The 72,089-nt window shown below is 43.1% G+C and overlaps 1 long non-coding RNA gene across 1 annotated transcript; it reads right to left on the bottom strand.

The window, feature by feature from the left end:
• Positions 1-23,751: 23,751 nt before the first annotated feature.
• Positions 23,752-48,408, bottom strand: LOC122460391. Its single transcript, XR_006281667.1, has 3 exons — positions 48,158-48,408; positions 42,660-42,664; positions 23,752-23,763 (listed from the first exon to the last, which is right to left on the bottom strand). It is a non-coding gene; the product is annotated as an uncharacterized LOC122460391 (long non-coding RNA).
• Positions 48,409-72,089: the final 23,681 nt, after the last annotated feature.

Raw genomic sequence — 72,089 nt, 5'->3', positions numbered from 1 at the left:
CCCTGGCCCTTCCCGCCGGCTGGGGGTACTTCCCCGAAATCTGAGGGGGTGATAGACGTGGCAGCAGTGGAGGTCACCCCGGTGCCCGTCGCTGCTGGTGCCCCAGCGGGGGCGATGGCAGATGGTTTGGCAGCAGAGGTAGAAGCTTGGGGGGGTGACAGAGGGGCAGGCGGGGGAGGGGGAGCTCGGGCTACTGGAGAGGTCTCACCCGTCTCATCCCCCGCCATCATGAGCAAGGAGGAAAGGGGGGACACCAAAAGGAGGAGGGGAGAGGGGAAGCAGGTCGACCACTCCTCCCCGCTAGGCTGCAGGCAGGGGAGGAGGGCGCCAAAAGGGGTGGGCTGGACGGGGGGCAATCAGGGGTTAGGGGTCAGTCACCGACACAAGGTGGAAATTCCGGCTCCTCTTGGTGCACTACGGGGGGGGGGATTCAACAACATTGAGGGTGCAGTGAAGAGGGTTGCAACTAAAAAGGGGAATTGCACAAGCGCATGGGAGGGGGCATGGGCACACGGAGCGAGGGGCTAAGCGGTCTGGGGGTAGAACAGGGAAACCAAAGGGCTAGCTTCAGAGGCTGGGGCGGGGTAAACAAACAAAGGCTGCAGAAGGAAATGGGCGGGGCAGGCAAACAAACTGAAGCTAGTAAGGGGGGCTGGAGCAAAAGAGGAGGCAAAGCAAGTGGCAAATGGGGCAGGTAGTAAAGGGCAAAGCTGGGGGGTAGGCAGTACGGGGGGGCACATGTGCCCATGTGCACTTGCACAAGTCTTTTTTAGCTTGCTGCTGCTTCTGGCCCAAAGAGTGGAAATAGGGCGTGGCAAGCCAAGCAAGCAGCTGAGTCCAGAGGCAGGAGCTGAGGCAGATGGTATACAGCCAGTGGGGGTGTTGGAGGGGGCAGTGGTGGTGGTAGTAGTGGTGGGGGTTGGGGGGGACATACAGATGGATGGGGGGGCAGCTCCACGCCACACCCCGTGTCCCTGTAAACACAGTCAAAACCCCCACCACAAGAGCACAGTTTGAAAATTACTCAGTCTTAGGCCCCCTCCACGGTGGTCTGCAAAATCTCGAGGTGCTGCCCCACTGGCAGATGATCCTCTTCTTCTCCTCCTTGGACTTCAGCAGCTCCAGGCAGCAGATTCCACAGCAGCAGCAGCTCCAGGAACTCCAGGTGGTACTCCAGGCAGGCAGAATGGACCCCTCTCAGGTGGTGGTGGTGGTGGTGGTGGTATCCACAACAGCAGTGGCTGAGGTCCCTCACTCCTCCTCTCTGGGGAGTGGGCTAGCAGCCCCCTCCCCACCCCAGGGTTGCAGTTGCAGCAGTAGCAGCACCCAAGAGTGGGGGGTCCAGCAGCCAAGTAGCAGAGAATGGGGCGTGTCTGGCCCAGCCAGGGGAGCAGCTGGAGCAGCAGGGAGAGCTTAGGGCCTAGCAGCAGCAGGAGTAGCAGCTTCCCACCTCCCTCCAAGCTAGAAGGCTATGGGAGAGCAGTCTTATTGGGATCCGGGAAGTGGGCGGGCGAAGCCCGTCCACTGCTAAAGGGTCCCCCCCAGCCTAAAAGGGGGATCCACAGGACCTAGATACCCAAAAAATTCCGGGGGACAACTAATAAAATAACAGGGACAGGAGTGCGGTCAAAGGGTCAAAAGAAGGGAACCGGACGGGGACACCGAGCAGAGAACCCCGGACAGAGCCCACTGCTCCTCAAAGGCGTCAAGGGAGTCAGAGGACGCCGCCCAGAGGAACTCTGCCCGGATACGTGAACGGACCGAGGATCGGAAATAGGCCCCACAGTCACAGGAGACTCCATCGGCCAACCTCCTCACTCTGGTTTTGTAGATGGCCATTTTAGCTAGGGCCAGGAGGAGGTTGACCAGGAGATCCCGGGACTTTGTGGGGCCACGGATAGGGAGTGCATAAATGAGAAGGTGAGGGGAGAAGTGCAACCAAAAACGTAATAAGATATTGGTGAGGAGCCGGAATAGGGGCTGCAGCCTGGCACACTCCAGGTAGACATGTGCCAGGGTATCCCTCACGCCGCAAAAGGGGCAGGTGTCTGGGATTGTGGTGAACCGCGCCAAGTACACGCCCGTGCTCACGGCTCCGTGAAGGAGCCGCCAACTGACATCCCCGGCGGGCTTTGGGACTAAGATGGAATATAGGCTGGCCCACCGGGGCTCTTCACCCTCCAAAGGTGGCAGGAGGTCCCGCCATTTTGTATCGGGGCGGGACACGAGGGTGCGGGCGTGAAGGGTGTGGAACACGAGCGTGTAGAGATGTTTTCTTGGCGCGGTTTGAAAACAGACCGGGTGCATCTCGTGCAGCCGCCTTCTAGTGAAGGGGTGAAGGGATCGGTTGGGTCCACGGGGCAGGGGTCCAATTAAAAGGTCCGGCGGGCCTGGGGTAGTGGGTGGGCGGGGCGTGCCCTTGTGCAGGACCCGGTCACAGGAGACTCCAGGCCCTGCTCGTTGTAAAGAGTTTCCAGGTCCGGAGGAGGTCCTGGTAGAAGACCGGCAGCCCGGAGAGGTCTCGCGGAAGACCTCTCGGATGGAGACAAAGGAGCTGTCGGTCGTATCGGAGCACTCGGAAGCGGCGCAGGAAGGCGTGCGCCAGTATGCTCCACGCCGGACTACCTGCACCATAAAGGAGCCTCTGCAGGGTCTGGAGGCGGAAGACATGGACCTGAGTAAGCAGACATTTGAGGCCCTGCCCTCCCTCCTCCACAGGTAGATGGAGAACCCCTGCAGGGACCCAGTGCAGTCCTGACCAAAAGAACTCCAGAATCGATGTCCGCAGGTTGGTCAGGAAAGCCGGGGCTGGGACCAGGGTGTTGAGCCGGTACCAAAGCATGGACAGGACTAGTTGATTAAGCACTAACGCTCTCCCTCGAAGGGAGAGGCACCGGAGCAGTCCTGTCCATTTCCGCTCTATCACCCCGCCCTCTAAATTCTGCCAGTTCTCCGGCGGAGAGGGATGCGTGGCAGAAAGGTAAACGCCCAGATAGAGCAGCGGACCCGTGCTCCACCGGATGGCTTGAAGCGCGGGTGGGCGGGGGCTCGCCTGCCGCCAGTCCCCTACCACCAAGCCAGAGCTCTTGACCCAGTTGACCCGCGCAGAGGAGGCTGCTGAATAGATGGCCTGGCAAGCCTCTACTCGCACCAAGTCGCCCGGGTCCTGGACCATGAGGAGCACGTCATCAGCGTACGCCGACAGGACCAGCCGCAGCTCCGGCTCCCTCAGCACCAACCCTGTCAACCTCCTTCGGAGGAGACAGAGGAAGGGCTCGATCGCCAGAGCGTAGAGCTGGCCTGAGAGGGGGCACCCCTGCCGTACTGCTCGCCCGAAGTTGACCGGTTCGGTCAGGGTCCAGTTGAGTCTTACCAGACACTCTGCGGAAGTGTACAGCACCCGGAGAAAGTTCACAAACCTGCGTCCGAAGCCAAATGCCTGCAGAGTGCTCATTAGATACCCGTGATCCATCCTGTCGAACGCCTTCTCCTGATCTAAAGACAGGAGGGCGAACGACAGACCATCCCTACACCCAAGTTCCAATAGGTCCCGGACCAGATATAGGTTGTCGAAGATACTGCGGCCCGGGACGGTGTAGGTCTGGTCTGGGTGGACCACGTCCGCCAGCACGGACCCTAGCCTCAGGGAGATGGCTTTTGCCACGATTTTGTAGTCCGTGCTGAGGAGCGAGACGGGACGCCAATTTCGTAAATCGCGGAGGTCCCCCTTCTTTGGCAATAAGGCCAGCACGGCTCGCCTGCACAAAAGAGGGAGGACCCGCTCTGCAAAGACTCGGCCCAGACGGTGACTAGGTCTGGGCCCAGGACGTCCCAGAACACGCGGTAGAACTCCACGGTCAGCCCGTCCATGCCGGGAGATTTATTGGTGGGCATGCGACGGAGGGCTTCCGAGAACTCGGCCAGAGTGAGAGGCAGCTCTAGCCGGTCTCGGTCGCCCACGCTGACCGTCGGGAGCTCCTCCCACAGCACTCTGCAAGCGTTAGGATCGGTCGGCTCCGGGGAGAAAAGGCTTGCGTAGAAGGCTCTCGCCCTCTCGCACATCTCCACCGGATCCGTGAGGGGGGTGCCATCCTCTGCCAGTAGGCAGATGATATGTTTCTTAGCCCCCCTCTTTTTTTCCAGGGCGTAGAAGAAGCGGGAGCCGCAATCCATCTCCCGAAGGAGACGGATGCGGGATCGAACAAAGGCACCCCGGGCCCGATGGTCCTCGAGGGTCCGGAGCTCCTCCCGCTTCTCCCGGCATGCTCCGCAGAGGGGTGGATCCTCGGGGCTGGCGGCCAGACGCCTCTCCAGCTCTAAGACCTCCCGTTCCAACTGCTCTATCGCTGCATCCCTCCGTCGGCTGGTGCCCCGGGTGTAGTCACGGCAGAAGAGCCGGGCGCGCACCTTCCCTACGTCCCACCACCGCCGTGCCGAGGGAAAGGCACGCCGCTGCCCTCGCCAGGCCAGCCAGAACTCCCGGAAGGACGCCACGAAGCCCGCATCCTCCAGCAAGCTGTTGTTAAAATGCCAATAGGCCGGCCCCGGCCTCTCCGCGCAGAGGGAGGCTGTCACGGTGGCTATGTGATGGTCAGAAAATGGGGCCGGCCGGATGTTGGAGGAGTGGGCTCGTGTAAGATGAAAGCGTGATAAATAAATGCGGTCCAACCGGGAGTGGCGCGACCGATGGGCCTCCACCCGGACAAAGGTGAACGTGGAAGTGTCATCCGGGTGGTGGTCGCGCCAGACGTCCACCAGGGAGTGGTGTTCGACTATCTCCTGGAGGACGGCCACGGCGGCCGGGCTCTGCTCGGTTCCCGAGCGGTCCCGTTCCTCAAGGGTGATGTTAAAGTCCCCTCCCAGGACCAGGCACTCCTGAGGATCCAAGGTGCCGAGGAAGGCGGATGCCTGCTGATAGAATTGCAGCCGCTCCGGGCTCGCTGCTGGGGCATAGATGTTGACGAGGTTGACTACAAGCTCCTCCATTTGGACCCGGAGGTGCAGCAGGCGACCCGGCACAGCCTCGGCGACCCCCAGCACCTCGGGCCCTAGGTCGGGGGAGAACAGGGTCGCCACTCCACCCGTATGAACTGTGAGGTGGCTAAAGTAGACCCTGTCCCCCCAATCCAGCCGCCAGCTGTCTTCGGCGGTCGGATCCGTATGGGTCTCCTGCAGGAAAACCACAGCGTACCTCCCTTCTCGAAGGAAGGAGAGCACCTGGGACCTGCGGAGACCCATCTTACAGCCACGGGTGTTCAATGTTGCAATGGTAAAGGGTGCCATGAGGAGGGCTGGGGGGGATCCTCGCCGGCAGGGATGCTCGTGGCTCCCGGCGGGCCGCGCAGCAGTCCGTGACCCACCCCGTAGGTGAGTAAGGAGTCACGGAAGTGGCGGACCCGCTGGTAGGCCGCGGCGCCCTGTCTCCCGGTCCTTTTCCCCTCCCCCATGAGGGCCCTTGCGGCCCGGAGGATTTGATTAAAGTCCCCCCATCGCTGGAGGGCAAGCTGGACTTTGTTGCGGGAGCCACGGACGTCTTCTAGGAACTCCCGCAACTCCTCTCGCAGCGCATGGGGGGCTGGGGTTATGGTCTGGTTGCTCCCCGATGGGGCCCTTGGTACAGCCCCCTGGCCCAGCGAGACGGGCAGACAGGGTGCGGACCCCCGACGGGGCTCTTGATGGGTTGACCTGAATGCTGGGGCGATAGGGGGCGGCGGAGGGAGAATAGCAGCCCCTGGTGGGTCGGGACGGGCAAACACAAAGGCCATTCCCTGGGAGTCATCTGTTGAAAAGGGGAAGGAGACTGTCCCAGGGGTGGCAATAATATCTCGGGAGGTGGGCGGGATAAGGGCAGGGGCAGGGGTAGAGGTGAGAGTCTGGGTCGGGAGAGGGCTCTCACTGATGCCGGGCGCAAGCTCTCTGGTGGATTTGGCAGCCACGGCATCAGGAGGTGGACTTTCTTCTGTAGGGTCCTCTCCCGGAAAGGAGGTCGAATGCTCCTCACCAGCGAGGGATGCCCCTGGTGGCTCAGGTTCCAGCCGCGTGGCACTGGCCGTCGCCTCAACTGGCTCGGTGGCTCTCAGCAGGGTGCCTTCTGCAGCCGGGTTGATGGAGGAGTCCAGGGGCTCCTCGGAGGTGGGAGCAGAAGCAACGGTTAGGGGGAGGGAATATGGGGAAAGGGGGGCTGGAGTGAAGTCGCCCAGATCGAGGCCCGCTGGCATAGGATCGTCCTCCCCCTGGGTGACCGGGGTCAGACCCAGGGCCTCAATCTCCTCATATATAGAGGGGAAATTATTTTCCGCTACCCCAGGATTCTCCCCGCCGGCACCTGACGCGATGGTTACTTTGGGGCACACTGGGGTTTCAGATGGTGCCTCGGGGGTCTTGGAGGGGAGGGACTCCCGTGGAGGGGAGATACCGCCTTCCAGTGCTGCCACGTCTTCCCCAGCCGGCTCTGGTGGGTGGAACACACCCGTGGGTAGAGCGGAAGGCTCGGCATCGGTGCCCCCCTTCCTGTCTCATCCCCCGCCATCATGAGCAAGGAGGAAAGGGGGACACCAAAGAGGAGGAGGGGAAGCAGGTCGACCACTCCTCCCCGCTAGGCTGCAGGCAGGGGAGGAGGGCGCCAAAAGGGGTGGGCTGGACGGGGGGGGGCAATCAGGGGTTAGGGGTCAGTCACCGACACAAGGTGGAAATTCCGGCTCCTCTTGGTGCACTATGGGGGGGGGGGGGATTCAGCAACATTGAGGGTGCAGTGAAGAGGATTGCAACTAAAATGGGGAGTTGCACAAGCGCATGGGAGGGGGCATGGGCACACGGAGCGAGGGGCTAAGCAGTCTGGGGGTAGAACAGGGAAACCAAGGGGCTAGCTTCAGAGGCTGGGGCGGGGCAAACAAACAAAGGCTGCAGAAGGAAATGGGCGGGGCAGGCAAACAAGCTGAAGCTAGTAATGGGGGCTGGAGCAAAAGAGGAGGCAAAGCAAGTGGCAAATGGGGCAGGTAGTAAAGGGCAAAGCTGGGGGGTAGGCAGTACGGGGGGGCACATGTGCCCATGTGCACTTGCACAAGTCTTTTTTAGCTTGCTGCTGCTTCTGGCCCAAAGGGTGGAAATAGGGCGTGGCAAGCCAAGCAAGCAGCTGAGTCCAGAGGCAGGAGCTGAGGCAGATGGTATACAGCCAGTGGGGGTGTTGGAGGGGGCAGTGGTGGTGGTAATAGTGGTGGGGGTTGGGGGGACACACAGATGGATCAGGGGGCAGCTCCACGCCACACCCCCTCTATCTCTACAAACACAGTCAAAACCCCCACCACAAGAGCACAGTTTGAAAATTACTCAGTCTTAGGGCCCCTTCCACGGTGGTCTGCAAAGTCTCTAGGTGCTGTCCCACTGGCAGATGATCCTCTTCTTCTCCTCCTCGGGCTTCAGCAGCTCCAGGCAGCGGCCTCTGCAGCAGCAGCAGCAGCAGCTCCAGGAACTCCAGGTGGTAGTCCAGGCAGGCAGAATGGACCTCTCTCAAGTGGTGGTGGTATCCACAACAGCAGTGGCTGGGATTCCTCACTCCTCCTCTCTGGGGAGTGGGCTAGCAGCCCCCTCCCCACCCCAGGGCTGCATTTGGAGCAGGAGCAGCACCCAAGCGTGGGGGGTCCAGCAACCAGGTAGCAGAGAGTGGGGTGGGGGGTGTCTGGCCCAGGCAGGGGAGCAGCTGGAGCAGCAGGGAGAGCTTAGGTCCTAGCAGCAGCAGGAGTAGCAGCTTCCCACCTCCCTCCAAGCTAGAAGGCTATGGGAGAGCAGTGTGAGGGAGAGAGAGAGATTCGCTCCAGGCTATACAAATCTCTGCTGCCAGGATAAGGGAAATGGCAGCTGCTCTAGGTCAATTAAGACACCTGGGGCCAATTAAGAAGTTTCCAGAGGCAGGGAGAAGGCTAGGTTTATTGGGACACCTGAAGCCAATCAGGGGCTGGCTGAAATGAGTTAAAAGCCTCCCAGTTAGGTGGGTGTGCATGTCAAGAGCTGTGGGAGGAAGTTGTGCTGTTGGAGAGGCTGAGTAGTACACACCATATCAGGCACAAGGAAGGAGACCCTGAGGTAAGGGTGAAGTGGAGCTTGAGGAAGTGAGGGCTGCTGTGGGGGAAGTAGCCCAGGGAATTGTACGTCATGTTTCTAAAAGATCAGCTACCATAGCTGATACTATTAAGGTCCCTGGGCTGGAGCCCGGAGTAGAGGGTGGGCCTGGGCTCCCCCTCTGCCCTTGCCCCCTGATTAATCACTGAGACTGGGAGACAACAGAGACTGTGCAAGGAAGGATAACTTCTCCTCACCTCCCTTGCTGGCTTATGATGAAAATGGGTCAGTAGACTGTGACGTTTGTCTCTAAAGAGAGAAGAGTTACATGGAGGGTCACAGTGAGCCTCTGAGGTTAGCGAAATCTGCCAGGAAACACGGGACCCATGGAGGCAAGGACAGAGCTTTGTCAAAGGGAGTAAATCTAATCAAATTATTTGCTTTCACCACAAGGCACTGAACCTTTTTAAAATACAGAAGTTACCTATATTATGACATACTATCAGGACAAACTGTAGGGGATTTGTAACTTCAATATGTGTGTAGTACATGAGAAGCTGAAAGTGAATAGAAATGGTTTATGATCAAAAGTCAAACAGACTATTTTATTCTTATTGTCCAGTATGAGAAACAAAGACTAACCAACTTCTGAAAATCTGTTTTTTTAAGAATTATTTCATTTAACAGAGGGTGGTGTCTATCATATAAGTAAGCATATTTGTTTATTTTAACCCGACAATGCCACTGATCAATATAATAGTACAACAAGATTGAACCCCATTAACATAAATTTCTTCTCTCCAAATTAGTTATGTAGCTTAAGGACAGTTGCTTTTCTACTCTTTGTGCTATTTAGTCAAATGTTTTTCATGTTTCTGAAATGTTTCATGTCAATGTTGTTATTATATTTATTAAAATCTCACTTTGTACTGTCTTAAGACTCACAACTAGAAAGTTTGGAAATTCTGATAGAGTGAATGGATCCAGAGATTAACATTTTTAATATTAACGGATCATACATAAAAATTAAAATATCAGATGACTAAGTATGATTTGGTTTTTTTGTAAGAAGTCTTAAAGGTGACCTTTAAAAAAATGGGTGTATGTTTTTGGTGGTTTTTTTTATACTTCATGAAATGTGCAGAAGGTCTGAAAGCATTTGTTTTTATTCATTTTTTCCCTTGCACCTTTTTTACAGTAGAAATTTGAATCCTCTCTAAGCTACAGGATGGATGACTGGAGAACCAGCGCACTGCTGACTTCTACTAAGAGTGTAAATTAAGAAGGGAATGAATTTTTAATCAGACCCTCAACCTACAGTTTTGCTTGTTCTGCTAGCCTCTCTTACTGTCTAGTAGCTAACATTCTGGAAAAAGGAAGTGTGTGTTATAGATTCAACACCACTGCTCCTTAAGTTGTGAGACCTAACAATTCTAACAATATGCAGCCTCCGTGATTCCAGCAAAAGTAGGGAAGGCCCGAGCTGACGTTTCCGTTAAATAATCAATGTTAGCAATCCTAATTTCATTAGACTTCCTTTGTGACCTTGGGCAAATCACTTAATCTGTGAATCAGTTTCCCATCTGTAAAATGGGGATAATACTTTTTCTTCCACCTTTATATAGTCTATTTAGGTTGTAAATTCTTTGGAATGTCTCTTTATGTTTTTACACTGTAATATAAACTACAATAAACAATGGTCTTAAACCATTACAGAGTAAAAACATACACTAATCACACTATAATACAAACAACAACAACTATGTAACTCTTTTGACACCAATGTGGTTACTGCTGATGAGAGTAGAATCAGACCTGTTGCCTTTATTGGGCAGTACTACTTAAAGCTCAATAGCAAAGTATGACCCTTTGTTTTCTGGAAAATTAACACAAAGGCTGATTTTTTGCATTCCTTAGCCAGACAAAATCTCCCTTGACTTCAGGGAAGTTCTGTGTGCACAAAAAATGAACTGATAACTATTTCTATATTGAGGAAATGCTTTCTTTGGTAAAACTGACAATAAGCACAGAACAAGTGTGGGGAAAATTGCAATGTAATTGATGGTATTAAATATGGTAGATGAATAACTGATTTTAGTTGACAGCACCAGCATTCACAACACATTTCTAAATTGAATAATAGATTTTAAAAGATTAATGTGAAAAATGTGTATATGTGCAAAGGATCACTGGTAGAAAGAGCCTGATTTATGATAATAAAATGGTAATATTCTACACTACTAACAACATTTAAGTAATAAATGTAATTACCAACTAAAAGTTATTTATGACTGACTTTTCTGACTTTAAGATAGTTTAATTTAATATTTACAAGTACATTGCAGTCAACATTTAACAAATGTATATGCAGAAAAGCATTGTCAATACTAAACCCTGAAACTTGCCTTAGTCATATAGAAGAAATGTGCTTATGTGCTTCAGCCCAGACAAGTACTTAAGAATGTGCTTCGGAGCGAGGAAGAGCATTTACTTCCTGGATCCAGCTACTAGTATAGAGCCACACCTCATGCAGGTTCAATTTGCTACAAATTGAAGGATACAGTGCATTTAAGAAATGCATTAGAATGTGGGAGGAACACTTAGTTTTACTCAATGTGTAGACATTTTATGAATGCACATGGGTGATACCGGCTGGATCCCTTTATTTAAAGATTAAGAGGGTCTTCTCTTGTGTTCTTTGGGGTACAGGAACTTCACAAAATATTCTTGAGCTGCAGAAACCAGGATTGACATAACCTATACAGTGGATGTACAGCCGAGGCTGATTTAAACTAATAGGGTTAGATTTTTTTAAAATACACACGTGTTCATGAGCTGTTGTATGCACCAGACTTGCATGTGCTCAGATCATGATGTGGGTGTACAAGTTGGGAGCACACATATATCAGAATTGGCTGGAATAGTGGCTCGCTCCTCTCCATATGATGTTTCTGAGCCACCAGATCTGTGCAAGCCTGATACCAATGGCATCACTCTGAGCAAACCCTCAAGTCTCCCTGACACACCAGCCTATTTGGCTTTCATAGAGTACCTCTCTGAAATGCACCAAGCATGTAGAGATTTCTTTGTAGGCCTGTGCAGTTTGTGCAACTCTGGATTTTCTTACAGGGCTTAAGTAGTGCAGACGTCATTCAATGAGATGAATTTCACCCATATAATATAAACACTGCAAAACCATGAAAAGAGGTTTTTTGTTTTTTTCCCCAAGGAAGTTGGCTCAATTGAGTTAACATGCTAAGAAAGTCTCCTTAACAGCCATGGATCCATTGGGCCAATATAGTTGTAAAGGTGTCAGTTGGAAAACCCACGTAGACATAGTTTATGTCAAACTAACTCAATGGGGCTAATTCAGTTGAAAAAACCTACCTTTGTTTGCTATGTAGACATGCCTATGACTGCAGAAATAAGCAAGTCTTATTCTTGTTGGTACCATCTCTTTTTCTGTGTTTGTACAGAGCCTAGCACAATGGGGTCCTGGTCCATGAAGGGGGCTCTGAGGTACTCTGCATAATAATTCCATTGTATCCCATGTAGCATAAGACTCTAATTTCTAACTAAACACTAAGGCCCAAATCATCAAATATATTTAAACACCTAAATGCCTTTGACAATCTGAGCCAAAATATAAAATTTATTTATGTACTGGTGATGGCTGGTAAAGTATGAAGCAGAAAGAACCAAGTTTGATTTACAGGGATATCAAATGGATTACTACTCCTTCCCCATTGACATTTGGAACTTTTGTTGCAATCCTTCCCTATTTCTACTTGAATACTAGATTCAGAACAAAACTGGAATTCATGAGTTCTAAACCTCACTGATACTGACCCTCTCTGTGACTCTGAGTAAGGCTGATCTACACTACAAAATCCACTTTTAAACATGCCTCCCACTGAAAGCTCTCCATGATGCCAACATATAAATACCACCTCCCCAAGCGCTATGGAGCAATGATTGATGTATTGAAGACAATGCAGCATGAAGGTAGACACTGCGTTACGTATATCAACCCTAACAGTCCTCCAGCGACTGTCCAACACTATCCAATACTGACTATTCTTGTCAGAATTGTGAACTCTACTGCCCAATGGTGACAGAGATTGGAAGGCCACACCACTCTTTAAAGCCTTTCAAATTTTTGAAATGCCTTTTCTTGATTTTCCAGCTTGGAGAGCACACCTACCAGCTCTCGACTGTTGTGCTCAACTGCCCATGCCAGCTACATGATCCAGATGTGCTCCTGCTTGGAGTAGACAGATACTGGATCTCCTGGATGTGTAGAGAGAAGAGACTGCGCAAGCACAGGTATGGACTAGCTATAGAAACATAGATATCTACAAGTAGATTGCATAGGGGATGCAGGAGAAGGGGTACAACAGGGATCAGCAGCAGCAGTATGGCCTGAAACCAAAGGAATTGTAGCAGGAATACCAGGAGGCCAGGGAGGCCAACAGTTGATCGGGTGCCAGGCTGCAGACCTACCCCTTTTATAAAGCGCTTTGCATGCCATACTTGGCAAAGAAGCCACCACCAGCCCGCATGCCACTGTGGATACCTCCAAAAAGCCCGAGTCATGGGCCCCTGGCATGAACAGTCAGGAGGAGGAAGAGGAGGAGAATGGGGGACATGCAACCAGGGGGTTCAGCTATGCCATGAGTCAGGACTTATTTGAAATTCCACCACAATCCAGTCGGTCCCAGCAGTCGAGCATAGATGAGCCCATTGCAGAGAAAGAAACCTTGGGTAAGTGTGTACATTTATTTCCCATTACAGTGATGGCACCCCCAACTTAGCAGGATCCAGCTATCAACTTTTCATTAATTTACTCGTACTAGAAGAGGTAGCGGTACAACAAAGAGATGGAGAGTTGTTATCTGCTTTTCATTCCCATTTAGGAGGGGCAGAGCGTGCTGATCAGTTTGTTTATGTACACAGGGATGTCCCCTTAATCCTCCTGAGAGATCTTGATGAAACTTTCATGGAGGTACTGTGCAATCCTCTCCTCAAGTTTTCTGGGAATGGCAGCCTTATTTCTTCCTCTGTGGTAGGACCCTTTCCTGCACCAATCAGCAATAAGTCACAGTCCTGTGTAGCAGGAGACTATTAACAGCCCTGCACGCTTGCATGACGGTAGCCCCCAAAGTGGATTTTCCAAACTGAATTTCCACTGACAGGGTAGCAAGCAAGTGTTGCAAGTTTCCACAGTTTGATTGCTGCTTGCTGCTCCACTGTCAGTGCAGTTCTCATTTTGGTGTCCCTGCACTGGAGGGCTGGGATGAGGTTGGCACATAGATCCAGGAGCATGGCCTTGTGCATCCAAAAGCTCTGCAGCTACTGCTCATCATTCTAAACATGCATTATGTGGTGATCTCATCAGTCACTGCTCATTTATCAGGCCCAGAAACCGTGCTCCATGAATGGCACTAACAATCTTCAATTGGTTCTCGTTATGTCCCACGCGCTTCTGTCGGAGATTATGTACAGTTACAAGTCCCGCATGGGTTTGTGGGATTTTCAAAATAGGAACAAAATTATGGGACAGAGATGGCATTATGGGGTGGAGAAAGTTGCATGATGGGAACTTGCTCCCTTGCTCCCAGTCAATATTGCATGATTGGTTTCAGCCCCACTGTGCATGTCCATAACTTCCCAAAAGACAGTGTGCTGTATGGTGGCAAGTTGCATTCTGGGATACCTATCCAGGGTGACCACATCATGCACTGACATGAGCACTCCTAATGAGCAGAGATTACCTGTGACTGCCGATAGTGGGGTGGCAGAGTGAGGGCAGCTGGCTTCAGCAGTGTTACTGAGTGTGCTCAGTCTGTGTGAGCATGCTCAGTACAAGCCAAGCATCAAATCTGGAGGATGGCACGTGACCCTGCATGTCCCCTCACACAGTCACCTCTGCTAGTGAGCATGCACTGTACCAACCTATGGCACCAATTACGCATGCACACAAGCTATATGCCAACTACAGCAACTTTATGCCGATATAATGTGCTGCATCAAAAGTTTGTAGTTAGACATGCCATAAGTCATTTAGACCACTGATTTTGAGTGATTTTGCCAGGTTTAGGTGTGGTATTTTATAGGCATGCTGGGCATGATTTTTAGACATACAGGGTAACCACCATGGGAGCTTTGGGGTCAAATTTAATAAAGTTGGGTATCCAAAAACAGCCTCAAACATGAATGGACACCTTTGAAAATTGTTGCTTTAACCTCAGTCTCAATTTCTCCATCTTTAAAATAGGTATAAAACTTTGACCCACCTGGCAAGGTTGTTGTGAAGATTAACTGCAAAGCATTGCAAAAAATTCTTGGTCTGCTTACATCTCTCCTCCTGATCCAACTTCTATCCTCCTCCTGCAGAGACTAAATGATGCATTCCCCATCCCACACCAGAAAAGCTAACTGATGTTCTAAGATTGACTCTTGGGGTTGAATAATCAATGTTTGCATGTGCAAAAATGTAAGCACAATTGCAACCCTATTTTGCCTATGCAATTACTACAAGTGCCCATATAAAGAGCTAAGTAAGGAGTATTAATTTTCATGTGCAGTTACTCAGTTTATATAGAGTGTTGCAGCAATTGTACAAAAATACATGCATGAAACTGCACAGACAAGTGAGTTTTCATTAATGAAATTTGTCCACATATGTGCTGTCATTCAAATGACTTTTTGTCATTTCTGTATCATTGGCAGCTGCACAAATCACTAGTATGATATGTTCTGAGGGAACTAATTTTTTTTAAAATGTCTGATTTGCAGACAAAGGTGAAATATTGTTATCTCTTCCATTTATGATTCTGTGTAAAGAAGATATTTTTCATCTGCATGTATATTCCCATGTGAATCAGAACGAAATAGCTTCATTTTTAGTATTCTATTTTATCTTTCTCACACACTATTACAATAACTGTACCAGTCTGTACAGGTCAGCAATGCAAAATAGATTGCACTTGATTTTGCCAGATGAATGCCTTTAAATCAGTGGTGGGCAACCTGCAGTCTGAGGGCCGCACGCGGCCCTTCAGATTAATCTGCTGGCGGGCCGCAAGACAGTTTGTTTACATTGACCATCCACAAACACGGCCGCCCGCAGTTCTCATTGGCTGGGAACAGCGAACCGTGGCCACTGGGAGCTGCGAGGGGCTGTGCCTGCGGATGGTCAATGTAAACAAACCATCTCGCAGCCTCCCAATGGATTACCCTGCGGGTCACAGGTTGCCCACTACTGCTTTAAATGAATAAAACAAACTGAAAAAACAAGAATACTGCTTTTCTGTCCTCAATAACCTTGTTGTCCTTACCATTGATAATGCTGAACAATATGGACTAGTATAGTGTTTATCATTTATCTGTGAAGGACATCAGGGTTCTTTCTGATCTTTCATAATGCAAGAGAAAGATATGTTCTATTAAAGGAACAGGTGTCCAACAGACATGCATGTTGATGTTGCTCAGTTAAGGTTTTGCATTACTGTGATTATGAGGTATGTGACATACTTTTTTGTCATTATGTGTGTTAGAGGTATAAAGGTTTTATTAATAGAGGTGTGTAGTCTGTCAGTGAAATGAAGATGTGATGGAGGTTAAGGTATTGTAAAGAAGGATATTTCAACTGGACATTCCCTTGCTTTTAAGGGATTATGTAGGAGAGCATTCTCCTTAACTAATTTTTAACAAAGTTTTGTCTTTGTGGAAATATATATTTAAACTAAGGCAGCTGTATTAAGTAAGAAAACAATGGCCCTTACATACCCTGGCCCTAGGTATCCATATTGTGTTGCTAGCATTTACACCGTGAAACCCTAGCCATGCTGAAATCAACAACAAAACTTCAGTTGACTTCAATGTGGTCAGCATTTTCTCACAGTGAATACCTTCCAATATTTCCGCACTGCTCACAGATTTTCAATAGGAAAACTGTAGACTGCTGAGTATGACAATAATGCCACGTCCAACATATCACAGGGACCAACAGCTTTGATGGCTACTTCAGGGAAAAGACCTGTAAAAAGCTCAAAGTTCTTGGCATACCTGTGGCATCATCCTACTAAGATTTTTGCCGGTGTAGTCATACTGGCATAGTTAAATTGGCAAAACCCATGGATGTTGTTATCAGTGTAAACGTACTTATAATGGTCTAGTTTATGCCAATTCAAGGAACTGGCATAAGATATATCAGTACAGCTATGCTTATACCAGTCTAACTGCCTCCAGAATAGGGCTTCTGCCACTATAGCTAAGGCTCAGATTTGATCACAAATATTTTTAGTAAAAATCATGGACAAGTCATGGACAATAAACAAAAATTCACAGAAGCCCATGACTTGTCCGTGATTTTTACTAAAAATATCCCTGATAAAATGGGGAGGGAGGAGGGTCCAGCACTCACAGTGGCAGGGCTGCTGCAGGCACCAATCCCAGCTGGTGGTTGGGCAGATGCAGGGGGCTCCCGCTGCCCCCAGGGCAGCGCTGCTGTGGGGGGACTTCTGCCGCCCACCGTGGCTGGACTGCTGCGGGGTCACCTAGCCCTCCTCCTGCTACCTGCCGCAGCTGGCTGCTTGGGCGGGGGGGAGGGCCTCCTGCTGCGGCTGAGCTGCTGGGGAGACCCCAGGCATCTGTGGCGAGTGGGAGCTCTGGGAGATCCGCAAGGAGCTCCAGGGCCCCCTGCCCTCTCAGCAGCAGCTAAGAGCCAGAGCCAGGGCAGAAAATGTCATGGAGGTCTCTGGAAGTCACAGATGCCATGACTTCCGTGACCTCCATGACATAATCGTAGCCCTAACTATAGCCTATGTCCGTAAAAAGACACCCTAACTAACATAGCTATAACAGTCTAATTTTTAAATTTAGACCAGGCGTGAGACAGAAGTGGAAAAAGAGCAAGGAGTAGATCATTTTGGACACAATATAGATCTAATGAATTGGGATGATGACAGAATGGTTGTCTTTTTGAATTGGCAGGAGGAAAGGAGGAAAAAGATATAGGTAAAGGTGAATAAAGAAGACAAAATAGGAAAGCTGAGATCGATTTAATTGTTTGAGTATAGCTAGAGAAACAGCTGGTCAAACCCTTTCTTTTTGTCTGTTTTTGTCTGTTTCTGTCAGCCCAGTTAGGAGCAGAAAGGGAAACAAACAAGGGGAAAAAATCAAAGATATAAAACAAGTGATAACTGACTGAAACACTGAAAAAAGTCAATAGTTGTAGAGAGCCAGACTTGAGTGCAGGAGACAGTAGAAATGGGAAAACAAAACAAAAAAACACACAACCAAGAAAATAAAATAATCCAAATACACTTGTATGAGTAAGGATGTCAGAACCCTGATATACTGGGAAAAGGTTACTTAAATTAATAGGGTTGACCATCCCCAAGGTGTTATCTGCTTGGATTTTCATTTTATTTTTTTTTTTAAAAGGTGGGTACAGTGACAAAATATTTGTTCCATAAGAAAGGAAAGTTGAATAGAATACTAAAGTCTAAAATCCCTGAAAATATTTAGTATGTCTGTTTCTTCCCCCAACCAGAGGGTATGCTTCAGTGTAATTTAGGGCCCAGTTCTGCTACCTATATGTTAAGTAGTACATTACTCTGTCAATAGACCTACTGAGTTCAACTTAGTGTGAGTAAGGACTCAATTCTGTCATTGCCTTCATTAGTAATTAGAACACGTTCCCTTATGCTCACAACCGTACTCACCCCTGTAAGAAATATGTTTTCATATGAAAAGAATCAGACACAGCCAGTTCATTATGTAGGCTACTTAAGCCATTAGAAGAGAGCCCTATATGGAGATATTGTAGTATTATTTAAGCATGGGAATAATAGTTAGGCAAAAAAGAGAAAGGATTATGCTCAATGCTAAGTTTTCCCCTGCTGCTTTTTAAACAATGCATTTATCTGTTCTACATTTTTCTAAATATCTTCTCCAGCTGTGCAGTTCTAATTTAGCAGTGGTATGTACTGTCACTTCTGCATTAGTAAATACACAGGACCTGCGGAGTAATTACTAAATAACCTCATAATGAAATGCAGCAAAGAGTTCTAATTAAAATTTAAAGTTGCTTAACAACTACTCTACTTAAAATGAAAATTTTCCAGCTATGTACCCTAATGAGTTTTCAGAATACATTACTAAAATTTGTAAATGATAGGTAAATATAGACTATTTCCTCCTGTGTGTGAAGAACATTTGCAAACAAAATAAATACAATATACCCAAAATATTAAAATGCTAAATAATATTAAAATGCTGGGACAGATACATGAAATGATTTGTGAACTCCTATATTACAAGTCAGGAAAATGCAAGGATAAGGCTAGGTCTACAATATAAACTTTTTTCCAGCATACTAGGGGTGTGATTCTTTATGAAATTTTTAAACTGGAGTCCTATTGTAGACACAGTTATAATGGAAAAAATGTCCCTTTCTCAGCATGACGATTCTTGGGGCACCCAGATCTGAGAGTCACCTTGTTACCCCCTGCCTCCAGTGTGACAGTCTTGCTTGTGCCTAGCAGGGTGTCAGCTCCCTAATGTTACTAGCCTGTTAGCCACTCAAGCACTCTCCTTTGGGCTATGACAGCCCTGTCTCCACCTTGCAGGTTAACAATAGGTGCATCTCAGTCCCCAAATCCCTTTGAATTGTTCCCCTGTGATATCAAGCCCCTGACATTGGCTACTCACAGAAATTACACCCTTGGCCCAGTCTGACTCGACCCATAATAAGCAGGGGGCAAATCGGTCGTTTTGAGGGTGCGCCCAAGGGCAACATACCAGACTATTCCCCAGATCCATCTTTCCCAGTGTTCTCCGACCGCGTTTCCCCTTTCCTCCCAGGGTGGACTGCTATAACTTAGGACCGCTGGGTCCTCAGCACAGTGGAACTAGGCTATACCCTCCAGTTCCTTTCTACCCCCACTTTCCACCTCCCTTCCCCTCCCTCTTCAGGGACCCCTCTCACGAGAGTCTCCTCGAGGAGGTAAAGGGGTAACTACAGATGGGTGCAGTGGAAGAAGTTCCTCTCAAGTACAGGAACAAGGGGTTCTATTCCCGGTACTTTTTAATTCCAAAGGCCAAGGATGGTCTATGGCCCATCCTGGACCTGCAAGACCTTAACAAGTAGCTACAGAAGCTAAAGTTCCGCATGATCTCTCTGGCTTCTATTATCCCCTCCCTGGATCCAGGAGACTGGTATGCCGTCCTCGACTTGAAGGACACATACTTTCACATAGCTATCTTTCGAGGACACAGACGCTTCCTCTGGTTTATGGTGGGGCCCCACCACTACCAGTTTGCAGTCCTCCCATTTGGCCTGGAGACAGCGAGGGTGTTTACCAAGTGTATGTCAGTGGTAGCAGCTTACCTCAGGCGCCAGAGTATCCAAATCTACCCATAGCTCAACGATTGGCTCATCAAGGGCAGCTCCAGGTCTCAAGTCCGAAGGGATGTTGCGGTGCTTCAAGCCACGTGCCACTCTCTGGGCCTACTGGTGAACGACAAAAAGTCAACGTTAGTGCCAGTGCAAAGGATAGAGTGATTGGAGCGGTCCTTGACTCTACCTATGCCAGAGTGTTCCTGCCGCTGGAAAGGTTCCACATGATTGCAAACCTCATTGCAGAAGTTTCTGTGTTCCCTTTGACTACAGCTAGGGTCTGTCTGCGCCTGCTGAGCCACATGACAGCATGCACTTACGTGGTCTGCCATGCCAGGCTCCAGGTGCAGCCCCTGCAACAGTGGCTGGCAACAGTCTATTCCCCAGTCCCGAGACCCCCTGGAGAAGATCATAACCATTCCCCAGGCAATACTTACCTCGTTGAGATGGTGGACCAACTGCAGGACAGTCCTTGAAGGGGTTCCGTTCGATAACCCTCCTCACTCCATCGGACCTCAGCTGGGGGGCATGTCTCAGCAACCTCCAGACACAGGGGATGTGGTCTGCGGAGGAGGCGCTGTTACACAAACGTTGAGAGCTCCAAGCAGTCCATCTGGCATGCAGAGTCTTCTTGCTTCACCTTTCGGGCAAAGTGGTATGAGTCCTGACAGACAACACAGCCACAATATTCTACATCAACAGGCAAGGGGGAGCATGCTCGTCAGCTCTCGGTCAGGAGGTGCTCCATCTGCCCTGACTGTAAAACTTCTAAGCCCAGTTCTGACTTCACATTGGTTTTCTACCCAGCTCTCCACTAACTTCAGTGCTTGAAGGATATTGTAGTACTAATTGTTTAAAATTAGTTGTGTAATCACCAGAGGGCCTCCCAGTGGAATGGATCTCTCACATGGTTCAGACTCAGTCTGAGTTTACATGCTCAGAGACTAGCATTTGTAGGAGCCATCTTGTTACAGAACTAATAAAGGGCATGGCTACACTGGAAACTTCAAAGCGCTGTCGCAGGAGCGCTCCCGCAGCAGTGCTTTGAAGTGAGAGTGTGGTCTTAGCTCCGAGGGGATTAGCTCCAGTGCTCGGAGCCTGTTTACACTAGCGCTTTAAAGCGCTCTGACTTGCTGCGCTCAGAGGGGTGTTTTTTCATACCCCAAAGCCAGCAAGTTAGAGCGCTACAACATGTAAGTGTAGCCAGACCCAAAGAGAGTTCAAGCTTGAAGTTTATAACCCCTCACTCTGGGTTGCTAAAGTACAGAGGGTATGGCATACTCACAAGGAAGATACTCTGTTGTCTCATTGCATTAGAAAGATTCCAGTAGCCTTGTCTAGAGTTGGGGAAAAGGTATTTTAAAAAATGCATTAACACATTTTCACACACCATCTAACACCTAGTGTAGAAAAGGGTTAAAAATGTGCTAGATGGTCGAGGTCAAGAGGTTGACCAGGATGAACTAATATTTTTTTTCAAGGTGCTAACACTTTTTAAAAGTCTTAAATCATGTCTATACATGTATTTAAAATGTGTTAATTAAAATGTGTTAGCTAATACATTTTTAAAGACATCTTGTCTAGAACAGGCTATGGTTCTTGCTGAATCTACTCCTTATTTTACACTCTGTGATGAGGCATAGAAAATATTTTGAAATAATAATGTAATAATACTTTGTACTTATATAGTACCTTTCATCAGAGGAACTGAAAGTGCTCCATAAAAATAATTCACTTCTTAAGGAGAACTTGTATATCACAATCTGATACTGTGAGGATTTGGGTTTTTTTGATAACCAGAAAATTTAGTTCAAACAAAATATTTTTTTTAAATTACTTTTGTTTTCTTCCTAGATGTTTTATGGCACTAATAAAGCACTTTGAGATCTACTGATAGAAAGTGCTATATGAGAGTTAAATATTATTATAATTATGATTAATATAATTGGGACTCAAATATTCTTAATGAAGAGACTCTTGTACACCGGAGCCAATCCTGTAAGCCCCTGCTTCCCTGAGAGTTCTTATTCTTGTTATTTTTTCATTGAAATGAATGAAATTTATTCAGTGACTATGACTTCAAGAATGGATTTGGAATACTGTATCTGTTGTTGTAATCCCTGACGATATGTACTATGATTTGCTATAATGAGCAGTATTAAGGATAATGTACAACAGTCTCTTTCTAAGCATATGTTTACACTGCACTTCAACACCCGCACATGGTCCATGTCAGCAGACTTTGCCTTGTAGGGCTCAAGCTACAGGACTGTTTCATTGTGTTGTTGATGTTCTGGCTTTGGCTGGGCCCAGAGCCTGGGCTTCAGCCCAAGCCTGAACATCTACACCACAATTAAACAGCCCTAGCCCCGGGAGCCTGAGTCAGCTGACATGGGCCAGCCACAGGTGTTTCACTGCAGTGAAAACATACCCTAATGTCTTTTCTGTTTTATCTATTTTCATATAAGAACTAGAAATAAGTAAATCTATGCTGATTTCATGAAGATCCATCCATTTCAATCTATCCATTTCCTGTTACAAAAAGTTTCTGAAAGCAGTTTTGCAGTAGGTGGGGCAAGTAGCCAAATGAGAATAGTCACTAGGTTTTTGTGCTGGAAGAGATGGAATGGTATTTTCTATTCCTGAAGATGTGGTCTTATTAAACCTTTTATCAAATAATTTGGTTTCACAATACATTTCCGGGAATTAGTGAGATTGGTTATGTTCCTAATTACGTTTTTTTAAAAATGTCCTTAGTCTACTTTGAAAAATGTTAAAGTGGACCTTTATTATAGTTACAGAATTGTATAAAAGAGCATTGCCCTCATAAAATGAGGGTCACAGGTGGAATGTAGCGGTGCTAATATGAAGGGTAATGGAAAAATCCACTACATGTGTTCACTACTTAAATTACATGGTTGGGTAAATGGATTTCTCTCCTTCCTAGGAGTGTGCTTCTACATTAGTCTAGCAGCAATTAGAGAGAAGAGGTTGCTCTGCAAATTGGCTCTGCGAACCATGTAGTTCATCTTTTTATTGTGTAAAACATAAAAAATTGCTGCTAATCAATCCACTTCAACTTTGTCTAAAAATTATTTACCATCCCTTTCAGCCTAGAGTACTTTCAGAATGTTTTCCTTAAATTAACTAAAAGCAGGAGGTATTTGTATCAATAAGCAGATTATGGTTATGTGGGATAAATCTTACCATTGTAGCAGTAAAGAAACTGCATTATTACTCAAGAGTTCTTAACATATTGATTAATGCTTTTAGAATAATTAGTCCTTATTTCAGATGTAATAGTGCTATCTTATTTATTAAATCAGAGATGCAGCACTTGATGATCATAATGCTAAAACAGTTTCTGGGTTTTTTTTCTTAAATAGGAAATAAATTGTTTTGAACTTTTCTTTGTTAACAGACAGTAAGTCACTTATTAAGAACAATTTGGCTTTCACAGTAACATTTGTCTTTTTTTTTTTTCAGGCCTACAGTGGGACTTGGACTTTTCCGAACAATGACAATAATTGAAGTTGTGACTTAACTTTAATCAATAGTTTCCACACCTTGAAAGAGTGATCTGTGATCAGTCCATGGGACTAGGAGTCAGGAAATATGATTTCTACAGCAGGCTTTACCATTCACTATGGACAAGTTACTTGACCACTGTGCCATATTTTCCCCATCTGTAATAAGGGAATCATACTTACATGACAGGGATGTTGTGAGGCTTAACTATTTGCATTTTGAAATTCTTGGAGGAAAGATGCTCTAAAAAGAAAAAAGTATTATTATTCAGATGGACATTTTGAATCCAATCGACCAACTGAGACCAATCATGTAGTCCTCACTAAGGCAAAGCTGAAATGCAAAGTATCTTTACTGATTATTACAGCTGACTGGAGAATTACAGTTCAGTTTCATGAAAACTTCTGAGTTTTGAGAATTTGTTTTCATTTTGCATTAAAACAAAAACAAAAGCTTGTGAATGTTATCATGAAACAGAATGATATTGAAACATCTGTTTCTGGACTGAAAAGGTTCAAAACAATTTCTCTTTGTCTCTCTTTCTTTGATCAGAACCCAGAGGTGACCAGGGAGCCCTGGACCTCAGAAACTTTCCTATTGAAAACTTAATCAAAATCAATGTCTCATTGTTTCAGCTTTAATGAAATAGCATATTTCAATGAAAATACGTTTTTGTCAAAAATTTTCCTACCAGCTCTACTAATTAGTAAGAAGAAAGAGCATGACATTTACAACTTGCCTGCATATTTTGACAACTTTTGAAAAAGGGTGATCTAAAGTAGTTTAGGTATGCCCACATTTTAAGATTCTTTTGCTAGAATTAGCTAAACCAATAATAAATCTGATTCAAAATGTCATAATAAGCAAACTTTCTATAAAATACAAAAAAATCTTACTATTTCATGGCTCAATAAAAACTTGCATGAGGAAGAAGAGCAGAATTTGTCCTTTTTTCCTTTTATTCTTCTCCACCCCTGGCTTTTCTGTTATGTGAACACTTCCTTATTCACTTTCTCCACACAATTCATGGTTTTATAGACCTCTGTCATATCCCCTCTTAGTCATCTCTTTTCCAAGCTGAACAGTGCCACTCCTTTTAATTTCTCCTCAGATGGAAGCTGTTCCATCTCCCTAATCATTTTTGTTGCCTTTCTCTGTACCTTTTCCAATTCTAATATATCTTTTTTGAGACAGGGCAACCAAAACTGCACGCAATGTTCAAGGTGTGGATATACCATGGCTTTATATAGTGGCATTATGATGTTTTCTGTTTTATTATCTACTCCTTTTCTAATGGCTCCTAACATTCTGTTACCTTTTTTGACCACCACTGAACATTGAGCAGATGTTTTCAGAGAACTATCCACAATGACTCCAACATATCTTTCTTGAGAGGTAACAGTTAATTTAGACCCCATTTTGTTGTCTGCAAAATTTTGCCACCTCATTGTTCAACCCCTTTTCCAGATCATTTATGAATATGTTGAACAGCACAGACCCCAGTACAGATCCTTGGAGGATCCTGCTATTTAACTCTTTTCATTTATTCCCATCCTTTATTTCCTATCTTTTAACCAGTTACTGACTACTTTCCCTCTTATTCCAGTACTGCTTACTTTGCTTAAGATCCTTTGGTGAGGCACCTTGTCAAAGACTTTCTGAAAGTCCAGGTACACTATATCCACTGAATCATCCTTGTCCTCATTCTTGTGGATACCCTTAAAGCATTCAAATAGATTATCAAGGCATGGTTTCCTTTTAGAAAAGCTATGTTTACTCTTCCCCAATATATCACATTTATCTGTGAGTCTGAATTCTGTTCTTTACTATAGTTTCAACCAATTTACTTATTACTGAAGTACCTACCAGCCTGTAATTGCCAGACTGCCCTAGAGCCTTTTTCAAAAATTGGCATTACATTAGCTATCCTCCAGTCACCTGGTACAGAGGCTGATTTAAGTTATAGGTTACATTCCACAGTCAAAAAGAAAAAGGAGGACTTGTGGCACCTTAGAGACTAACAAATTTATTAGAGCATAAGCTTTCGTGAGCTACAGCTCACTTCATCCGATGAAGTTTTTCTTTTTGCGAATACAGACTAACACGGCTGTTACTCTGATTCCACAGTCAGTAGTTCTGCAGTTTCATATTTGAGTTTCTTCAGAAGTCTTGGTGACTTATCACTGTTTAATTTATCAATTTTTTCCAATACCTGCTCCATTGACACCTCAATCTGTGACAGTTCCTCACATTTATCACCTAAAAAAAATGGCTTGTGTAGGGATATCCCCCATATCCTCTGCAGTGAAGATCAATGCAAAGATTTCATTTAGATTCTCTGCAACATCTTTCTCTTCACCAAGTGCTCCTTTAGCATGTCAATCATCTGGTAGCCCCACCACATATTTGGCAGGTTTCCTGCTTCTGATGCACTTAAAAAAATTTCTGGTAGTTTTTGACTCTTTTGCTAGCTGCTCTTCAAATTTTTTCTTGTCCTTCTTATTATACTTTTACACTTGCCAGAGTTTATGCTCCTTTGTATTTTCTTCTCTAGGATTTGATGTGCAATTTTTAAAGGGTGCCTTTTTGTCTAATTGCCTCTTTCACTCTGCTGTTTAGCCATGGTGGTATTTTTAACTTCTTTTTTTAAATTTAGGGTATATATTTAGTTTGAGCCTCTATCACGGTGTTTTTAAATAGTTTGCATGCATTTCTCTCGTGATTGTTCCTTTTAATTTCTGTTTAAAGAGCTTCTTCATTTTTGTGTTGTTCCCAGTTTTGAAGTTAAATACTACTGTGGTGGGTTTCTTTGGCATTTCCCCCCTTACAACAATGTTAAATTTAATTACATTATGGTCGCTATTACCTAGTGGTTCAGCTATATTAATCTCTTGGACCAGATTCTGTGCTCCACTTAGGGCTATATAAAAAATTGCCTCTCCCTTTGTAGGTTCCAGGACAGCCATTTACAGTGTCTAGAAATTTTATGGTGACATGTTCCCAGTCAATATGAGGATAATTGGAATCCCCCATTATTATTGTGTTTTCTAATCTTCCTGATTTCCTCTCTAGTCTTCCTCACATTTCACAAACACTGTTACCATCCTGGTCAGGTGGTCAGTAGTATATTTCCACTACTATATTCTGATTAGTCAAGCCTGGAATTTCTATCCATAGAGATTCTATGGTACAATTTGATTCAGTTAAGATTTGTACTTTACTTTTACATATAGTGCCCCTCCCCCACCAGCATGACTTGCTCTGTCATTCCTATATATTTTATACCCTGGTATTACCACACCCCATTGATTATCCTCATTTCACCAAGTTCCCACAATGCCTATTATATCAATATACTCATTAGCGCCAGCCACTCTAGTTCACTCATCTTAGTATTTAGATTTCTAGCCTTTATATATTAGCATTTGTACATTTTGTCAATATTCAGTTGCTCGCCTTCTTGTGTTATATTTAAATGGGACTCTTATGTTTGTTGCTCACTAGCTCCTACCTGTACTTTACTAACTTCTTTCCTGTCCTCTTTACTTTTCGCTTTAATAAATTAATTCCTAAGGGATATTTTTGTCTGAAACACATGCTCCTCCACATCTTTCAGCTTTCCCCCAGCCCTTAGTTTAACAATCGTCTACAACTTTTTAAATTGTACATATCAGCAGTCTGGTTCCATTTTGGTTTAGGTGGAGCCCATCCTTCCTTTATAGGCACCTTCTTTCCCAAAAGGTTCCCCAGTTCCTAATAAACCTAAAAGCCTCCTCCCTACATTATAGTCTCATTCCTGCATTGAGACCCTGCAGTTTTGCCTGTCTTTCTGGCTCTACATGTGGAACGGGATGCATTTCAGAGAATGCTGCCATGGAGGTCCAGGACTTTACCTAGTAGCCAAAATTTGGCCTCCATGACCTTTCTCCCCAAAATTTGATGACCAGATTGAATTTGCAGGATTGGGAGTTGGAACAAATATGTTTTTAAACTTGTAAAGCAGTAAACAAGTAAACTTGAGCAGATTTGATATGGAAATCATAGATACATAATGAACAAGAAACTCCATGATGACATTTTTATAGGATTATTTTCAGACTAGAATAGTACTTTAATTATGGTGATTCAGACTTTCCAGCTGCAGACACACCAAGACAACTGCACTGGGACATGACATACAATAACAGTATTATGTTTACACTGTCAAAGTTATCTTCACAACGAAAAGTCAGAAGTGTTATTTATTTTAAATTAAAGTTTAGATCCTGGAGAAAATGGCAAAATCCTCTTCTAATCTGTGGGGAGATCCTAATGCCAACATTTTCAAAATCTTATCCGGGTGTGAGTTGCTATTTGGGCTTTCATTTAGAGTTGCTGCATGGGATTCTTAAAGATTGGTTATGGCAGGGGTGGCCAACATGAGCCTGAGAAGGAGCCAGAATTTACCAATGTACATTGCCAAGAGTCACAGTAATACGCCAGCAGCCCCCTCCCCCCACATTAGCTCTCCTCCCCGCCCCCTGCTCCCAGCGCCTCCCACCCACTGGCAGCCCTGCCAATCAGCACCTCCCCCTCCCTCCCCACACCGTCCGATCAGCTGTTTTGTGGCATGCAGGAGGCTCTGGGGAGCAGCGGGAGGAGCGAGGGCACAGCAGGCTCAGGGGAGGGTGGGGGCAGGACCTGTGGCAGAGCCAGGGGTTGAGCAGTGAGTACGGTTGAAAAGCTGGTGCCTGTAGCTCCAGCCAGTGATGAGCTGCCAAAATCTTAACAACCGGTTCCCTCCTCACCCCACGAGGGGGTCGTGGCCCACCCCCACCCCCTGGGACCCCTTCCCCATCCACCCCCCTCCCCTATCCCCAGACTGCCCCCAGAACCGGGCAGGAGGATCGCGTGGGCCACCGTAGTGGGTGCCCACCCAGCCCCTAAGAGTCAGAGGGACCTGCTGGGGGGCGAGGTGGGAAGTCCGGCGGTGCTTACCTGGGGCAACTCCTGGGAAGCATCCGGCAGATCCCTCTGGCTCCTAGGGGTGAGGTAGCGTAGCTGGAGGGCAGCGGCCGCTCCCCCCATGGATTACATCAAAAGTGGCACTTTAGGCACCGACTCAGTGGGTGCTCTGGGGCTGGAAAATTTGGTCAGTGCTCGGCAGCTCCCTGCCCCACGCCTGGCCCCAGCTCACCTCTGCTTTTCCACCCCCCAACCCAACCCAGTTTCCCGCAAATCAGCTGTTTGCACAGGAAGCCTGGGAGGGCTGAGAAGCAAGTGGTGGCTTCACGCTCAGGCCCTCATGGGACAACCGGTTCTAAAAGGGCTTCTAAATTTAACAACCGGTTCCAGCAAAACGGGGCAAACTGGCTCCAGCTCACCACTAGCTCCAGCCCCGGAGTTGGTGCCTATACAAGGAGCTGCATATTAACCTCTGGAGAGCTACATGTGGCTCTGGAGCCACTGGTTGGCCACCCCTGGGTTATGGTCACAGATAAATGCCTGGTTCTCCTCTGCTCCAAGGAAGTGGGTTTGAGGGATAAGCACTCAACCAGTATTTTAAAAAAACACTGAATGGCTGCACCAAACTTAGTTGGGTCAGAAACACACACACCCCTTTACACAACAAATTGCTTGTGAGTAGCAGAGAGAGAGAGAGAGAGAGAGAGATACATTTGATAAGAATCTAGGAAAGATGGAAGTGGGGATAAAAGACCGGCCGGACCAGAGGCACATAATGGGTGCAGAAAAAGTATTAGAGTTATGGTCACAAGATTGGAAAAGCAACTGAGGGATACTGCAGTACTACATCATCCTGGCCTTGTATATACTGCTTGCTAACGGGTTCTGGACTGGAACCCAGGGGTAGAGACCTGGGTTGCCCTACTGTTCACTGCAGAGTAGCATAGCTTGGGGCAGTGCATAGGAAGACTGACTCACTGCAGGAGTGACATAGTCAAGGCAGCAGGCATGAAGACAGTCTGACACTGCTTCTGCAGAGTGACTTGGAAAGACTCCCCCAGAAGGGGAAATCACAGTATGACCCAGCTGGAGGGCCAAGTCACGAAGCAGCCGGACTGTGACTCCATGAGTGGGAGGAGAGTGTAATGGTGGAAGAAAAGAAAAAGGGGGGTGAACTGGGTGGAGTGAATCCCAGAATCACCAGAAAGGGGTGCCACCCAGTGGTGAATAGAGCAATCCATGACAACACCTCAGATACAACTATACCACACTGGATTCATATCACCTATAAAAAAAGACATTTGCTTCTTTATATACTGTTTGAATATACCATGTCTGAAACTGTAAATCAGAGGGCAGGTTCTCTGCTGCTGCTGAGTTTTGCTCAGTGCAGTGGAGGGGGTGGGGTATCAGGGAGTTAGTTATAGCTCCTGGATTTGTCTGGCTCCTCTGCAACATTGACTAGAAAAGCTTGGGGATGCTTTGACTTATATCAGCTGGCAAATTGTTCATCAGCAGCATACTCCATTCACATGCTTCCCATCTTATACAGTAGGGTTGCAGGGGATGGAGGTGTAGGTGCTGACTTTACCATCTCTGTGCTGTCTGGTGACTCTCCAAAGTACTATGCTAATCCTCAGCAGGAGAGATATTTCTCGGTTTTTTCATTACTCAAAAAGAACAAAGGGAGAGAAGTGGGGCAATAAATCTGCTCCTAGGAATTTAATTCTAATTGTATAGATTCATAGATTCCAAGGCCAGAAGGGACCTCTGTGATTATCAAGTCTGACTTCCGGCATAACCCAGGCCTTAGAGCTTCCCCAAAATAATTCCTAGATCATATAATTTAGAAAAACAGCTAATTTTGATTTAAAAATTGCCAGTAATGGAGAATCTACCATGACCCTTGGTAAATTGTTCCAACAGTTAATTACCCTTGCTTCCAAAAATGTACAGCCTATGTCCAATCTGATTTTGTCTAGCCTCAACCTTCAGTCACTGGATTGTCAACAGACTCTTCTATTAAAAGTTTTGTGACTGGAATTTTTCTGAACTATCTTCTATTCAAATGAAGGGGAATAATTCTTCTACTGATAGCAAGACAGCTGAAATTTCTAAATATTTGGATATGTCTTTGTCAGAGAGCTCAGATGCTGATTACATTTGTTAGTCCTTCAAGGACTTTGGTATACTTTCCTTTGCCAGTTTCTGTCTAGTACAGGTTTATAGATTAAACACAATTTCTGAGGCTTTGTGAAAAGGATGCAGCCTAGAATGTTTTTAAATAGGTTTTAAAATTCATTTTCATTCCCTGTTGTTCATAAAAACTCTTTGGGAGTCTGACATTGAAATTTGTTTCCTGACTCAGTTTATTTAATAATTTTTATAAAAATAAAAAAGTAGGCCGAGTACAACATCTGAATTAAAAAAAATATATTTTAGAGGTTACATTAGCAAAGTTTTAACTCCATAATTACAGATTTTTTTTGTTTAAATGCTGACTGCACCTAATAGCAAAAGTGGGGAACTGAAAAGGTAGATTTTAAAAGTACTCGCAAAAAGAAAAGGAGTACTTGTGGCACCTTAGAGACTAACAAATTTATTTGAGCATAAGCTTTCGTGAGCTACAGCTCACTTCATCGGATGCATCCGATGAAGTGAGCTGTAGCTCACGAAAGCTTATGCTCAAATAAATTTGTTAGCCTCTAAGGTGCCACAAGTACTCCTTTTCTTTTTGCGAATACAGACTAACATGGCTGCTACTCTGAAACCTGTCATTATTTAAAAGTACTGTTATTTTATTAGGTAAAGGATGGTTAGACTTGTAACTTGAGCATAGGACTGGAAATCACCTCAGGCAATACACTTACCTTATCTATGCCTCAGTTTGCACACCTGTGAAATTGGGATATTAATACTTCCTTCCTAGAGGGGCAGTATGAGGTTTAATTCACTAATGTTAGACTTCAAGCTATGAGATGCTTGAAAAGAGGTGCTATAGAAGCTCAAAGTATTATTTTTAGGTTCTGAAAAGCCATGATTCTGACTCCCTTACTGTAAAATGTCCTAGCATGCAGTATGCCAGTAACACCACATCCACCATGGAACCCAACTAGAATGTGGAGTCAAGGTTTGGGGATCAGATTGGGTATCTACTGGCGCTAGAGTTGGCTAATAGAAGTAGCAAGTCTGTAATAGTAAGGGATAAGTCAGTGTTACTCTCAGTGTCAGGTCCAATACCTCATCAGGATTTGCTAGTGTTGCACCAATATCCATGCAGACTTCAATGCAGGACTGAGTCTTTAGATCAGACGTCGGCAATCTTTCAGAAGTGGTGTGCCGAGTCTTCATTTATTCACTCGAATTTAAGTTTTCACGTGCCAGTAATACATTTTAATGTTTTTAGAAGGTCTCTTTCTATAAGTATATAATATATAACTAAACTATTGTTGTATGTAAAGTAAATAAGGTTTTTAAAATGTTTAAGAAGCTTCATTTAAAATTAAATGAAAATGCAGAGCCCCCCCGGACTGGTGGCCAGAACCCGGGCAATGTGAGTGCCATTGAAAATCAGCTTGCGTGCTGGCTTTGGCACACGTGCCATAGGTTGCCTACCCCGGCTTTAGATCATAAAAACTGAACATAATTTCACTAATATAAGGAGAGGGTACAATACAAGCAAAACTTGGCTGGCTGCTGCATGAAAACCCATCAGCAGTTGTAAAGATAGCTACTATGCCCAAGCCACACCATGATAATCATTACCACTTGAGCACTCAGATACTACAGTGATGGACAGAGTCTAATAACCTAACTATATGGATATGCTGCAAGGTAGTCTTTAGTTTCAACATATTTGACTCCCCAAAAGTCACCTTGCTTTCTATAAAATACTTTATTTGTTAAAACTGGATGTCCTCTGCCTTGCTGTTTATCAATGGGTATTGCAATATGGATTGTTAAGGACAATCAGGTTGCATGCACTGTTTACTCCCTTCCTCTCTCCATATTTATTTGCAGTCCTGATAAAACACTGATTTTGTGAGTGGAAACCCCACCCTGCAATCACTTTCAAGCCATGTATCTTCTAATGCTTTTCTCTATGTTTTGAAAGTTGTGCATTTGGGTCAGAGAGAGAAATAATGTAATTCCATTTACATGGAGATGCTAGATGGGAATTCTTGCATATATCTCTATAAAGTTGGGCTTTTCATTGTTAAGTGCTAGAGTTGCAAAGGGATATTACAGAAGATTAATTTAAAAAGTAAATTTTAACCCCCACCAATTTCTAATTTGATTACTGGGCATTCTTGGAAACAAATCTTTTGAATGTCATTGTGAGAAAAGAATGCAAAAACTGGATTTTAATGGATATGCTGGTATTGAGAAAGGGGAGAATAGGTACAATGAATGAAATGTTTGTGCCCATACTAATAAAGTATTTACCTATTTATTTAGCATACAGGAGCATGCTGTTTATATAATTAAAATAAAAATGTATTTCTCAACAAGTTACATGGTACTTGAATGGCAAATGTTGCTATGACTACTGAAACAAACAAGAAGGAACTGCATTCAGATGAATTACGACATTATATGTGGAAGACAAAGAATCAAATGTTTTCCAGATGGGGCTAGATTTAAAATGAAAGCGAACATTTTAATGAGTCTTTTCTTAATTGTTTCATACTGTATGATAAACAAGAGGAGTAAGTAGGAGCAGGGAATTATGTTTCTTATACAGTGTTTCAGCAATATGCAGTTGAAGGATAGTCTCTCTCACATTCCCCCCTCCCCATTGCCCGAATAGGGCTTATTGAAAGTGGTAGTAAAGGAATGCTGTAGTGCTTAGTGGCTAGAGCACTGGGCTTCGTCTGTAGAAACCACAGTTCAATTCCTAGCTGTGCTACTAACCAGCTGAGTGACTGTGGGCAGGTCACTTCCCACCTCTGTATTCTCATCTGTAAAATGAGAATAATGAGACTGACCTCTTTTGTAATGCACTTTGAGAGCTAAAAGATGAAAACCACTACATAAGAGCTCAGCATTATTATTAAATAGGGAAGGCACATCAGCCTGCTGTAGATGTGTATCTAACAGCCTCTCCACACTATGTGTGTGTATTTTCCACTGCTAGGGATGGCTAGTTCTAATAAGCTAGTGTGGATAAGAGAATATATTTCTATACCTAACTCTATAAGGATTCTGGCTGGTAGTTAGCAGACCTGGGCTCTATTCTAGCTTTACCACTGACATGCTGACCTATCCACAGTAATATTAAAGAAAATGGTTAGAACACAGAGATCCCTGGTGGTGATGTTATACAGTAATTATATAACTAAAAAACACATTAGAACATGGATGCCCTTGACTGTGGGAGACAATTGTGTTAACACATGACTATATTGCTTGTGTGAAGCCTTCTCTCTCTCTCCTGGTGTACTACTTTCTAACAGCCATTCAGTGCTCTGAGTACCTCTTTATATGCGTGGCATGTCTTCAGTTTCCTTCAGTGGGAGGACTGGTAAAAAGGACAAGCTTCCAAGCATCATTGACAGGGGAACAAAACAGGAATGGAAAAGGTACTCATGTAACAACATGAAATAGTAACATCCGAAAGGAGACAAGTGGGGAAAGGCAGGACAGGCCCTGTGAAAAGTAAGATAATGAAGTGCTTGATCTCACCTGATAGAGGGAAGAGCTGAGAGTTGGAGGAAAAAAATATTTAAAAACTCTCAGTGAAAATAGGGGAAATACGCTCTTTCATCCCCAGAGAAAACTTTAGCAAACTATACTAAAGGTGTGACGAGGAGAGACGTGTCACCAGGGGGAAGAGGTTATTGACATGGAAACATCTGCTTCAAGAAGCCATTTGTAAGGTAAGTGTGCACTGAAGAGGAGGAATCACCTGCAACTGGCCAACAGCAGAGCAAAAGAGGCCAGTCTCCTCTTTGTTCCTGCAAGTAGAAGAACCTTATTTTCAAGTTCTCTCTAGTCATGTTTTATGATAGTAAGACCCAAAAAGTTGGGCGGCCACAGTCCATTCCTGGAGATAGTCATGCATCAAAACTTCTTGTTGCTTTCCCCTTGCCACTCTCTCTCTTGCTTCTTTATTTTTTGTTCTCTTTACTATTACTCAACCTGTGTACTCTGAGTGCCACCACACGTCCTCCAATCAACCAGTTTGGGTTCTACAACCAAAAGAGTAAACAGAAACCCTATCTTGCAACTAATTGGTTCATGCTCTTTGACAAATGTTAGCCAGTTTCCAGCCGGCAATTGGAACCCACTTCTGCACTACTATCACCTCCCTCCCTCAAGTGGTGTGGTACTGGATGGTTGGTGCAAGCACCTCACACAACTCCAGGAACATTTACTTTCTCATACGGAAGTTCTAGAGCCACTCACGGTCATCCCAGATCTGCAGGATGATTTGTTCCCACCATGTAATTGGGTATGTCTACACTACAAAATTTATAGAAGTCAGTTTTGTAGAAAGCATTTTTATACAGTCGATTGTGTGTGTCCCCACACAAATGCTTTAAGTGCATGTAGTCAGCAGAGTGTGTCCACAGTACCGAGGCAACCGTCAACTTCTGGAGCATTGCCCTGTGGGTAGCTATCCCACAGTTCCTGCAGTCTCTGCCGCCCATTTGAATTCTGGGTAGAAATCCCAATGCCTGATGGGGCTAAAACATTGTCGCGGGTGGTTCTGGGTACATATCATCAGGCCCCCCTTCCCTCCCTCCTTCCGTGAAAGCAAGGGCAGACAATCGTTTTGTGCCTTCTTCCTTGACTTACCTATGCAGACACCATACCACAGCAAGCATGAAGCCCGCTCAGCTAAACGTCACCGTATGTCTCCTGGGTGCTGGCAGACGCGGTACTGCATTGCTACACAGCAGCAGTTTATTGTCTTTTGGCAGCAAACAGTGCAGTATGACTGGTAGCCATTGTCAGCGTAGTCCTGGGTGCTCTTTTAACCGACCTCGATGAGGTCGGGGCACCTGGGCAAACATGGGAGTGACTCAGCCAGGTCATATCCCTTTTAAGTTTCGTCACATGGCGATTGAGTCCTACCGGCAGTGCACTGTCTTTTAATCAGCAGCCAGCAGAAGACAATGGCCAGCAGTCATACTGCACCGTCTTCTGCTGAGCACCCAAGAGATGACGATGGCTAGCAGTCATACTACACAGTCTGCTGCCAGCAAGATGTATAAAAATAGATGAAGTGGATCAAAACAAGAAATAGACCAGATTTGTTTTGTATTCATTTTCTCCTCCCTCCCTCTGTGAAATCAACAGCCTGCTAAACCCAGTTTTGAGTTCTATCCTTGAGGGGGCCGTTCTGTTTCTCGCAAAGCTACCCCCTTTGTTGATTTTAATACCCTGTAAGCTATGTCGTCAGTTGCCCCTCCTTCCATCAGAGCAACGGCAGATAATCGTTCCGCGCCTTTTTTCTGTGCAGACGCCATACCTCGGCAAGCATGGAGCCCGCCCAGATCACTTTGGCAATTAGGAGCATATTAAACACCACATGCATTATCCAGCAGTATATGCAGCACCAGAACCTCGCAAAGCGAAACCAGGCGAGTAGGCGATGTCAGCACGGTGACGAGAGTGATGGGGACATGGACACAGACTTCTCTCAAAGTATGGGCCCTGGCAATGTGGACGTCATGGTGCTAATGGGGCAGCTTCATGCGGTGCAATGCCGATTCTGGGCTCAGGAAACAAGCACAGACTGGTGGGACCGCATAGTGTTGCAGGTCTGGGATGATTCCCAGTGGCTGCGAAACTTTTGTACACTTGTACATGTAAGGGCACTTTCATGGAACTTTGTGACTTGCTTTCCCCTGCCCTGAGGTGCAAGAATACCAAGATGAGAGCAGCCCTCACAGTTGAGAAGTGAGTGGCAAAAGCCCTGTGGAAGCTTGCAACCCCAGACAGCTACCGGCCAGTTGGGAATCAATTTGGAGTGGGCAAGTCTACTGTGGGGGCTGCTGTGATGCAAGTAGCCAATGCAATCAAAGATCTGCTGATATCAAGGGTAGTGACCCTGAGAAATGTGCAGGTCATAGTGGATGGCTTTGCTGCAATGGGGTTCCCTAACTGTGGTGGGGCCATAGACGGAATCATATCCCTATCTTGGCATCAGAGCACCAAGCCGGCAAGTACATAAACCGCAAGGGGTACTTTTCAATAATGCTGCAAGCACTGGTGGATCACAAGGGACATTTCACCAACATCAACGTGGGATGGCCGGGAAAGGTACATGACGCTCGCATCTTCAGGAACTCTGGTCTGTTTCAAAAGCTGCAGGAAGGGACTTTCTTCCCAGACCAGAAAAAAACATTGGGGATGTTGAAATGCCTATAGTTATCCTTGGGGACCCAGCCTACTCCTCAATGCCATGGCTTATGAAGCCATACACAGGCAGACAGTAGTCAGGAGCTGTTCAACTACAGGCTGAGCAAGTGCAGAATGGTGGTAGAACGTGCATTTGGACGTTTAAAAGCGCGCTGGCAGAGTTTACTGACTCGGTTAGACCTCAGCAAAACCAATATTCCCACTGTTATTACTGCTTGCTGTGCGCTCCACAATATCTGGGAGAGTAAGGGGGAGACGTTTATGGCAGGCTGGGAGGTTGAGGCAAATCTCCTGGCTGCTGGTTACGCACAGCCAGACACCAGGGCAGTTAGAAGAGCACAGGAGGGCGCTGTGCACATCAGAGAAGCTTTGAAAACCAGTTTCATGACTGGCCAGGCTACGGTGTGAAAGTTTTGTCTGGTTCTCCTTGATGAAACCCCCCACCCCTTGGTTCACTCTACTTCCCTGTAAGCTAACCACCCTCTCCACCTCCCTTCGATCACCGCTTGCAGAGGCAATAAAGTCATTGTTGCTTCACATTCATGCATTCTTTATTAATTCATCACACAAATAGGGGGATAACTACCAAGGTAGCCCAGGAGGGGTGGTGGAGGAGGGAAGGACAAGGCCAAACAGCACTTTAAAAGTTTAAAACTTTAAAACTTATTGAATGCCAGCCTTCTGTTGCTTGGGCAATCCTCTGGAGTGGAGTGGCTGGGTGACTGGAGGCCCCCACACTGCGTTTTTGGGCGTCTGGGTGAGAGGCTATGGAACTTTGGGAGGAGGGCAGTTGGTTACACAGGGGCTGTAGTGGCGGTCTGTGCTCCTGCTGCCTTTCCTGCAGCTCAACCATACACTGGAGCATATTAGTTTGATCCTCCAGCAGCCTCAGCATTGAATCCTGCCTCCTCTCCTCGTGGTGCTGCCACCTTTCAGCTTCAGCACTCTCTTCAGTCTGCCACTTACTCTCTTCAGCCTGCCACCTCTCCTCCCGGTCATTTTGTGCTTTCCTGCACTCTGACAGTGTCTGCCTCCATGCATTCGTCTGTGCTCTGTCAGTGTGGGAGGACAGCATGAGCTCAGAGAACATTTCATCGCGAGTGTGTTTTTTTCACCTTCTAATCTTCGCTAGCCTCTGGGAAGGAGAAGATCCTGTGATCCTTGAAATACATGCAACTGGAGAAAAAAAAAGGGACAATGGTATTTAAAAAGACACATTTTAAAGAACAATGGGTACACTCTTTCACGGTAAACCTTGCTGTTAACTTTACATACATAGCACATGTGCTTTCGTTACAAGGTCGCATTTTGCCTCCCCCCCTCCGTGGCTAACAGCGGGGAACATTTCTGTTCAGCCATAGGCAAACAGCCCAGCAGGAACGGGCACCTCTGAATGTCTCCTTAAGAAAAGCACCCTATTTCAACCAGGTGACCATGAATGATATCACTCTCCTGAGGATAACAGAGAGAGATAAAGAACAGATGTTGTTTGAACGCCAGCAAATATACACTGCAATGCTTTGTTCTACAGTGATTCCTGAGGACGTGCTACTGGCCTGGAGTGGTAAAGTGTCCTACCATGGTGGACGGAATAAGGCTGCTCTCCCCAGAAACCTTTTGCAAAGGCTTCGGGAGTACAGGAGAGTTGCGAATGCCAGGGCAAATTAATCATTAAACATGCTTGCTTTTAAACCATGTATAGTATTTTAAAAGGTACACTCACCAGAGGACCCTTCTCTGCTTGGCAGGTCCGGGAAGCAGCCTTGGGTGGATTCAGGGGGTACTGGCTCCAGGTCCAGCGTGAGAAACAGTTCCTGGCTGTCGGGAAAACCGGTTTCTCTGCTTGCTTGCTGTGAGCTATCTACAACCTCATCATCATCATCTTCCTCGTCCCCAAAATCTGCTTCCGTGTTGCCTCCATCTCCATTGAAGGAGTCAAACAACACAGCTGGGAGAGTGGTGGCTGAACTCCCTAAAATGGCATGCAGCTCATCATAGAAGTGGCATGTTTGGGCTCTGACCCGGAGCGGCCATTCACCTCTCTGGTTTTCTGGTAGGCTTGCCTCAGCTCCTTAAGTTTCACATGGCACTGCTTTGGGTCCCTGATACGGCCTCTGTCCTTCATGCCCTGGGAAATTTTGACAAATGTTTTGGCATTTCGAAAACTGGATCATAGTTCTGATAGCACAGATTCCTGTTCCCATACAGCGATCAGATCCCGTACCTCCCGTTCGGTCCATGCTGGAGCTCTTTTGTGATTGTGGTACTCCATCATGGTCACCTCTGCTGATGAGCTCTTCATGGTCACCTGCAGCTTGCCACGCTGGCCAAACAGGAAATTGAAATGCAAAAGTTCGCAGGCCTTTTCCTGTCTACCTGGCCAGTGCATCTGAGTTGAGAGTGCTGTCCAGAGCGGTCACAATGGAGCACTCTGGGATAGCTCCGGAGGTCAAAACCGTCTAATTGTGTCCACAGTACCCCAAATTTGACCCAGCAAGGCCGATTTCAGTGCTAATCCCCTTGTCGGGGGTGGAGTAAGAAAATCGATTTTAAGAACCCTTTAAGTCGAAAAAAAGGGCTTCCTCGTGTGGATGGGTGCAGGGTTAAATTGATTTAATGCTGCTAAATTCGACCTCAACTCCTAGTGTAGACCAAGGCATTGTCTTTCACAGAAACACTAGTCTACCCATAGAAAATAAGCACCAACTGTGGCATTCATTAGGTCTGTCCAGTCTGCCATGAATTAATCCCTCTCCGAGTACCACCACATTTTTTTGGTCTCAGAAAGTGCTCCTGGAATGCCATCCAGCATCTTGCTGATTGCTATGCTGCATAAACCATTTACCCACAAGCAGGAGCAGCTGATCAAATAGATCTATAGCTTGTCTCTGGGTTGGAATGCACAGAAGTGAGGAGCATGCACAGCCAGAGGTGCCTTAGAAAAAACTGCATTTGAAATGTTACTGGCTGAAAGCACTAATGCACAGGGGTCTAAAAAGGACAGACAAACTCTTCCACAACACACCACAAACCAAGGATTAGAGCGGCTCCAGGTGGTGAGGATGTACAGGACTATGGGATATGCACCCATAAATTCAAGCACGAATCACATGTAGCTACAGCACCAGTATGGACACAGCTACATGGGGTCTGGCACATGTGAGACTCTGCAGAGTGGACTCTCACAGTGGACTTGGCTAACATGAGAATGCACGTGCACAAGCCAGAATGCAAGTACGTACACTACAGACATATCCTTAGTTATGGCATGCAAATTTATCTTAATGAAAAGCTTCTTTCCATAAGATGACACTAGAGAATAGTAAGCTCTTTGGAGCAGGGACCATCTCTTTGTGATGTGTTTGTACAGTGTCTAGCAAATGGGGTCCTGATCTATGACCCAGACCTGTAGGCACTTCCATAAGTAATAGTTAATAATAAGAGCCTTATAATGGCTCAGCAGAGGTGACCATATAGCGGTGGCAGAGCTTCAGCAGTGATTTAAAGGGCCTAGGGCTCCTAGCCGCTGCTACCGCAGCTGGAGCTGCAAGGCCTTTAAATCTTGATTTAAAGGGCCCGGGTATTTAAGGCCCTGCCTCTTCCAGTTGAGGCCATGCCCCCTGCTCAGGACTCCGGTGTACCAGTAAGTCCTTTAAGTTACTTTCACCCCTGCCAGTGCTCCATCTATAGACTACACATTTCCCCCTCTTAGAATCTTTTTCCCGTGTTTGCTGAAACTGAAAGGCCCACATATCTACACATTGTAGGAGGTGTCCATCCTCCACCACTTCTGATCAGCCCAAACCCTCTTCTCCTTTGTGAAGCAGAAGTGCACCTCTTGCACTGCCAGGGGACCCTCTCTGGCTACACCAGCAGTATTTGCCCCAGAATGAAATTCAGTTTGGCAATGAGAGCTTGTGTAAGGTGCTCTACACCACTAAAATCCTGCCCTGTTCCCATGCAGGGAGAGGCCAAGTGGAGGAAGATTTTGAGGTTGTGCTGCTGGAGGAACTACTGCAGAGCTAGTGGCTCAAGACCAACGGAGGTTAATTGCTGGCCTCTATTCTGGGTCATAGAGGGTTTTACAGCCCTACAAGGGTGTGTGTTTGTGTGCACATGGATTCCATCTTCCCAACCTCCCTGGAGTTTCCCACAAAGAGCTTGACCCTGAAGGCCTTGTTAGTAGAGGAGTACCTTTTACCTCCCTAATGGAAACCACCTTATTGGCAAACACTGACGGCCTTGTGTCCAAAAGACCCACAGAGCTGATATGGGGGCAGTGGAAGCATCTTATGTCATCTTCACTGAAATGGAGACAATGTGATCGGTGGATTAATTAGAACAGTTTCATGTATATTAGCTCCCGCTGACCAATGGACCTGAAAAGTTAATAAAAGGATTTATTTAAAACATTAATGTCTCATGGGCTTGCAGTCACATCAAAGCCATAAAGACGTCAATGCAAATGAGACTGAGATGTTAGTGGGACACTTTTTTAAAAAACATGTTTATTTTGTATTAGTTATTTTATAGGAGCATTAAAACAGCAAAGGGAATTAAATACAAATACAACTGTAAAATGTCTGAAGCCAGCAAGTTTCAGAGTAGCAGCTGTGTTAGTCTGTATTCGCAAAAAGAAAAGGAGTACTTGTGGCACCTTAGAGACTAACAAATTTATTAGAGCATAAGCTTTCGTGAGCTACAGCATCCAATGAAGTGAGCTGTAGCTCATGAAAGCTTATGCTCAAATAAATTTGTTAGTCTCTAAAGTGCCACAAGTACTCCTTTTCTTGAAGCCAGCAAGCTATTGTTATTGTGTCCTTTAAGAGGCACTGTCAAGTTGTTTAGGACCATAACTTAGGTCTGTTTTTAAAAAATAAATAAAAAAAAATAAGACTTGGTCATGCTGACCTCTGGGCTCTTAGCATCTGGCCCTAACTTTTAGAGGTGACATTCAAGTAATGAGGGATATTTATTCCTTGCCCTTCTTTCTTTATATTCTGCCTTTATGATTCTAGGAGATACTAAAGTAGAATTTTTTTGTGATTTTGATGTTGTTCCTTACCACCACATACCATGTACTTTGAGCATATGCAATGACTTAGTCTATAATGGGGCCATGATTTAATTCCATTTTTGGACTAGAGTTGAGTGAATAATTGATTTATTTAGTTTAGGGCCAAATTGAAAAAAATCTGAAAAGAATTTGATTCAAAACTAATTTTGGGGTCCCCCCCTTCACTGAAGTGAGAAAAAATGTTTTGGGTAAAATCAAATCTTTTGTTCTATCCAAAATGTTTTTTTTTCCCTGCCAGTTTTTGGCTTTGTTTCAAGTTGAATGAAACACTTTGCTGAATTTGAACCAAATCTGAATTTATGAATCATTGAACCTTTCAAGATTTGGTCCAGGATTGATAAACAAGCAACCCACCTATATGGACAATATGCTTACTTAGAATCTTATTTCAAATATTAAAGACTTTTTCCTTAAAATTTGGAAAAAATTAATATAACAGAAATCTTTCCATGAATCTTTGTATTCCTAAAACATTCACTTGCAGTGCTTATAACCTAGTGCATAACAGCCAGAAAAGAAAAAAAATACCAAAAGACAAGTGAAATTGAAATATATATATATATGAAAACTGAATGAAATGCAAAAAGCAACATCATAAATGGGAAAAAGGACATCAGATTTTAAAATTCTTTCAATTTCAATAATCTGTGATGGTGGTAAGTGTCACATGGAAAGAGAGAATACAATAAACATTTCAGGTGCCTACCATCCCTCAGAATTTGGTTCCATTTAGTGGCTCTGACATGCAAAGGCATAAAAGCTTATAGTATATTATGTAAGATCACCCACTGTTCTTGTGGGCTGCAGTATATGCAAGCACAGCAGAGGGAGTCAATGATGAATGTCAGGCTTAGTTAGGAATTTTCTAGCTTGAGCCAGTTTGACTTAGTTCCTGGAGGACTGCTGTTTAGCTGGTTCAGAGGGACTTGGATAAGCATCTCCAATTATCATGAATGAGAATGATGTGCTGCAGTTCTTCATGCTCTGTTCCTAAACTTAAACACTACTTTGTGTATCTTGTCTGCATTTAATAATGTTATAAATTTAATATAGCCCAATAGTCAGCTTTTCCCCTGCGTGGGTTATTCCTTCATAGGGTGAATGAAAAATTCCAAAACTTGGGGAGTTTCCTAATAATTCTCTGTTGGGAGGAGGATGGGGATTTGTCCCTCTTCACTCCAAAAAATAGTCAAGAGAATCCACAAAGATCTGCATGGATTTGGGGACCACAGGAGGAAAAGGGCTTCCACACATAGCCACTTGCCTCCCAGTCCCTACGCAGCCTGACTTCTACAGGAGCCAGGATGCCAGTGACTCTCCTGGCATCCTGAATTGAATCCTCAGCCCTAATTTGTAGTAGCAGATGGACAGTCTGGCCAATCACTATAGGAGTGTAAAAAGAAAAGGAGTACTTGTGGCACCTTAGAGACTAACAAATTTATTAGAGCATAAGCTTTCATGAGCTACAGCTCACTTCATCGGATGCTGTAGCTCACGAAAGCTTATGCTCTAATAAATTTGTTAGTCTCTAAGGTGCCACAAGTACTCGTTTTCTTTTTGTGAATACAGACTAACACGGCTGCTACTCTAAAACCTATAGGAGTGTAGTGGATGCAGTCCACTGCTTTCCACTATCTGGGATTTTTGGCCAGCACACGTGCACTGTGCATGGACATGTTGACCAACCTCTCATATGCCCACAATCCATTTGTCTAGAGAAGAGAACCACTGTGGAGCACAGCTGTGTGATTTACAGGGATTGCAGAGTTTCCCTGCACAGAGGTGATGTGGCATTGCAGCTGCTTTGACATTTATGTGGCCATGTATTTGCTTATCTGATCCACACTAGTCTAGTGTTGAATGTAGCTGCTCCACATTGAAGGCCGAGGCTTTCTTTCTTTCCATTATAAGCCTGATTTTGGCTAACCCTCTAAAATCCTTAAGAAGGTCCTTTTCATTTCAAATTGTGTCCACAAATTGTATCCAACTTGAAGAAGAAGAAAATATATTTTTCAAAATTTCTAATTAGATATCTAGCATACTGAAGGCAATCATTCCCCACTCATCATTTAAATTTCAAGTGGCATCAATTATACAGGTATAACCAAACACAGATTGTATATCTATATTATACAGATATCCTGGACCCAGTTAAGTATAGAACTTGCATGAAGAGAACAAAGGTTAGTACGGGATGAAACATCATGTTTAGTATTGGAAAGTCTCTCTAAAATTTGAAACCAATGATAAAAATGATGCTGGTGGTTACTATTGTCAATACTCTATCTGTAAAATGTACAGTACATTGTCTTTTCTCAATTTAAAGATGTGCACAGACTGCAGACTTCTTAAAGCCCTTGTGAAAAAAGATGGAGGGAAGATAGTGGTGGTAAAGTCACTGTATCAATACAGAAATCTTTTCCAAATGTAATATGTCTACAGCCATATGCCTTGACTCTGCACCATTCAAGTCAATGAGAGTTTTTTCATTGACTGGAATGGGAGCAAAATCAAGCCCATAGTCTATGGACTACTTAAAGAAGTGGCTCTCAACCTTTCCAGACTCCTGTACCCCTTTCAGGAGTCTGATTTGTCTTGCCTACCCGTAAGTTTTTCCTCACATAAAAACTTCCTTACAAAATCAGACAAAAATACAAAAGCGTTACAACACACTATTACTGAAAAATTGCTTACTTTCTCATTTTTATCATATAATTATAAAATAAATTGATTGGAATATTTATATTGTACTTAAATTTCAGTATATAGAGTAGTATAAACAAGTCATTGTCTGTATGAAGTTTTAGTTTCACTGACTTTGCTAGTGCTTTTTATGTAGCCTGTTGTTAAACTAGGCAAATATCTAGATGAATTGATGTACTCCCTGGAAGACCTCTGCATACCTCCAGGGGTACATGTACCTCTAGTTGGAAATCACTGTCTTAAATTTCTTAGAAAATCCTTGATCCAAACATAACACATTTTGAGGGGACAACAGGATGCTGGCATCACTATGGGGGAAGAATCAAAGTTGTTTGGGTGTTCTAAACTGTGGGTTTATATACTTTCAAAGGTTTGGGTTTCATTTACTTGTAACCTTAGCTTTGAATTTCCTGAGTGTCTAATTGTTGTTTTCTTTAATATGAAATTAAGGCAGAGAGAAACAATTTTAAATCTGATAATACAATATAGTCTGAAAATTCTTGTCTAACTGCGAGCAGTGGAGTTCTGTGGCTGGAGGACTATAAAAACCACATAGAAAATGATAAATTCAGAGATCAAAGACATTTGAGAAATGTTTGCAAGCTAATGTGGTCAATCAAGTAAAATTAAGCTTTCACGTCTGTGATTTAAAACAACTCTCTTAAAAAAGATTATTTGAAAATTAGGTTAATTGAGTCCCTCTAGGTAATACCAATTAGACAAAACAAGATGTTAATATTTGTCTGATGATACCAAGTCAGACTGTTAAGATCTCTCTTTGCCTGGTGTACCTTGTTATTTGATTAGACTTGAAATATATGTCAGCCTTTTGCAATTGTTAATCTTTTTATTTTGACTCCATAAATAAACCTCAAATAAATTATACTTAATAAAGGCATATGCCCAGCAGCTGTAACCCATAACCTTTATAAAGTTAAAATTTAAATCTATACACTCTAAATATTCAGCTGAATTTTTTGTTTTGTTTCACATTTTCTCTCCTCTAACAAGGGGAAATTGGTATGCTCTGTGTTTCCTCTGGGCCATCAACATTAATACTGATGGGAAGCAAACAGCCATCTCACTTTCCCCATGCCAGGTGTTCACTGATTGTAAACTGAATAATGGATAATAATACATCCTAGTCTATTTATCAATCCACATATCTTTTTACAATGCAAAAGAGGTCATTTGAGACTCTGTGTAGGTTTTTTCAACTCTATCTATTCATCAACAACAAGCTGTCTGTAAAGACTGCTGTGTATGAAAAAGAGGCCACATTACCTGGAAACAATAATGGAGTGTGACACTGCATGAAATTGTAATTAGGTTTGACCAGGGCCAGGATACAGTTGCTATAATCAGTATCACTCAGAATTAATTTCACACTTCTGAAAGGATATGAGGTGAGATTGATTTAATGGTGACCAAAGCTACCCTATTTCCCATAAGCCCAAAACCTTTTGAAATGGGGTTGGGGGAGGCTGGCGGAGAGAGACAGAGAGAGAAAGAAAATTGAGAGATGATCATCATATTATTAGCACCATGGCGAGCACCCTGATCCCCTTAAAATAACAATGTGTTGCCATTTTAATGAGCTCTAAGGGAATAATAACACAATGATTATCTTCTGAACTCCTAGACCTTTGTATTGCTCTTTAGATTTCTAAAGGTAAAACTAAAACACTAAAAATGTAATTCCACCCTTTCATAAATTTCACATTTAAAAAAAGAGATGTATACAAAGAGCAACATTTTAAATCTTTACAGGGCAGAGGTGTAACAAACAATGAAGTTGGGAGTATACCTTATTTAGGAAGCACTCGATAGACAGTCAGTCCAGATGCACATCTTATTTTGCCATGTCTTCAAATGAATAAACAGGATTTTTACAAGAAAAATTAAGGGCAGGAGAGAGACTAGTTCTCCCATTGCATCTTGATTGCAGTGCATAACGCATGAGTCCATTGACCTCCCAGTCAAGTAATAACAACTCCCCCCTTCAGCAATGGAAAACCAGTTGACCAATGGTATTTGAAAGTAAATGCAATGTAATTTTCTTTTTAGATTTATAATTCAGAATAAGAAAAAGTTTGTGAGCGGTGAAGGATGGGGCAAGAAGAATGTCGTGCATTTTGGTCTGAAGGCTATGGAATCATTATACCAATGTTATATTCCACATGTTATCTATTTTCTTGCATTCTTCCTCTTTTTCAATCTCACTGCCAAGTAACTGCTTAAAAATAGACTTAACACATACCATCTGTTGTTATACTCTGGCCCTCTCCACGGTGCCCTCTTGTTTACTACAGCATTACATTTAATCAGTTTTCTTTTGCTTCTGACATTTAAAAAACACACAGACCCAGGTGAACCAGACAATTTCAAATCACTGCTAAGCTGCATAAAACACCGCCTCATACATATGTTACCACGTTTTCTTCTCTTTGAATTTTCTGAGCCAATTAGTCTTGGGCTACATCCTAGTTCTGTTTGTTTGAGGAAGGGAGGTTGTTATTACCTTACTGGAAGGGCGGAGGTGGAGATGGGGGTCAAGCCCTATACGGTTTAAAACAGTAGATTTGGTAATTGAGGATTAATAGATTAGATAACTAGAGTTTGCCCCCTTAATCCCCATTCCACTTTTATTAGGTTTCCTCCTTGCTCAGCCGCAATCTAATTAATCAGGTGTCAAATGCCGCTCTCATTGGAGTCTATGAAAAAATGCCATTGACTTCAACGGGAGCAGGATAGGGGCTAAACACATCTATTTGCAGATCAAAATAGTCTCGTCTTCACTTCTTTACCCCTTAAATGGGAGCAGGAGCTCTGCAGAAATCAGTTTACTAATGTTCTTAAATTCAACTCAGGCAATATGCACGGTGCATGGGCATTTAACATAACATTACTGTTGAATACCACAAAGGAACTGTAGCGAGTGAGTATACACACATCAACTTCATGATGAAGAAATAAAAGTATTTTCAGAAAAGTAGCTGACTACTATGGTGAAATAAAACCACATTCCTGCCTGGACGTGATTCAGTACTGGGAAATGTTAGTCCAGGGTATATCTACACAGCAAAAAAAGATCCCCCGCAGTGAGTCTCAGAGCCTGGGTCAACGGACTCAGGCTCATGCTGCAGGGCTACAAAATAGGTGTGTAGATGTCTGGCCTCAGGCTGAAGCCCAGACTCTGAAACCTACGAAAGGGGGAGGGTCTTAGACTACAATTTTCAGCCCCTCAGCACAAGCCCCGCGAGTCCGTGTCAGTTGACGCAGGCTGATACTTGCTGACACTTTTTTTTTTGCTGCGGTGTAGATGTGCCCTTACTCACTATTGTCATTATAATTATACTGCTTGTATAGTTTTAGACCATTTCAACGACTATTGTGTGCTTGTAAACTAGTGGACTTCCCACTCTGCTCTACTCTGCAAATAATTTATAGACATTGGCTAATATTTTCAGACCTAGGTGACTAAAGTTTGCCTCCTAAATCCAAACGTTGTAACATAAATGCGGGTGGTCTGATTTTTCAGAAGTTCTGAGTGTGACATTCCTGACATAACTTGTGACCGTATAGATCATTGTTGCAACCACTGTTATATATTTGCAGCAAATTTTGTACAAAGGTTGTCATGTAAGGTGTCTATGGAAAGGTTATAATTTGCTGATTATGGTTATGCTGTCTGTATGCTTTCTGTATCATTTTTGTAGTTGAAGTGATAAATATTGGCTATGTACTTGTATATAGCAATGTGTTTTGATTCTAAGTAGCCTCATTGAAGCATTTGGTCAGCTTCTTGAGAAGGGATTATTCTCAGTAAGTGCCCAATCAAGAAACACTTAACTGACAATGGACTTTGGAAGACGCCAATCCATATCTGAGCTTTCCTGGGAACGTTCAGACTAACATGTATGTAAACAATGGCGTCGGCCTGTAAAGAACTGAGTCATGCATGGACATGTGACTTGCCCATGTGACTCCAAACTCCATCTTACTGTGATCTTGCACAGGAGAACTAAGGGGTTTCCACCCACAAGAGAAAGGATATAAAAGGCCCTGAAAACACCTCTGTCTTGTCTTCAATTCTGTTTCTGATCTCTGGAAGGACTTTACTACAAACTGAAGCTTTAAACAAAGAACTGAATGACCCATCCCAGCTATGGATGTACTCCAAAGACTTGATTTGTGCCTTCAGTTTATTCCATCACTACTACAAGCCTGAACCAAGAACTTTGCCATTACTGTATGTAATTGATTCCATTTAACCAATTCTAACTCTCATCTATATCTTTTTCCTTTTATGAATAAACCTTTAGATTTTAGATTCTAAAGGATTGGCAATGGCATGATTTGTGGGTAAGATCTGATTTGTATATTGATCTGAATCTGGGGGTTGGTCCTTTGGGATCGAGAGAACCTTTTTCTTTTACTGGGGTATTGGTTTTCATAACCATTTGTCCCCATAACGAGTGGCACTGGTGGTGATACTGGGAAACTGGAGTGTCTAAGGGAATTGCTTGTATGACTTATGGTTAGCCAGTGGGGTAAAACCAAAGTCTTCTCTGTTTGGCTGGTTTGGTTTGCCTTGGTGTGCAAAGGAACCCCAGCCTTGGGCTGTAACTCCCTGCTCTAAGCAATTTGTCCTGAATTGGTCCTCTCAGAAGTGTCCCACCAAGGGCAGCATCATTACAATGAACACCTACAAATCCCACTGAAGTAGATGGGAGTTGCAGGTGGTCAGTATTTTTGAAAATCAGGGCACTTGTATACAGTGACAAGATACGGATTCATTTCTTCACCTCTAGAATAAGAGCAGGATTTGGGGTGGGAGGTGAATGCAGACCTTGGCACTTAATTAAAAGTGGCTCATTTTCAAAAGGTATAGAGAGGCCTTAGAGTAGGTAGAGGATGCAGTCACATAACCCTATGGAACTTAGGGGTCCCTGGTTAAGGAAGCTCTAGTTCCATGGAGGGTCCCCCCTCGCACCCTGCTCTTACTCAGCAAAATCCTTCTCCCCCCCTTTAGATGGGAATATGGTGTGGAGAATGGTTGCCTCTTGCCTCCAACTCCTCCCATTCACAACTTTGCTTCCCATAGTTTCACGGAGCACTGACCCTATGGAGCTCTAGCTGAGGGACTTCAGTGAGGTCTCCAGGACTGAGAGATTTCAGAGTAGCAGCCGTGTTAGTCTGTATTCGCAAAAAGAAAAGGAGTACTTGTGGCACCTTAGAGACTAACAAATTTATTAGAGCATAAGCTTTCGTGAGCTACAGCTCACTTCATCAGATGTGAGCTGTAGCTCACGAAAGCTTATGCTCTAATAAATTTGTTAGGACTGAGAGAGGATGTCATGGAACTGCAGCTGCCCCCAGGCAGGATGAATCCTATACTTCTATGAGTGAAGAGGATGATTAGGCCGCATGTTATTTAATCACTAAACTGTAACAGCTCTTTTGTAGGATTGAGGCACCTTTTAGAGAAATAGTTGTTTTAGATAGCCAGAGCATAACAGTTCAGAAGGGGCAATGACACATGCATTTTACATCACTTGTATGTTAATACTTGCAGTTTTAAAATTAAATTGATATTTAAAAACCTTGTTAACAATCAAGATATGCCAGTAAATATTGGTTTAGACTGAAATATCTTAATGTTATTCTTGTTGCTCCCAACCTTTGCAGCCTGAACATTTTGCAAGCACTCATAGTGCATTCTGTGCTAGAGACACATAATTCCAACCCCGCTTTCCTGCATATTTCTCCTGTCTATTTAATTTGTGTTGAATTTTTTATGATAATATGAAACTAAAAGGAATCATGAATTTTATTTACATATGATGTATTTTACTGATAAATGCAGAACTCAAAGACCAAAATATAGCACAGACCTTTTAAAATGTATGCAATGCCCCTAAAGTTGTATTAATTTACAAAAGTGTCCAACATGCTAAGGGTGATGAATGTAAACACAATATGCAGCACACAGGAGAAAAATATAAAACAACAAGCAAAATAAACACGCTTGAGAGCCAAAATAGCTATTAACTTATTATAATTTAATTTTTATATTTTAGTAGTAGCTAGAGAATGTCCCATCAGGACCATGGCCCCATTATATTAGGCATTGTATAAAGACAGATGGAGACAAGATATTTAGAACGGACAGTCTAAGGCTCCAGTTCTGCAACAGGCACCTCATCCCTACACCCATGCTAAGCCCCACTGATGTCATTGGGACTTCATTGCCTCCAGTGGAATTGTTCATCTGTATAAAGTTAAACCTGTATATAAATATTTGGAAGATCTGGATGTAAAGACTTGAACAGGGGAGAGCTATATTTATAGTTACATGGGGCCAGATGTGCCTATAAATAGAGATAGGCACTTTTGAAAATCCCACTGTGTGCATATCTGCACCATTAGATGCCTAATACGTTTAAAAAATTGGTCCAGAGACAGGTCTCCTCAAGGCCCAACCCCTCACATTTTCCTTTGGGTGAGATTCATCACCACACACCCTCCCTTCCAAGTAATCAGGCTTTGTGTGGGCTCTCCGAAGGGGGCTGCAGAATATAGAGGATTTCAGCCATTACCTTTTTTTGCTGAAAATTGTATCTTCCTAATGCTTTCAGAAAACAAAAACTCCCCTATTTGTAATACATTCTTGCTCTATAATTTGAATCCATTATTATGCTAATAGAGCTATGTATATTAAAATATTTAAAATTTTGCTGTTGTAATATTAAAAAACTGTGCCTCAGTTAAATTGTTAAGTTTTCTTTTTAAAAGATACCCGAAAGTCCGCATTGAGGACTAAAACCCTTTAAAATAGCATTATAAATGAAGACATTTTGAGTTATAACAGTCCAAATATTAATATATAAAAAATCAGTAAAGGTCAAATGTATATTTCACTTCCTATGAAACTGGCAGTCTGGATTTAATAATAAATAAATAATAATAATAATAAAATTCTTTAAAAGGAATCACCATCCTCTGTCCTCCTTAACTGAACCAAGTTTAAAATCATAGAAAATCTTCACAATTTAATCATCAGTCCTGGGGGGTCTATAATGGAAATGCTGACGGATGCTTAATGTTCCATTCAACCTAACCTTGCCTCTGAAGCTACGGAGTATGTGGAAGCTGTGTGGGCCTCCTGGGCTCTGTAGTCATGGATGCTAATCCCTATTTTAGGGCAATATTACCTTTCTGCCAGTGGATATCTATGTAGCTTGGTCTCTGACTGTCCCCATCCAGTGATGCCCCCCAATGATTCTCAGCTGGGGAAGAATCTGAGAAGGACTGCACAATCTAAACTCCACTCCCTGGTTGACAGCTCCAAAACAGAGCTGACACAAGCAGAAGCCAGGGGCTCATTCCACACCGGCATTTGAGGAGGTGGAAACATCCACACAATTGTTCATTGCATCTGTGGGTGTATTTTTGAAAGTGCAGATCCACTATACAAAGTTCCATCTATGAATAACATTATGAGTGTTGTTCTTATTGTTTTTCAATGGCTCTAGCTTAACTGTACTCAGTGTACAAGTAAAAATTCCAGCTCTGCCAAGCTAACCTGAACTTTCAGAGTCAAGTGGGGTTCTCTCCTTCACATGCATCATCATGAATAAAAATGATGCAAGTGGAACTTAATAAGAAATTGTGTCATGATACGCAAGACAGAATCAAATCACTCACTCTCCCAGGGCTGTGCTGACTCTATTGTATTAACTGTTTTCAGCATTTCATCTTGTAGCTAAAGTGAATAGGTACGACTCTGATCACACGCAGGGTAACATTTGCTGAGTCAACTTCTCAAAATACACCTGTACTTTAAAAGAAGAAAAAGAAACCCTGTCAAGATCTGTTCTTCTCCTCACAGCTGGAGTCTCATAAGGGGAGGTTACACCAGGTCTTGAGACTTTTTACATTTACAAATATTTCTCTATGAAGGGACTGGATAACTCAGGGACCTGATAATGTGATGCAGAATCTTTTGCCTCTAGGTCACCAGTCTGTTTGTTAATAACTGAACATTGTTTATTGTTGGCTAGTGGCCTGTATGAAAGGGGTATGTGGTCTCAGTTCAGTTTCAAGTGAACAAGTGACCCTTCCACAAAAACCAAACCTCCATCCCTGGCACCTCTCTTACTAATCTCAGCAGAGCATCAAGGGAGCAGAGTGAACTGTGCTTTTGGCCCAGAAAGGTGGTCTTGCCAAACAGGACTGAGGCACATTGGCTGCATAGTGTGGGGGACACTTGGTGCTTCTGCTACCTGGGCTGGACCTTGAGAAATCTGGCAGTTTCATGAGCAGCAAATTTACTATAAGTAAAATAAGTTCTTCTGTGAAAGCTGTTCCGATAATAATATAATACAGCAGAATTTTTCTGAGGAAGTCTTGTTAGATTTCCTTCATAAAAACTGGAAAGCACTGACTGAACCAAACAGGTATATGTTTAAAGTGCCAAAAACCTTTTGGTGATTTGCCTTCAATTCTCTGATTTTTTCACATATACATTTATTTCTTCAGATACCTTATCCTGCTTCCACTAATGATTAAAGGCCCAATTCTGCCACCCCTACTCTTGAGTTGCCCCACATATTAAATGGGACAATTCATGAGTAAAGCACCAGTCATGAAAGGAGATGCATGCAGGTGGATCCTTCTATCACCCAGAGCCTGATTAGAATCAGTGGGGTTCTATGCAGGCTCATGTGTCTACCTGCCTCTCTCTGTAGCATCAGGGCCTAAGGTACTGAACATGACCAAGGGAGGGAGAATTATGCCCTAAACAGACATGGGGGGGAAAAGGCAGCTGGAAATAGGTTTAGTCTGAGAATTACTAGGATCACCCGCTTTTGAAATTCAGTATTTTCACTTGAAAGTTCCAGGAGTTATGTTAAAATTACTTGTAAATAGCAAGAGAAGGAAGATCCATAATGCACTCATGTCTTCTCTGATGCCTAAGTGATTATAAACATAACAAAGCTGCTCTTTTAAAATTCAGAAAGTGCATCTTGGAGTGTTTTAAAGATACCATCTGAGACCTGAAGCAAACCACAAAGACATTTAGAAGGAGCAAAACATGATTTTTTAAATTGCAATTTACAAGAGTACAGCTGAAAGATGGTCTGTAATATTAAATGAACAGTATATACCATTGTTGGCTGTAAACAGAGTGCTTCTTCTAACTCCAACTAAAGCTCCAATTCATTTCTAATTATGGTGTCTCTTGGAAGAGCCTTTCACATTTCTGTATCTCTTAAAGATACACACATTTCTGGTAATTAAACACAAAACAAAAACAGTAGCTTATCTTGTATTTGGACGGTGTGTTCCTACAGGAAAGTTGAATTCTTATTATATTTCAGTCATAATTTATACTGGAGGTAGAGGAAGTGACATACATTTTAATTCCAGGAGAGGATACAGTAAGCATGTTCTAATTACATTACAAACCCTGCATTTAAAGTCCTTCAATAAGAAAAAATGGTTGTATTATTCACCTTCATGATGAACCAGTTATACAATAAAAATCAGCCATAGGAAATGCCAAAACCTTCCCTATGTTTTTTTCCTGCTGAAATACGGTGATGCGGTTTTGTGCAGATTTTATTTCCCCTCAGAAGAAAAGTTGGATTCCCATTCCATTTTATGGAAAAATCCTAAGTTCCCTACTCACGGCCTGTTTATGCATGTGCCTTATATGCACACAGCCCCAAGCACCATGGTGGAGGTAGAGCAGGACAAAGCCAGACATAATAGAAGTCCCTGCATTCAGGAAAGCTGAGGTTGGGAAGGGCAGGGAGAAAGCAGAACACAACTCATAGAGCAGGACTGGTGCAGCATCCAAAAGTGGCCTTGCAGCTGTTTCCTCTGGAGCACAGTAGAAGGTGCATTTATTATTTTCATACATCACATTTTTAACTTTCTTTTTATTCACATTAAAGTACTTAAAAGTTATAACAATCAGCCACCACTAAAAAAGGAAAAAGAAAATAGAAGACAATAACTACCTACTAAATATCTAATTCTATGGACATGGTGATCAGTCTTTGGAGTTGATTGGCTTAACTTCCCAGTGACTTTATGGTATCAAGCCCTTTGTAACAGTTGGGTTATAACAGCATTATGCCCACACATAAGTCAGCATACCAGGCTTGCTAGGTCATTCATACCATGCAAGGGTGGATCAATATGCTCAGCCAATGCTCCAGCCAAACCTTGGCAGGAAATCCTTGGTCTATAATAGAATGCTATATTGATGTCTAGTATCTCCTGATCACAACTCTTAATTCTTAGGCACCAAGAGATTCAACAAACAGGAAAGAAAAGTAAAATATGCAGTCCAGCTGATGAAATGTGGCTGAATTTTATGGTTCTTAGAGCAACGGTGACTTTCCACCTCCTGACATCTTTGTATATATAAAAAGTGTTATGATGTGCTAGTGTACTGTAGTCCTTTGCATTTAACTTCCTCATTTTTTTTAAATAAATAAGGTACCTATGATTGACTACACATTCAGATCAACTCATCACCACCTGTACATGCATGTATTTGAATGTGCAATAGGCAATCAAATGATCTCACATTTGAATTTTCTCACATGCAGAGCATGTGTGATCTCACAGTCAAATTGTATCACACATGCCAAGTTAAAACATTTATAATGAAGAAAATTTGAGTTATCTAGGAGAACAGCAGTATTTGAACAATTTTGCTAATGCATGAAAAAAACTCCCACTTTTATTCTGCATTATGACAAAAGGCCCAAATGGATTTTTTTCCAATTTTCCAAAACAATTATTTTTATATTTGTTTTTTTACCCAAATGTTACCAGATAAAAGGGTAAATTTCTTGAAAAATTACAGGTGTTTTTGATGAAAATGCTTTCTCAACTGTAACTGCAGCATTGCAATCATGGCTAACACAAAGGGTTAAAATCCTTCCCACTTTACTCACACAAAACTCCCATTTACATCAATGAGAGTTAGGTGAGTTACATAAGAAGGATTTGGTCCTAACACAGGAAGATGATTGTTTTTATAAAGCATGACACCATGGCTCAGGTGCTCAGATATGCTATGGGATGAGAGACATACATACGTTCAAAGACATATTTCCTCCAAGTATTCCTCAAACATTTGAGTTATATAGCAGATAGAGTAAATGACAAATATGTGTAGCCTGGAACAAATGAGTGTGGAGTGTTCAGAGTGGTTTTTAGAAACATGTTAACTACCTTGAGTTAACTGACAAATAACTCCAGATAAAACCTTTAGGTGCATTCATGTTAGGATTTTTTTTTAAACCACCATGTTAGCTAACACATGGTAACTAATATGTGATAAACTCCAAGTGTTTAGTTTTCACATATGTGAGCAGGGTGACTATGGGAAATCCAAGGTCTCACCTTCATTACCTAACATGTGAACACTATGAAGTGCCTTGTCTACACTAGGATTTTACTGCATAACACAGACTAAACAAATACCTCTTTTCCTAGTGAGGACAAAGTCCTAGTGTAGACACAGCTATAGGATCTTTCAAGAAAGAAAGAGTAGACAAGAGCTGAATTTCTAATGTAAAACAAACACAGATCAAAAAAAGTTGATAAAACAATCATATCAAACAGGACAAAAACTAAAAAGGGCACAAACCCCATTTCCCCCTCTTTTGCAGTCTACCTTTAAAATAAATGTTTAGGAGAGTAGAGAAAAACAGAAGGAGGAAGAGAAAGAATTCTGAAAGCTAAATACAGCCTACTTGGATTTCCTTCAGTTATACAGACTACAGCTGTGATACAGTGTTTGAGTTGCAATACAACTCATGAGGAAGAAGCAAAAGATCCAATCCTGTATTCGTTAAGGATTCAGTCAAAACTCCCATTGAAGCCAGGCAGTTTTTCTAGAGTAACAACCACAGGCAAAAAAATTTTTAAAGCACCTGAGTGACTAGGATCCTAATGCCCTATTCACTGGTATTTAGGCTCCTAAGTCACTTAAGTACTTCAAAAATTTACTTAATAGGATCAGTTCTCAAGTTTTTCACAGTGTAATCTTTCTTCCCTTTTAATAACTTTTCAAAAAACAGATTGCTTAAGAGGGAGTTTTATACACTTCAGGCCCAGGCCTACAATGTGGCTAATGTTTCTAGCAAGGTGTTTAGCAATCCCTAGTCCCGCAGATTATAATTGGATGCACTCAGTCCCCTTTGTTGGATTGGGCTCCCTTATACAACAACGACAATTTATGAGGAATTTATTATAAACATTTTGTAAAAATAAAACCTTTTTTTAGGGAAGACTACGCAACTTTCACTTTCAGGAAGCTTATTGGCTGACAGAGAATCCACTGCATATTCTAAGGCACTGAAACATGAACATGTTCATAATAGTTCTTTACTGCACTATATTTTGTACTAAATAATCTGGTTCCATGAAAAGTACCTTTTAATATGATAGCACTTATTTCCCACTATGCTTCTATCACAGAACAATTGTGATCCAACACCATCAATACCTGCCACCTGTATAGACTACATAATGAATATTTTAGAAGAAAAATTTATTTAGGAGTTAAAACCCTGGATAGTAAATATTCATTAGGCACTTAAATTATTGTTTTAAAATAGCTTTTGTGATGTGGAAGGCATGTTTTTTTTGTCAGATGCTCAATATTTATTTTAAAAGTATTAAAACACCACAGAAATATTCATTGCACGAAAACCTTTTTATGTTTGAGTGGATTAAATTTACAAGCCCAAATTAATACTATAAATTACATTTACATAATTCATTCTCCACAAAGCAGAATTTGTTTTGCATGTGTAGCTGCTAATATATGCACTGAAGAAGAAAACACAGCACAGTATTGTTGCCCACACTGCTAATTTGGCCTAAGCAGAGTTTATGAACCATTTCCACACCCCTCTGGTTGTAGGATTTTTCTTTCAGTAGCTATATTTCACAATTAAGCATCAGGTACATGTGTTCTCAAACAACAAGGACCTTGCTAAGTAAACTCAAGCAGCTCTCTCTCTCTCTGGCTCTTAGGAACTTAATAATGCTTAAAAAGCAATTATTAGCATTTTGCTTATTACTGTAAACAAGAAAAGGCAACTGGGGAGAAGTGAAGTAATTGAACAGAAGGTTAGACACTAATGTCTTTCCTTGTTGATTTGAAACATCCACAAGAAAAAACAAGCTGAACTCAAATTCTTGTTAATATTAAACTTTTTTTTTTAAAGTTGAGATTTTCAAAGCCTACTAGGAGATGTAGCCACACAACTCCACTGAAATTATTGGGAACTGTGTGGCTAAATCCAAGTCAGCTTTGGAAATATCTACCAAAAGTCCCACAGTAACTCCCAGCGGCTGAAAACCAAGTTGATGTGGATTGTGTGATCAAGTATGTGTGATGTGGTAAAGCTGGTAAACTGTTCTGCAAAATTCAGTGAAACACTTCTATTCACACTGGTCTAGAAAGCATGACCTATGAGGAAAGATTGAAAAAAAATGGATTTGTTTAGTCTGGAGAAGAGAAGACCGAGAGGAGACATTATAACAATTTTCAAGTACATGAAAGGTGGTTACAAGAAGGAGGGTGAAAAATTGTTCTCATTAACCTCTGAGGATAGGACAAGAAGCAATGGGCTTAAATTGCAGCAAGGAAGGTTTAGGTTAGACATTAGGAAAAACTTCCTAACTGTCAAGGGTAGTGAAGCACTGGAACAAATTGCCTAGGGAGGTTGTGGAATCTCCATCATTGGAGGTTTTTAAGAACAGGTTAGACAAACACCAGCCAGGAATAGTCTAGTCAAGTCCTGGCTTGAGTGCAGGGGACTGAACTAGATGGCCTATTGAGGTCCCTTCCAGTCCTACACTTCTATGACAACAATCTAGAGCCACTAGTTCTCCAATGATTTCCCAAAATCCCCCAGAACACCTCTTCCTTCTGGCCTTTTCTTGCCATCTTGTCTAATCACTATTTCCTGACCAGAAGCCACCTACCACTGCAAACAGGCCTGCTCAGCATTCTTCCCACCTGAGGCACATGCAGCTTCTGGTAGCATGAATTGCACACACTGCTGGCACCGACCATTGTATTTTGAAAATAGCCTCCAACCAGACATCATCTCAGTGTGCTGTCAGCTAGACAGAAGCTGGTACCCAGGCAGGTACTGGTGGATTTCTGGTGAGAGGATAGCAAGACCCACAATATTGAAAGCAAGAACCAAAATGCAAAGTTTTACTATTAAATTTCTAAGAAGTTATGGGATAACAGTTTAGGGAGAAAATCAAAAGCATTAAGATGCAGTACAGAATAGCAAAGAACCATAATTCCCAGGTGAGTAATTCCATGATGATGTGCCCGTATTATAATGAAATGAATTATGTCATTAGCAACACCCCAGCCATGGACCCCCATTTTAGACTGGGCTGTTTAAAGGCACCAGGCAGATCAGTGGATTAAGTGGACGGGGGAGCATACAGAGCCAGAGGATGATGAATTGGAGCAGTTGGAATAGGCCCAGAGTCCAAAGACTTATTCACAGAGGAGTCCAAAGTGGCGGGAAGACTTGAGATGGATGTGACAGAAGATCTGGTGTCATAGCCTGTTAAGATGTGTGCTGCCATTCTGGGGGGAGAGGGTTCCCCTACTAAAGGCCAATCTCTATTACTGTTAGGAGAGATATTACAAAATGGAGTGTGGGTTTTTGCTATAACCAATCCAGTGACATCTGCAAAGAACTTGGAATCACAGCTCTGAGAGGTCTGAACTGTTCTGTTAACCTCAGTCAGGCATTAACTCAGACACCCCATAATGATAATATAGATATCAACTGTGTGACTAAGTCACTACTGAGCAATCATGTAAAAAGAGAAAGAGGACCACTGATCTGTCCAATCTACTTACTATACCTGACATTTCATTTTAGGATCATAAAAAGATGGTACTTGGGCAAGTATCTCTATTTTTTTTTTCTCTCTTTTCAATATGACCTATGGAATCAAAAGGCCAAAGGGGAGCAGAGACAAGAGGGGTACCTGAGACCCACTAAAGAAGCCAACACTGCAGAGCTCATTGGGGCATCCAAGCCCTCTTCCAATGAGCCACCCCACCCAGTGGTGTGCTCTGGTAATGATGTGGGGACCAGCTGCTCCTCTCTCTCCTAGAAGCTTCCTGCAGCCTCAGGAAGACAGCACTGCATTGGTTACACTCAGTTCCCATTTTCAAGCTTCCCTTTGCAAAGATGAGAACTAGAAACATTTATAGTAAATGAAAATTTAGATTTTCACATCACATGGGCAGAACCCTATGCCTTTATCTGGGCCTGCCCAAGGTTGTAGTCACACCTCACAGATGGAAAGCCAAGCCTAGAGGAGCCCAGCTGAGCCTATGTGATCGTATTTTGAATATCTGCACAATCTACTGTGAGCGACATCTCAGTTGGTATCTCAGGTGAGCATAGCTTGGCTTGAGGGACAGCATTACTACCATTTTGCCCTCTCAATTTGAGACCCTCTGCTTTGCTAGTTTGTTTCATCAACCTGTTGTGTCATGTCTTTTAGAGTATAAGTTCTTTGTCCATGGACTGTTGGTGACCATATGTTGGGACAGTTTTTGCCACACTTGTAATTTTCCACTGTCCCTGGTACCATATTTAATCATTCTTTGGTCTCAATGCTTCATGGATATTTAACCAGATCTACTTATTTCCTATGGATAGTGGTTCCTAGCTCATAGTCTCCCTATTTGGGGATGCCGTCACTGGAGACTTAACTTCGTCTTCTACTCAGGTGTTGCTCCTAACTTCCCTCTCATTTACACACAAACCCCCCCTCATCAGAGCATGGTGGTGCTTTAAACCCAAGCTAGCTGGCTCATCTGGGGGCATGGGCTAAAAGCTGGTAGCCTGTCCACTTTCCAGTGAAGATGCAGGCTAAACCACTTGAATGCTGGTAGTCCTCCCATGCCTTCTGATAATTAATTCCTACTGAGTGCCCAGAAGGACTGACAAGCTCTCCCACAATTTACTGGGAAAGAATCCTGGAGTGGTTCAGCTTACTGCAGCACAAAGAGCTGTGGGATGTGCCCTGAGTCATCCTGGAGAGAGAGACAGGAGAGAACACAGTAACTCAGATGTGGCCTTTTCAGTGTGGCTGCTCAAACCCAGGCTAGCTAATCCAGCTGCTCAGAGCCCAGTGCCAATCACTAACATTAACTGCAGTGAAAACATACAATTTGAAATGAATGTCTGGAGTTCCTAAGGTTAAATCCTCTGAAGGCTTAGGAACTTTCGCAAACACTTTTGGTATGTTCAGGAGCAGTGAGTTATCCGTTCCATTTAGACAATTCCTAACTCTGTACACTTAGAACTTTAACAGAATAGTTATTTCGGAAAAAGTGTCTCCATATGGAGGCTAACATTGAAATAATTATTCCAGTATAGCTATTTTGCTACATTTGCAAGTGTAGACAAGTTCTTAGTGAGACCATTAGGAAGTAGCTTGAAACCACCGTTGTAGCCAGAGATGACTTTTTAATTAGTCTAATCAGAATAATTAAAATCTCTGGATACAACATGATACTCAAATACACTTATGTTGCCAGGTTTCAAAGTAGCAGCCGTGTTAGTCTGTATTCGCAAAAAGAAAAGGAGTACTTGTGGCACCTTAGAGACTAACAAATTTATTAGAGCATAAGCTTTCATGAGCTACAGCTCACTTCATCGGATCCGATGAAGTGAGCTGTAGCTCACGAAAGCTTATGCTCTAATAAATTTGTTAGTCTCTAAGGTGCCACAAGTACTCCTTTTCTTTTTACTTATGTTGCCATGACACTTTGGGTCAAGTTAGCAGTTGCATGCATGCATTTAAGAACTTAATTTGGCCATTCCTGTATAATTCACAGGGAAAAAAAGGAGTATTTAAGCAAAGTTACTCAAAGTGACCAGAGACAGATAATTCACAATTAAGCTCCTCCATAACTTATGTTGTTAGCAGTACACTTAACTCAGCAATAACACATTTCACAGCTCTTTAATAGTGTGTGTTAGCAGTGGTGGATTAGTCACTGGGCCACCTGGGCCTGTGCTCAGGGGCCCTGGCCAATTGGGGGGCCCTCAGAAAAATGGATGCCCCTGTGCCCTGACCCACTCTGTCCCCCAGCACTCCTGCAGGCAGAAGGGGTGGGGAGGGGCCCCCACATGTTCTGGCCCAGGGTCCCACAAATGCCTAATCCACCTTGGTGTTTCTTACCTTAGTATAATTAACACTTTTGTGTGTGATTAATAGTAGAGTGTTTCATGGATGGTAGCACTGTGATTATTTTGAAACACTTTGTTTATCACTCATTTCTAGATAAACAGGAATGGATTTCAATATAAGAGCCTGCTCCTGCTCCCATGGAAGTCAATGTCAAAACTCAAATTGACTTTAATAGGAATAAGATAAAGTCCTTAAACTATAAGGTTTATATCATGAAGAGTTCATGGCAAATTCTGGGTGGGAGGAGGATAGGAGTACTTAAAGATAAACAAAACATATTTTTTGAACTAACCCAGAACAAACATTTTGAAACACTGCATTTCTTATGAGTCAAAATCTGATAAGCTCAGAACATGTATTGCTTTCCCATTGTACAAAGTGCTTCTCCTGAGAATGTTCCTCAACAAAAAGTTCCCTGAGATTCCCTTATTTCCCACCCTTTTCTGTGCAGGACAATTTGACTCAAGTTGGTCCTTACTAAAATGAGTGCTTGACAACCTCTGGGCAATAACTATATCCATTCCCTGCTTATTCTCCCCTCTTGATGTCTATTGGGAAGCACTCAACACCTTGGATTCCTTTTAGAATAGTTTTATCCAGACAATTTGGGCAAAAGCTGTTTATCAAACAAAACATGCTTTGTATGACTTGTGTTATCCCTAAGCATACAGAAAATCATTGAATCTAGCTGGTTTCATAATATCATTCAGCTTCTCTGATCTCCTGCTTCAACTTTGCTCCTGTTGATGATGTCTCTCTCTTCTCTCACTGAAATATATCTGATGGCTCCCCCCTCCCAGTAAGACTCCTGGCAGCTGGCCACTAGGAATAGACAGTAAGCATGACAAACAACTGGAGTTTTCCCCAGCTTTTCTGGTGAATGATTTACACTCTACGAGAGGTGGTGAGAAGGTGGAATTTTCCTGGAGGAGTTGCATAGTTGAAAGGTTATGCCTTTCCCCTTGCCTCTTCAGTACAGCTTAATTTTCTCTAACCCAACTCACTTTGCCACATTTTGTTAAACAGAGTTGCCTTGTATACCTTGATTGCTTCAGAACATTTTAGTGTCACTTGAACCAAACTGCTCCTTCTGTTTTATGTATGAACACATAATGAATGAACCATGAGCCTTGCATTTCTCATGCTACAGAATCAACCAAGGCAATTATCTCTGTCACCTTTGGCACCTGCGGCTGCTTAGAGCTGTATATGGAGGAGCAGGAAACTGTGTGGGCCTGAATACAGGGGAGCCCTCAGAAAACAGTTGGATTTTTGTTTCTTAAACCCTTTGGGGGCAAAATGTAGCCTTTCTGCAGAAGCACATCAATATAAAATGCAGGTAGATTTAAGAGAAATTCACCAGGAAAATCCAAGTTCAACATACAAACTTCTGAAAATTCCCTCCTAAAAAGTTTCAACTACATGAGTTCTGAAAAAGGTTTAATTTGATGCTGGGAAAACTGTTCAGGTGCAAACAGGAGGCTCCCCTCCTCCAGCCAAGATTGTCATGTTTTAGTCTTCTGAAACATGATCCAGAAAGTGCAACTTGCATTCAGCAGATGCTTGTGTGACATTTATATTCTGAATTTGTGCGATGACATAAAATGAAGCTTTTCCAATGGCTGTCCTAGAAGAGCTCTGCATTCTGGGAGTCCAGCCCAAAAGCAAAGGGAGGAAGAGAGTTTGGATTTCCATTCCATTTTGCTGAATTTGTAGTCAACAGATAACCCACAAACGTGCACTTCTCCTGATTTCTTGCTCACACCTCAGGTGTCTTGACATGTGAGGATGGCAAACTCATGAGAATTATCGAGGAGACTAGCTTTCTATTACAAGTCCAATTTTTTTAAGTGCTTTTCACTTCAGGCTTTTCATGTGTGGTCTGTGGCCAGAAAATATTTTTTTCCCTTGATTCTCAGGTGATTTGGAGAGCATTGTGAAATCTGGGACTCAGAAAAAAAAATGTATGGACAATTCTTCTAATGCTTTTTTGCTACATCTCATTCCCAAAACAACTTGTCTTAGAAACTTGACATGAACTTCATTTGAAAGATCCTAATGAGATCCTTTGCCATGATTAGGAAAGGCATATGAAACTTAGAAAGTTAAACTAATCTCGTAGGTTCTAGAGAACCAGATGAACATACCAAATGACTGATGGAGATCTAAGCTTTCTTTACAAAATAACAAAAAAGCAAGTTCGTCTCTTTTCCTTGCAGGGTTAACTTTAAAACCATCATAAATATTATTTCAAAATGTAAAGAGATTGTCAGGGAAGTTATCATAGAAATTTATCTGGGAAAAAATAAAATCAAAACATCACAGACTGACTTCCCCACCATCTTCGCTAACTCTCCTCTTGTTTGATAACCCTCCAGCAGCAGAGCTCCTATCTTCGCATTCCCCCTATGGTCCATCAAAGAGAGTTTTCATTCCCCTTTGTACTCCTCCTAGATTTTTTGCGTGTGTTTCCAGTGACAGTAGTAGCATTGCCACCAATCTAAATTGTTGTGTTATGCAGTATTTAATAGTGGCTGTGTTGCACCAAAGAGCTGGCTACATTATGTGGTAGGAAAAGCAATACCCTACACATAATTATTACAACATTATAGGGTACTGTGAGGCTTAATTTCTGTGGCAAAGTGCTTTTAGTTCCTTGGATGAAAGATGTTACAGAAACACAAGTATTAGTGATCCACCAAAAATTGTGACTCATGAAAATTAAAATTTAGAAAACATTAACTGTTCTAAAGAAATGAGTCCTCTACTTCACAACACTTACAGAGTAAAAATGATCCCCAGCCCCAGTGTTCATTATATGTTGTATTGCCACTTCAAGGAATGATGCTAGAAAATGGAGAGGAAGCAGGGAAATGTCTGGCATACAGTTACCAACCCTCCAGGATTGTCCTGGAGTCTCCAGGAATTAAAGATTAATCTTTAATTAAAGATTATGTCATGTGGTAAAACCTCCAGGAATATATCCAACCAAAACTGGCAACCCTACTGGCATATTCACTTAAAAACTTCCATTAATATCCAACATAATGGGGAAGTAACGTCAAGTAAGAAAGTAGATAAAGTCTGTAGGGTAGTCTCAGCAGATACATACTTTGAAAATGATTATCCTGATGTACATACAAATATTAATAGATTCCTTAACAATCTACAAATGCCCCACATATACACACACACAAAAGGATAACTTAGAAAATGCATTAGATGAGAAGGCTATGTGCAGTACTCCATGTGGCCTTTGAATGTAATAAATTGCCCAAGACGTTCTGGACCATTCTTATGTAAAGCTACAGACTTGTAGCCTTTATCTAGCTTATCAGCAAAGTATTTGTAAAGATATTGCCGAAAACCTGAAATCTATTATTTAGTAAAACATCAGAATCAGGTTAGCTTGTTAATTTTTTTTTTTACAATAAAAATTACCTTTGATAAATGTTAATCAGAATAAATACAACAGGAGCCATTGACTACAGAGAATTATTTTTTAAGCACTGATAATGTCCTTGTTCTGCTATAGGAGTTGTCCCTATACCAAAGAGTTTACAATCTAAAAAGACAGACAGAGAGAAGATGGTATATTCTGGGAGAGACCCAGAGGAGGGGTCTCATTTTTAAATCTAAAATGTATTTTTGGGGATTATTTTTCTAAGAAAATGCCAGTTTCTCAGGAACAAGAGAGGAAAAACATAATCGAAGTTAATACTTACCAGCTAGAAGAGAAAGAGATACAGCCAGTTACAGAGCAGCCAAAAAATGAACAAAAATATGCCATTGCATTTCTACACTGCAGATCCAGAAGCATCATCACCCCCAGCTCTTCTAGCGCTTTTCATCAGTAGATCTCGAAGTACTTCACAATCTTTAATGTATTTACCCTCACAATACCCCTGTGAGGTAAGGAAGTGCTAGTATCCTCATTTTACAATATGGGAACCGGGGCACAGAGAGAATAAGTGACTGGTCTGAGATCAGACAGAAAGTCTGTGGTGGAACAGGGAGTTGAATGGAGGCCTTCTTCATGTCAGGGAATAGATGATTCCCTCTTCACTCTACTGTTGAGCCTATGGTTAGAGTTATGGGCACCTCAACCAGAGGAAGACTGCAGCAACAAAATGCTTCATCTCCTTAGAAGACAAGATTAAATGGACTGTTGTAAATATATTAAACTTGATGAAAGGATGGAAGAAAGTGGTGGAAAACCATCAGTGGAAAGGTGGAAACACTTAGGAGGGAGAGGAATGGTTTAGTGTGGTCCAGGGGGTAGGTCCCCAAAGTCCCCAAAGGACGGGTCTATTCAGCTGAGGAATAGCTTGCTAAGTAACATGGTTGAAGCCCCATTGCTTGAATCATTTAGACTAGACTACAGAAAGCACATACACAACACTTCATCTGGATGCGGGGGGAGTGTTGGTTTGTTCTCTCCCATGGGCCACGAGTCTGAAGACTCACAATGGTGAGCAGGCCCAACCTGCGGGCTGTGTGTCTTACACAGAGCCATAGTTTCTTCCTATCACATACATCTCCTGTAAGTCAGAGCATTGTCCTTAACTCCCTGTTGTCCTCCCTCACTGAGGGACAAGCAGGACATGGAGAATGAATCCTCTCACTATTCTCCTCAGTCTCCTGGCTGGAAAGTTATACTTGGCTTCCTGGGCCAGGTAGGTGGATCGCCAGAGGCCACAGGACCTCATCAGTTGGCTAAGGGTATGGAACTTCCCACAGCCTGGGTGTGGGTCACAGGCAGGAGATGGCATTAATATGCAGAGTGAGTGAGAAGGAATGCACTGTTGTAGGAGGGGAGGGAGCTAGGGGATCCCTACAGGTGTTACTTCTCATTGGGGCCACCAAGCTTAAGGCCAGCCCTGTGCCTGGGCCATAATGAAATAGAAGATTTTCCCTCCATCCTGTCTAGGACAAGGTTGGCCCAAAGACTCACCCTGTGCTTAATCTGGACTGCCTGCCTCTCCCTTCATCTGCACCATTCTCATGGGAATATACAACAACAGCAAGAGGATTTATACATAGACAAATTTTAAGTACAACTGTGCATCTTGTTTTTCCTTTCCTTGTTTCTTTATACCTCTATTTATCTTGTTACTATATTTTCTCCTCCCACTTTCACGTGCATTTCATCTTCCATTTTCTTTGCTTCCTTCTTTCTCTTCTGTCTCTCCTTCTATCACTTTCTGTCACTCTTTCTTAAGTCAACTCAACTCCCGCTCTCATCTTTTCCAGGTTACCCCTTTACACTCTTGCCTGCCACCTTTTCTAGTAACCCCTTCTGTCTCTTCCTCCCCAATTTTCTCTTCTTCTGACTCCCTGATTTCTCTTTTCTACCCTCATTCGTCTCCCTCTCTTCTAGTTTTCCAAATATTTCTTTCCTTCTCCTCTAACTCCCATATTTTCTCTTACTTCCATACTCTCCCTTCCCTGCTATTTCTGGCTTCTTGTAAATTATAAAGCTGCACAGGAGTTGCTGTTTGTCTCTGGGTAGTTAGTGCATTACAATGAGAGCAGAGTTAACTGTTCAGGTGACTGAAACTGTGCATTTCATATTTTGTGAATTATTAAATATTAAAGTTATTAAAAGAAACCCATTTCCTAGCTTCCTAAATGTTTGTTATTTGATTACCACAACCAGGCTCTCACATGTTCCATGAAGCTAAATAGGGTGTGGCACCTTTATACAGCCCTGGCTGCAGATTAGTGCCCCAGAATCCAAACTTCTATTCAATTTTTTTCTACCCCTTATGGTAATGAAAAAAAACATTTAAAACATCAACCATGTATAACCAGTGCAATGAGTTTGTAGATGGCATGAAACAGCTCAGAAATGTGAGTTATTCATCTATCTCGGATGACTAATGATGACAATTTACAATATTAACTACGGTATTTTGCTACTGATCATTTCAGCAGAAACATCCAGATAGTGTACAACCCCCAAATGCCATGCAAATCATATATGAAAGTTTTCTGAAGAGGATCTTACCTAGAGGAGAATGACTTTGTAGCTCACCAACAGTCCATTGAGCTGTCCAGTCATATATTTTCATCGTCCGCTCCCCTCCCCCCAAAAAGAATAACAAAACCCAAAGCAAAATATAGTAACAAGACTAAATTCTGACTTGGGTTATGTGCATACAATGTCCTTTGAAGAGATGAGGGACAAATTTTTCTTCTTAAAAACATTGGGATAGCCTCTCTATATAAATCACAATGCAGATAAACTGTGCTGAAAGCTAGTTACATGCACATACCCCCCTCAGGGTCCTGATAATATTTCAAGCCACTTGAGAGTTGCTCTTCTGGTTACCATGTCATCAGACTCTTGATATGTTTTCACAGAATTATAGCTCACAGCAGTGATTTTTCTCTCCCCACAAAACATACTCAGTTAATGCAAAATTAAATTTTGAGAATTTAATCCCTAAATAGTCAGGAAATTCAGAGTCAAGCTTCCCACATTAACTTCAATTCTTCCTTTGCAGCATGGCCCAGTTTTTGGTGGCATGTTGAGCTAGTAGAATAAATCCAGGTGGCAATACATTGATTTGCATAGGGCTTGATCCAAAGCATGCTAAAAAGAGGCAGCACAGTCTAATGGGTAGAGCACTGTGCAGCTACTCAGGAGAGAGGGGTTTTAGTCCCAGCTTTGACCTTGGGAAAGCCACTTTTCTGTTTTCCCTCTCACCTTTACTCTATTATGGGCCAGACTGAAATCACATTTGTTTGTGAATAGTCTCACCTACTTCACCTGGATTAAGGTACAACTCAATGTGAGTACAGGTATTATAGATTCATAGATACTAAGGTCAGAAGGGACCACTCTGATCATCTAGTCCGACCTCCTGCACAGCGCAGGCCACAGAATGTCACCCACCACTCCTATGAAAAACCTCACCCATGTCTGAGCTATTGAAGTCCTCAAATCATGGTTCAAAACTTCAAGGAGCAGAGAAGCCTCCCTCCAGTCAACCATGCCCCATGCTACAGAGGAAGGCAAAAAAACCTCCAGGGTCTCTCCAATCTGCCCTGGAGGAAAACTCCCTCCCGACCCCAAACATGGCAATCAGCCAAACCCTGAGCACATGGGCAAGATTCACCAGCCAGATACCCAGGAAAGAATTTTCTATAGTAAATCAGATCCCATCCATCTAATATCCCATCTCAGGGGATTTGGCCTATTTACCCTGAATATTTAAAGATCAATTACTTACCAAAATCCCATTATCCCATCATACCATCTCCTCCATAAACTTATCGAGTAGAATCTTAAAACCAGATAGATCTTTTGCCCCCACTGCTTCCCTTGGAAGGTTATTCCAAAACTTCACTCCTCTGATGGTTAAAAACCTTCATCTGATTTCAAGTCTAAACTTCCTGGTGGCCAGTTTATACCCATTTGTTCTTGTGTCCACATTGGTGCTGAGCTTAAATAATTCCTCTCCCTCTCCTATATTTATCCCTCTGATATATTTATAGAGAGCAATCATATCTCCCCTCAACCTTCTTTTAGTTAGGCTAAACAAGCCAAGCTCCTTAAGTCTCCTTTCATAAGACAAGTTTTCCATTCCTCGGATCATCCTAGTAGCCCTTCTCTGTACCTGCTCCAGTTTGAATTCATCCTTTTTAAACATGGGAGACCAGAACTGCACACAGTATTCTAGGTGAGGTCTCACCAGTGCCTTGTATAACGGTACTAAAACCTCCTTATCCCTACTGGAAATGCCTCTCCTGATGCATCCCAAAACCGCATTAGCTTTTTTCACAGCCATATCACATTGGCAGCTCATAGTCATCCTATGATCAACCAATACTCCAAGGTCCTTCTCCTCTTCCGTTACTTCTAATTGATGCGTCCCCAACTTATAACTAAAATTCTTGTTATTAATCCCTAAATGCATAACCTTACACTTCTCACTATTAAATTTCATCCTATTACTATTACTCCAGTTTACAAGGTCATCCAGATCCTCCTGTATAATATCCCGATCCTTCTCCAAATTGGCAATACCTCCCAGCTTTGTATCATCTGCAAACTTTATTAGCACACTCCCACTTTTTGTGCCAAGGTCAGTAACAAAAAGATTAAATAAGATTGGTCCCAAAACCGATCCCTGAGGAACTCCACTGGTAACCTCCCTCCAACCTGACAGTTCACCTTTCAGTAGGACCCGTTGCAGTCTCCCCTTTAACCAATTCCTTATCCATCTTCTGATGTTCATATTGATCCCCATCTTCTCCAATTTAACTAATAATTCCCCATGTGGCACGGTATCAAATGCCTTACTGAAATCTAGGTAAAATAGATCCACTGCATTTCCTTTATCTAAAAAATCTGTTACTTTTTCAAAAAAGGAGATTAGGTTGGTTTGGCACGATCTACCTTTTGTAAAACCATGTTGTATTTTGTCCCATTTACCATTGACTTCAATGTCCTTAACTAATTTCTCCTTCAAAATTTTTTCCAGGACCTTGCATACTACAGAGGTCAAACTAACTGGCCTGTAGTTACCCGGATCACTTTTTTTTCCTTTCTTAAAAATAGGAACTATATTAGCAATTCTCCAATCATTCGGTACTATTCCTGAGTTTACAGATTCATTAAAAATTTTTGCTAATGGGCTTGCAATTTCAGGTGCCAATTCCTTTAATATTCTTGGATGAAGATTATCTGGACCCCCTGATTTAGTCCCATTAAGCTGTTTCAGTTTCGCTTCTACCTCTGATATGGTAATATCTACCTCTATATCCTCCTTCCCATTTGTCATGCTACCATTATCCCCAAGATCCTCTTTAGCCTTATTAAAGACTGAGGCAAAGTATTTGTTTAGATATTGGGCCATGCCTAGATTATCTTTAACCTCCGCTCCATCCTCAGTGTTAAGCGGCCCCACTTCTTCCTTCTTAGTTTTCTTCTTATTTATATGGCTATAGAACCTTTTACTATTGGTTTTAATTCCCTTTGCAAGGTCCAACTCTACTCGACTTTTAGCCTCTCTGACTTTATCCCTACATCTTCTGACCTCAATTAGGTAGCTTTCCTTGCTGATCCCTCCCATCTTCCACTCCCTGTATGCTTTCTGCTTCTTCATAATCACCTCTCTAAGATGCTTGCTCATCCAGCTTGGTCTACAACTCCTTCCTATGAATTTTTTCCCCTTTCTTGGGATACAGGCTTCCGATAGCTTCTGCAGTTTTGATTTAAAGTAATCCCAGGCCTCAACTGCATTTAGATCCATAAGTTCTTCAGTCCAATCCACTTCCCTAACTAATTGCCTTAATTTTTGAAAGTCAGCCCTTTTGAAATCAAAAACCCTAGTTGCAGATTTATTTTTGTTAATCCTTCCATTTAGTTTGAACTGAATTAGCTCATGATCACTTGAGCCAAGATTGTCCCCTACAACCATTTCTTCTATGAGGTCCTCGCTACTCACCAAAATTAAATCTAAAATGGCATCCCCTCTAGTCGGTTCAGCAACTACTTGTTGAAGGAATCCATCAGCTATCGCATCTAGGAAAATCTGAGCCCTATTATTATTACTAGCACTGGTCCTCCAGTCTATATCTGGGAAGTTAAAGTCTCCCATGATCACGCAGTTTCCATTAGTATTTACTTTATTAAAGACATTGAAAAGGGCTCTATCCATAACCAAATTAGATCCCGGAGGTCTGTAGCACACCCCAAGCACTATCGTAGGAGAGGCTTTACTAGTTTTCTTCCCCAATGTAATTTTTGCCCAGACAGACTCTGTCTTATCCATTGCATCGCTTCTTATTTCTTTACATTCTAACTCATCGTTGATATACAATGCTACTCCACCCCCTTTACCTTTGTTTCTGTCTTTCCTAAACAGCACATACCCTTCAATACCTGTAGTCCAGTCATGACTACTATTCCACCATGTTTCTGTTATCCCTATAATATCTGGTTTCACTTCCTGCACCAGTAGCTCTAGTTCCTCCATTTTGTTACCTAGACTCCTCGCATTGGTGTATAAACATCTTAATTTTTGCTGTTTGGCCTCGCTCACATTTTGTACCCTATTAGGCACAGTCATTCTACAGCCAGTATAACCTATTAGACTAGTATCCACACCGCCCTCGCTCCTTATATACATTCTCCTACCCATGGCTGTATCCTTTCTTACTTCATCTTCTTCCCTCTCAATGCTAAAATCTGGTATTAGAATCTGACCTTTGAATTGTAAACTCATCAGGGCAGGGCCCATTTCTCACTTTGTTTGAACAAGCCTCTGTAGCTCTGATCTCAGTAGGGGTTACTACCTACCTACTCAGTAGGGGTTACTACCATTATTGTAGTGCAAATAATAAACAACAACAAATGAAATCAACTGGAATCTTTGGACTTCAGTGGAGACATCACACACTTTTCTGCTACACTCGCCTCAGTTTAATGTCTCCCAGCAACTCAGATTCATATACAAGGCTGAATAAAATAGTAATGTATACTCTTTGGGAACGAGCAAAAACAAATAATAAAGCCAACCCATCCAACAGAAACAGTCACTTACCTAAGCCCCTATTGCTTGGCTCTGCAGTCTTTGGTATTATCTTCTGAGTCATCACACAGGAGCTGCATGGTACCATTTCAGTAGTAGTACCTAAACAGAGAAGAAATAGAAGGTTTTAATTGTTTGCATACTGAATGGCCCACTGGCCTGGTTAGTTCAG

The sequence above is a fragment of the Dermochelys coriacea genome, chromosome 5, assembly GCF_009764565.3.
Source record: "Dermochelys coriacea isolate rDerCor1 chromosome 5, rDerCor1.pri.v4, whole genome shotgun sequence".
Classification (NCBI taxonomy): domain Eukaryota; kingdom Metazoa; phylum Chordata; order Testudines; family Dermochelyidae; genus Dermochelys; species Dermochelys coriacea.
This window is presented reverse-complemented; position numbering and strand designations above follow the sequence as displayed.